The 72,089-nt window shown below is 37.9% G+C and overlaps 1 protein-coding gene across 2 annotated transcripts; it reads right to left on the reverse strand.

Annotated features, from left to right (window-relative positions):
- Window positions 1-1,817: 1,817 nt before the first annotated feature.
- On the reverse strand, window positions 1,818-44,962 carry SUZ12 (SUZ12 polycomb repressive complex 2 subunit). Of its 2 annotated transcripts, XM_028109112.2 has the most exons (16): window positions 44,457-44,962; window positions 42,134-42,180; window positions 41,982-42,046; window positions 37,515-37,583; window positions 28,174-28,223; window positions 24,907-24,992; window positions 22,255-22,486; window positions 21,225-21,318; window positions 16,001-16,106; window positions 12,246-12,423; window positions 10,165-10,256; window positions 9,802-9,945; window positions 8,738-8,895; window positions 8,147-8,345; window positions 7,603-7,682; window positions 1,819-4,109 (listed from the first exon to the last, which is right to left on the reverse strand). In XM_028109112.2, the coding sequence occupies exons 1-16, from the start codon at window positions 44,728-44,730 to the stop codon at window positions 3,764-3,766; spliced, it is 2,220 nt and encodes a 739-aa protein (XP_027964913.1). In that variant the 5' UTR covers window positions 44,731-44,962; the 3' UTR covers window positions 1,819-3,763. The 2 variants fall into 2 exon arrangements, with proteins under 2 accessions (XP_027964914.1, XP_027964913.1); XM_028109113.2 differs by lacking the exon at window positions 37,515-37,583 and having other exon boundaries at window positions 1,818-4,109.
- Window positions 44,963-72,089: the final 27,127 nt, after the last annotated feature.

Raw genomic sequence — 72,089 nt, forward strand, 5'->3', positions numbered from 1 at the left:
GGTTCACACACAAAAAACCCAAACCCTTCCTGACCCTTTTTTTTTTTATTACTGTATAGTATTCCACTTACACGGCTTGTATAATGTAGCCAGTTCCCTACTGATGACTTGTGTCTAATCCGTTTTCAACAGTGGTAACAATTTGTAATTTTACATGTGTTTACCTGTAGGGTAACTACCTAAAGATGGAATTGTTAGAGCAAAGGCTGAATGCATTGTTATTTTTTAAAAGATTTTTGACAGTGAGAGAGATCACAGAGGGAGTGGGAGAAGCAAACTCCCCAAATGAGCAGGGAGCCTGATGTGGGCCTCGATCCCAGGACCCTGAGATCATGACCTGAGCCGAAGGCAGACGCTTAACCCTGAGCCATCCAGGTGCCCCGCATTGTGATTTTATTAAAGTACCAGAATGCTCGCTCTCTCTTGACATTGTACCCATTTTGCCACCAGAAGGGTCTTGAGTGCTTGTTAACATGCCAGTAGTGAAACCACTTTCTATTGACAGCAAGCTGAATCCATCTGTGTTCTTGCTCTCATTCCTTCCTTTTTCTGGTAACTTGTCTTTGGCTTCTGTATATCTGCAATCCTGCTCAACCCTCCCATCCACTCTCCCCAGAATTCTTAACTTTGCCTGTCTCTGTATGGTATGGCCCCATTTTCACATACTCTTCATGTGTGAAGCCTCTCCATCTCATTTCCCATGTACTAGACACTTTAAACCTGTTTCCTATCATGTCACTACCCTGAAGTTGCCATCTGACTCATTTTCTGTGCTGCAGGACTACTGCTTCCTCTCTGAAACCTTCTCCTTGGCTTCATCGCCCCTCTGCCCTGCAACAGCACTGACCGAGGACTTCTCAGGCATGTACTTCAGGACAGGTAGTGTTCTAGTAGTTGAGTATTTCACCTGGGCTACTACTCAATAGCATCCTAGTGGTGGATTCTTCCTGTGCAGAGCTTCTCCATTCTCCAATTCTTAGAGCCATGGCTCGCCAAAAACACAGGTTGATTTGTGTCCTGTCAATCTCCAAGTACTTCCTTACTGCCCGAAATCCAAACTCAGCACAGCTTGTAAAACCCTCAGTTCAGGTCACCAAATACGTATCTGAGCACCAACTAAAACCATTAGGCAGTACTAAGGTAAGTGAGGTGGACCTTGCAATGTAATGAGAAAGCAAGTGTTTAGAATAAACACCTAGAGTGAGCGTTGGAAGCACAGAGGGGCACTCAGCTCAAAAAACACACAGCAGGTGTATAGGAGACACGCTATTACCAGTAAATAAAGAAGAGCTCAACTGTCAGCTCCTCTGTAAAGTTTCTCCTAACTCTTCCAGAGTTAGCTTCAACAACTAACCTCACAGAATGTTGTATTTTATTATACACTATATCATTTTACTTTAAAATTCTCATTTGTATCCCACTCTATAAACTTTCTGAAGGCCAAGATAAATTTTTTCATTAAAAAGAAAAAATCTACAACCAAAGATGGATAGCTGTTAGGTTGACAGCTACACTGACATTACTCTGAACTTATTATAAAAAAAATTTTAAGTATTACCATAAATAACATGCCAGTTGCAACTGATGTTACTAGAACTGAATGTAGGATTTTGCACTTTTTTTTTTCTTAATTTCTTATTAACTGACCGATGGGTGTTACTTTTTCTGGATCCTTACTATCCTAAGCCAAACGAAAATCTTAGTACACACATTAACAATGCATAATAATAAAAACCAAAACCAAAACAGAATACAGCTTTTATATTATTGAACTTTATGTACAAAATCATTTGATTTCAAATAAACATTTAATGTAAAAACAAACGTTCTTTTAAACTGAATTTTTTTTTTTTTTACATCTACTGTACCATTCAAATGCTTTATCATCTTACATGATTTCTTCAAAATCTCTTATCAAGGGTACATATAGAAAAGCATTTTTTTTATAAATAGAAACAAAGGGATTTTTCAGCTTTTATTATAAGATGACATAAAAAGTTTACTCAACAGAAGTAATTTCATTACTATTTGGGGGAGGGAATCACCAACTTTTTGTGCAAACAATGCTAGCCTTCTTTTAAGCATTAAGAGCATAACTGCTTAAGAAATGACGTAAGCAATAATTCTACACCTACATCTCCCCTAAAATAATCTATTTTTTTTTTTTACATATGTGCACAGCTTTAGCAAATTAAAGCCCGAGAGAAATGCTCGAGATTCACTATCCAGAGGCATGATCAGAGTTTACTGTAACTCATTTAGAGAGCTTACCAATCAAGGAGTCTGTAATGAAAGCTGCAGTTTCCCTCTTTCCTATTTTTCTTAACACAAAAATCAATGACTAAGAACTTAATACTGGATGACAAGTCACATCCACACTATTAGTTAAATAGCCTCACAGTTAAACACATCTTAAAAGACCAATCAAATCAGTATTTACATTTTATAAATTTCTGAAGACACCATTAGAAAGCTTATATATCCCTTCATTAAACAAAATAGGGAACTGCATCTGATGGTGGTGGAATGAAATTAAAAAATTAAAAATACCTGTATTTACAGCAGCATTGATCCTTTATAAATAAAGAATATGAAAATGCAATTATCTTTAAGGATAATAAAAAATTGAGGTGATGTTACTCAACCACAGTGCTTGGAGTTGGAATAAAAATCTATTGGTGCTTGTTAATGTGCCAGTAGTGAAACCACTTTCTGTTGGAGAAAATCCAACTGCAAATATGTGCATAAAAACACATATATCACAGGGCAAAATTGCTCACAACAATTCAAGTCAGCTTATCTGTATTGGATATTCTAATCATGAAATACATTACAAAGACATCCTTGCAAAGAAAAAAACAAGTTATAACATTTTCTGGTTCATTTTTATAGAACATTTCCTTCCTCGAAAGTGGCATCTTAAAAATCCCAAACTCATTCTTCCCTTGGTTTATAATGAAAAGATGTGGACAGCTGAATTTTCAATGTGTTTACCATACTGAAAAAAAAAAAAAACCCCACAAATCCAAAACAGCAAATGTTCAAGTTTAAAAGAATATACTGGGTGAGCAAGGCAGTAAAAGTATCCACATGAAAACAAAATGGTCAGTAACCTTGTAAGCCAACAAGACATTTCACGGTCAACAATGTGAAAAACTGACATTTTCTCAAACAGGCATAAGATGAAGAAGTGCTATTTTAAAATTGTAAAATGAACTTCTGTAAAGAATCTTACGTTGTAATTTCTCATTCCAAATTGATAAATGATTTCAAAATCAAGGATCAAGGTTTGATTGCAAATAATAATGCAACATAATTTCCAAAAATCTTCAATTTCTAAAAAGGAATCCCCTCCAATTTTCCCTCCCCAAAAAAGGTTTCACAATTACAAAGTAGAAAAATGGCCAGTCACAAATGCAAAAAACATTGTAATTTAAATATATGAAATAATTTCTAGATTATCAATTCAATGTATTTCATAAGACAATTGCTGAAGTTAAAAATACTTTCTTTGAACTATTGCTTTTCATGCTCAAACCAGAGTGTTGTAATGACATCAATGAAAGGGACATACATGTAATGCTACATGACGAAGTGAAGTTGAGCCCTGACACAAATACCCTTGTTGAAATCATTTACTTCATCTAACAGTGCCTGTTTGAAACCTATGATTACAAACGAAAACAAAACTCTTCCTAGAGGCTGAATTCCCTAGAATGCAATTTCAGTGTTTGTCCATAACATGGGGTTAGGTTTCTTCTTTTCAGAGTTTTTGTTTTTTGCTCTGTTTTGAAACCCCTGAGACACCATCTGCTTCCAAAGCTTTCTCTTTTGAGTTAATTTCACTAAAACCATTTGCTGTCCCATTTTGTTCTTCAGTGATTTCTTCATTTGCAGGGGAAGCAGATTCTCCTTTTTCTAATTTTTGCTGCATTTCACGGAGCTTGGTAACAGCTTTATCTATTGACATTATGCTAATAAGATTAAAGTCATGCATGCTGACTAGATGAAGCATGAAGTTTCGACATAAATTCTTCTTAATTATTTTCTGTCCATAGTTTTCTACAAACAGCATACAGGCATGATTCATTTGATTGTCAGCAATAAACCTATTTAATAAAAATAACACAAATATCAATAGTGATATAAAGCATTTTTGTCAAATGCAACATGGTAACTATGATAGACCAGTAAGTGATTTAACAATCAGTAAAACTACAGTGAATCTGAGATTCAATGACCTGAATGGACTTACCATTTTAGAAATTTAAAGAGATTTAATTTAATCAGAACTTCAACAGATGTCATTTCTGTTTGCCCTAATGAAATGGCATACAGCAGTATTAAAAGTAGAGAGCATTTTCTCTTGCCAACACCACTTTCATTAACTCTCTACATACACACTAACTATCCCCCTTTAGTCTCTTTCTTGACTTTGACATACTTTCCTAGTTCAGAAGCAGTGTTTCTCTGCATTTTCACTTCAAGGAAAACCTTTAAAGAAACGAAGATGCCACATTTGTGACAATATGGATGGACCTTGAAAGCATTATGCTAAGCCAGCCAGAAAGACAAACACCGTATGCTCTCACTTATATGTGGAATCTGGAAAAACAGAGGTGCCTGGTTGGCTCAGTTGGTGGAGCACAAGACTCTTGATCTCTGGGTCGTGAGTCTGAGCCCCATGATGGGTGTAGAGATTACTTAAAAAAATAAATTTGAAAACAATAACAAAACTCACAGAAAAGGAGATCAAACTTGTGGGTACCAGAGGCAGAAAGTGGGAGGAGGGGAGACTGGAGGAAGGTGTTCAAAAGGTACAAACTTCCAGTTACCAAATAAAGTACTAGGGATATAACGTACAACATGAGGACAACAGCTAACACTGTTATATGATATACAGGAAAGTTGTTCAAAGAGTAAATACTGGGGCGCCTGGGTGGCTCAGTTGGTTAAGCGACTGCCTTCGGCTCAGGTCATGATCCTGGAGTCCCGGGATCGAGTCCTGCATCAGGCTCCCTGCTCAGCGGGGAGTCTGCTTCTCCCTCTGACCCTCTTCCCTCTCGTGCTATCTCTCATTCTCTCTCTCTCGAATAAATAAAATCTTTAAAAAAAAAAAAAGAGTAAATACTAAGAGTTCTCAACACAAGGAGAAAAGAATTTTTTCCTTTATTCTTCTTTCTTTTCTTTTTAAATTGTACCTATATGAGAAGAGGGATGTTAGCTGAATCTATTGTTACCATTTCACAATAAATGTAAATCAAACCATCATATGGTATGTCTTCAACTTACAGTGATGTATGCCAATTATTTTTCGATGTAACAGGGGAAAAAAGCCATGTTAAAAAAAAATTTGAAGGGCGCCTGAGTGGCTCAGATGGTTAAGCGTCTGCCTTCGGCTCAGGTCATGATCCCGGGGTCCTGGGATCGAGTCCCGCATCGGGCTCCCTGCTCCTTGGGAGCCTGCTTCTCCCTCTGCTTCTCTCTCTCTCTCTCTGTCTCTCATGAATAAATAAATAAAATCTTTAAAAAAAAAAAATTTGAAGGTGTCACAACAAATGTGGTTACAGTGTGGCTGTGTTGATAGAAAGCAAGTAGGGTGCTCCCACAATGAATAAAATTTGAAAAAATCAAATTAAACCAAACAGGAGAATGGCTGCTCAATTACGCACTGAAACTGAGTGTCCAACAAAGTCTGTAAGGCCTGCCTGCAGAGGCGCCTGGGTGGCTCAGTTGGTTAAGCGGCTGCCTTCAAATCAGGTCATGTTCCCAGGGGTCCTGAGATCAAGCCCCACATCGGACTCCCTGCTCAGTGGGGAGGCTGCTTCTCCCTCTCTCCTCCCTCTCCCTCTGCTACTCCCCTGCTTGTGCTCTCTCAAATAAATAAAATCTTTCTTTTTTTTTTTTTTTTAAAGATTTCATCCATTTATTCATGAGAGACAGAGAGAGAGAGAGAGGCAGAGGGAGAAGCAGGCTCCCAAGGAGCAGGGAGCCCGATGCGGGACTCGATCCCAGGACCCTGGGATCATGACCTGAGCCGAAGGCAGATGCTTAACCATCTGAGCCACCCAGGCGCCCATAAATAAAATCTTTCTTAAAAAAAAAAAAGCACCTGCCTGCACAGATTCTAAAATCTAAAGTTTACCCAACTACCTGCCACTTTATTTATTTATTTATTTTTTTAAAGATTTTATTTATTCATGAGAGACAGAGAGAGAAAGAGAAGCAGAGGGAGAAGCAGGCTCCCAAGGAGCAGGGAGCCCAATGTGGGACTCGATCCCAGGACCCCGGGATCATGACCTGAGCCGAAGGCAGACGCTTAACCATCTGAGCCACCCAGGCGCCCTACCTGCCACTTTATAATGCTAGTATAGCATGAACTCCAATAGCTGTTATGCTAACAGAGTTAGATCAAGGAATGAAAATGGAACCCTATAAAGTAACAGTAGGACTAAAATTCCATCTTGAAACTGACATATCAGGACAAAAGAAAAAAGAGACTTAACCTAAGTTTCGAAATACAGAAATTATTCATAGCTGAGTTTTAATCACTACACCAAGGACCAGACAAATATTTTCTGTAAAAGGCTAGATGAGTAAACATTTTAAGCTTTGTAAGCCATGTGCGATCTGTTGTCTTTTTTTTTTTTTTTTCAACCCACTAAAAATGTGAAGACTATTCTTAGCTTAAGGCAGTGTACAAAAAAAGGCTATGGCCCATGCACCCCAGACATCTGGGCTGGAACTATGTACCAATTCCTTTTTACTCCCAAAGAGTAAAGAAACAAAAGTGCCCCTTACCATTTATTTCATTATAATTGAAAAAAATTTGGTTGCTTATGTTATAGAAGAAAGCCTTAAATGAGGATCTAATAATAATAAAGGTACAGAAGAAAAATATGTGCATTGACAGGCAAATAGTTCACACACAGGGAAGGAGGGAGATCTGCAGGAAAAGCAACGCTCTGGAAGATAACTTTTAGCCATAATGGCACAAGAAATAAGTACTGTTCTACCCTGACCATTATACAATGGTAGTAAGAAATCAGAAAAGCTACTTATATTTTATTCTCCAGAATTAAGCAATTTTAAAAAACTGTAGTAATAATATGATAAGCAATTTTCAGATTTCCAGGTATGTAGCAAGGGACATACTATTTTTTTAAATCCTTGGCAATAAAATAAAATTGGGTCATTTAAAAAAAGGGACATAATAAAAATGAAAACTGTTAGATGGAGCTAACACCTTTCTTACATAAAACCATTTTTCTTTCTGCAGTTATAATACTTTGGATTAGGGTAAGATTTAGGGCACACTGTATCTAATTTTATTAATATTTTTTAGAGGAGGAGAGGGGAAATGGAGAATCTTAAGCAGGCTTCGCACTGAGTGCAGAGCCCAGTACAGGGCTTGATCACACGATCCTGAGATCATGACCTGAACCAAAATCAAGAGTTGGACGCTTAACCAACTAAGCCAGCCACCCAGGCATCCCTAAGCCAATGGAATTTTAAGTAAGATTCAAACATAAGATTTACAGAATGTGAAGCAGCAAGAAGAGCATAAAGGAAATAGAATATTTAAATTTAGAAATACCCTACCCATGTTTCATGACATGGAGATTCCACAGTTTCATCACTTCTTTCTCTCCTTCATTAACGTCAGAAAATTCCTCAATTTGCTAAAAAAAAAAAAAAAAAAAAAAGAAAGAATACCTATTAAATACAGAAAAAACAAAATTGGTATTTCTAAGAAAAAATTGAGACTGTCATAAACAGAATTTTTTTAATATCACAACTCATTTATACAGCAAATTGGCAACATTTGTTAACAAAACTTTTAAGTAATTTTAAAATGGAAACCCTAAGTTATAAAGTAGTTGCCTACTTCAAAAAGACCAAAAACATGATACAAAATCACAAGAAAATCTTTATATGTCCTTCAGTTGGTAACTGTTTAAATGACACAATTACAAAAATTGTGGATTCCAAAAAAAAAAATTGTGGATTCCTGAGTTCCATCATTTAGAAAGAGGTCCTTTACACTAAGAGTTTAATCCATATTACACAACTAATAATTTTTAAGCATGAATCACTTCATAAGATTCTAAAATCACAGTCAATGGTGGTAATAGTTAATACTCACTGTAATGGTTTTTTCTCTTAGCCATTCAGGATCTTTTTCATCTTCACTATCTACTTCCATTTCTTGTGGACGGAGAGGTAAACAAGTATCACTATGGAAATATAGACGATTGTGTCCACTACTATACGTTCGCTGCTGTTCCACTTCTCCATCTTCAGATTCAAGAAATTCAGACATGCTTGCTTTTGTTCGTTTTGGTCTGATGAAAAGAAATATTGATGTAACACTAAATGACAGGGATGGGATTCTTTCTATTTTACACCTCTCAAATAGAGTACATTCCTCTGGTACAGGTTCCTTTCTAGGTATGCACACTAACTTCCACTGGGAGAATTCTTTAATCCCTCTCATCACTGTAGCAGTAGTGACATTAAGATTTAAGACACAGGAAAAAGTTCTAAAGAGGAAGTGAGAAAATCACTACAGGGGCTGGGGAGGGCTATAAAGCAGTATAACCACCTCAGACACTTAGCTAATAATCTGAAATAAGGACTCCCACCCTAAACAGTAGTTCTGTCTAGCTCTCATTTGTGCCTCCACCATCACCAATAAGTCAGAGAATGGGTTTTGTTCTATGACCTTTTTACCTACCTGCACACAAGAATATGTGTGATAGGTGTTCTCTTTACTGGCCCATTGCGACTAAAAGCAAATCCAGGTTGGCGATGAATATCCTGAGGATTTCCTGCATAGGAGCCATCATAACACTCGTTGATAGAAACATCTATTCTAGCACCCTTTGGATGATACTGTAACAAGAATGGCAAGATGCTTAGAACAAGGAAATATTAATTATCTCTACCTTAAATACCTACCACTTTAATTTAATTAATTAAAAAGTACTTGGGGCTCTTAATGTTTTGAAAACTAAAATGAGCCACACATACAAAAATGGTGAAAGGGAAGTCAGAAGACCTGGAGTCAAGAAGATCTGTTAAAATCCTGGCTGTAACATTTATTGGCTTGGTCACCTTGTACAAATTATTTCTTGTTTAAGAATAAAGAAATCAATTCAAAGAACAGATGTGAGGATTATATAAGTCAACATAGATGCACTATGCAAATATACGTAAACTGAATCACTGTAATTCATGCATATGGCAATCCCTCAAATGCAAAGATTTTGGCATTTTGTGCAGAACAATTTATTATTTTTATTATTTTTATTTTTTTTAAAGATTTTATTGGGCGCCTGGGTGGCTCAGTCGTTAAGCGTCTGCCTTCGGCTCGGGTCATGGTCCCAGGGTCCTGGGATCGAGCCCCGCATCGGGCTCCCTGCTCAGTGGGAAGCCTGCTTCTCCCTCTCCCACTCCCCCTGCTTGTGTTCCCTCTCTCTCTGTGTCTCTCTCTGTCAAATAAATTCTTTAAAAAAATAAATAAAATAAAAGATTTTATTTATTTGAGAGAGAGAAGGAGAGAGAGAGAGAGATTGAGAGAAAGAAAATGAGCGGGGGTGGGGCAGAGGGAGAGGGAGAGCAGGCTTCCTGCTGAGCAGGGAGCCCGATGTGGGGCTCAGTCCCAGGGCTCTGGGATCATGACCTGAGCGGAAGGCAGACGCCTAACAAACAGCCATCCAGGTGCCCCAGGAAGCACAGTTTTTCAAAGTCAGATTGTCTTATATATTATTGGAAAGAAAAACAAGAAAAGTCACTTACAACATAATTGAAGATAAATCTGCTATGGCAGAGTTTAAGATGCTTGAGTAAACTATAAAGTTTGCGACAGTTCAGAGTACACCACGGGCAGTGTAGGTCATCTCTTGCTTCAGTTTGTTGTCTTGTATTGTTGTTATAAAGGAACTTTAAAATAACAAAAAACAAAAAACAGCAAATCTTCAACTTAAACATCTCAAGGTATTTTGTTTCAACATCACCTTTAGAAATACTTAAAACAATTTACAAAGAAAGCCAAATTAGAGACATTCTTTTCATTTAAATATGCCAAAATATTTCAGAAGTAACATGCAAAAACAAAGGCACTTCATGATTACTTAAAAAATAAGGGCCAGCTATGTTTACCTGATAAAATATTCTTAATTTTTGTCGGTTTTCATTTGAAGTATCTTTTTCTTTTCTTGTTTGTAGGTCTGTATTCAATGATTCTTTAACAGCTGAAAATATATACTTTTATATTTAATACAAATACATGCTTACAAAAAGTGAAATATATCTTGTAAAACTAAAGTTTTTAAACAATTCTACCTATAGTACTTAACAAAATTTTTTTTTAATTTTATTTTTTTAAGATTTATTTGAGAGAGAGAGCGCACACACAAGCAAGAGAGGGAGAGAGTATCTGAAACAGACTCTATGCTGAGTGAGGAGCCTTATGCGGGGCTTGATCTCACAACCTTGAGATCATGACCCAAGCCGAAACCAAGAGTGGGATGCTTAACCAACTGAGCCACCCAGGTGCCCCACTTAACACAAGTTTTGTTCTCATCCTCAAGTTATTAAGGTCTTTACTGGCAGGACCCATTTTTTCCCTTTAAAAGTCCATCTCTCTCCCTCTCCACCCGCCCCCAAAAACAACAGTAATAAAAAAAACCCACCTCTTATATTCTAAGCCATTATGAAAGTAACCCCAAATAATTATATGTAGTCACTATAATACTTTATTTTTTTTAAGTTTTTTTTATTTATTTATTTGAGAGAGAGAATGAGAGACAGAGAGTACAAGAGGGAAGAGGGTCAGAGGGAGAAGCAGACTCCCTGCTGAGCAGGGAGCCCGACGCGGAACTCGATCCCGGGACTCCAGGATCATGACCTGAGCCGAAGGCAGTTGCCCAACCAACTGAGCCACCCAGGCGCCCGTCACTATAATATTTTAAAAGCACTTTGAGATCAGAGGTGGTTTTGATTGGTCTTTGTATTCTCAGTGCACAACAGTGAGCAGATATCCACCGAGTGTTGATTTAACAAAAATTTAAAATGACTGTATTAGGATCACCCCAAATCCAAAAGATAATGGCCATTAATAATTTTGGTATATTTCTTTACAGAGAAAAAGATGTAAAAAAAAAAACATTTAAAATGTTTTTCTTTTCCCTGACATAACTAACCATTTCATATGTACAATTTTGTATAAAACTTTCTTTCTCTGTTTCTTTGAAACACTTACCTATTAGACTGGCCACAGAGTATTTTAAGAAGTGCCCAGACCACAATTTACTTGGGAAATCTTTGCTCTGACAGAGGCCATTTCTTACATCTCTTTGACTCTTACGGTAACTTACAATGAGTGGACATGAGTGGTCAATGTCAAAAGACAGCTGTCTTAAGCCTTCTGTCTTCTTTAAACAGATTAGATAAAAACACAAAGATACTCTCAATTGAGGGCAGTGTTCCTATCAGGCAGATACAAGATGACAGAACACTACACTGCACCTGAGCCTTAACTCAGCAGAGTTAACTCCATTTGTAAGTCTTTTTCCTCCAAAAATTTCCTGCAAAATTTAACCTGGTAAAATTCAAGTTATGATGATCCTCTTCCAGCCCTAAAACTGTAAAAACACTCTGAAATACTGAATTCAGTTCTACAACATATACAAATCTTTACATTAATTATAAAAAGCATACAGTTCCAAAACCCTTTATATAGCTGCAGTTCCAAAATCTAAAAAGGTATGAAAACCAACTGTTTTTCTCATGAGCTTCAGAGAAATTTATTCAGTGGAAAAACTTGTCCTAAATTGACATGAGGCTATCTATAGATGGTGTTATATAACATATGGCCTATATATATATATATATATATATATATATGCATATATACATATACTATATATACACTATATATTTCATGTTTTTAAAGTTTTCTTTAATAAATTCCCAGATACATCTGTCACAAAACATAAAGAACTGCTGATATTTCCCAAAGAATAATTATTAGAGCAAATGGCAAACAAATTAATCTGAACCAAGTCCTAACTCTAACTCTACAAAACATTATTATTATTTTAAGTTTATTATTTTTTTTTTTTGGTAACCTCTACACCCAATGTGGGGCTCAAACTCACAATCCTGAGATCAAGAGTTCTTCCAACTGAGCCAGCCAGGCACCCTTGCAAAGCACTATTTTGACAGCAATGTTTTCTTACCTATAGTCTGAGTAGGTTTAACTGAACCAGGCTTGTTTTCTTGATGAAGACTCTCTGAATTTCTAGTGGCAAGAGGCTTGGCAATAGGAGCTGTAGATTTGTCATTGGTTTCTCCTGTCCAACGAAGAGTGAACTGCAACGTAGGTCCCTGAGAAAATGTTTCAAATGGAGGCAGCCTCTAAAAAAGAAAACATGAAAAGAGTGAAGATTCCACATAATGAATTTGAAAGAATCATAGGAACAAAAAAACCCTCCTGATACCTATTCTGATAAATTAATGTGGATTTGAAAACCTAAAATGCCTACAGAGATGGCCAGGCAAGTAAAGCTATACATACATGGCACAGTCCAGACTGAAATACCGGAGGGCTCAGGTTGCCTGAAGAGGCAGCCACTTAACAGCAATGGATGAATTGTTGCCATGTGCAAACAGAGCCCAGCACAGCCAGATTTTCAGATTTTTTCAAAAGAAGTCAGAAATCCAAGTTCTCATGGGAAATCTTCCAATGCTTACATGTTGGTAGTCAATGAAAAATGGTTTTTAAAAACAAAAAAAACTGTGGTAACCAAAGCCTGCCGGTTTACAACCTGTTAGATGACCAACTACTTTCTTTTTGTAAATTGAACACTTACAGAGATTAATAATTTTCCCTGACTTCTTCAGCTTCAACAACAGCTACCCTTGTTTCTCCTGTTTGGGTTTTGGGACTCTGAACTCTCTTGGCTTTCCTCCTCAACCTCTAATCACTTATAGGACAACTCTTCTCCTGGTCTCCTTAATTCCTAGCTAACATTTAGCCATTTGCCCTAATCTCTCACCTATCCTTAAGGATTTACTTAAGGCTGGTGATCCCAAATTGATTCTCCATTCTTTATACTGGAGCTCCAAAACTGTATATCTCAACTGCCTCTTAGACATTGCCATTTGGATGACATCAATGTCACCCTGAACTGAAAATATGTTTAGACATGATTCTATTTTCTTTCCTTCCCAGGTATAGTTAGTTTTGTTCCTAGCATTATCATTCTACCACAGACCCTAACCTAAAAACTTCAGAATTACATTTGACTCCTATTTTTCTTGTGTTTCTTTTATATAATCACCAAGTATAGATCCTTACTACCTTATTACTACAGTATCTCAGCTACTCTCCTCCTCCTAATTTTTACTTCTCAATTCTTATATAGAAGACCAAATAATCTTCTGAAAGATTGCTTTCATGCTCTTCCAATAGAAAGCTGTTTATTGGGACACCTGGGTGGCTCAGTCAGTTAAGCAGCTGCCTTTGGCTCAGGTCATGATCCCAGGGTCCTGGAATGGAGCCCTACAATCGGGCTCCCTGTTCAGCGGGGAGTCTGCTTCTCCCTCTCCCTCTGCCCGTTCCCTCTCTCAAATAAATAAATAAAATCTCAAAAAAAAAAAAAAAAGAAACCTGTTTCTTTTACTGCCATATAAGCCTATACTCCTACATCTTTATTACAAATAATCCTCTTAAAACTATTAATTTTTTAATAGTGGACAGGAATGAAGTAAAAGTGTGCTTTCATAAACCAATTTTGAAAAACTAAGTCTCTCCATACCTAGGTATTTATCTCATAAAAATATCTGCAATGCATAAAGATACACGTACTAGTATATTCACATTTGTGAAAATGTAATTAATATAATTGAATTATCCATTAAAATAGCATTGGTTTAGTAAATTATGAGACATTTATTTAAAAGAATACCACAAAGCTTTTAAAAAGAACCAAATCTAAATGCTCTGACTTTAAAGGGATGCCCATATCATATTGCTTCAATTTCTTGGGGAAAACCAACAACTCATATTATGTAATTCTTATTTTCTTGTGAATAAAAATTTAAACTTTAAATAAGAAATTTAAAACATAATGAACTGCATGAAATTCAAACACTATAGATAAGCATAAAAAATAAAAATTTAAAATCCCATCACCTAGAGGTAACCACCATTAATTTTAGAAAAAGTAGGAATATGTATATTATTAAGTAAAAACTAAATACCATGGAAATCTTCTTGTCAAAGTATTTTTTTTTAAACTATCTTTTTAGATTTAAGGTATTTCCAATTTCTACTTTAAAAATTTTTGACAGGATGTCAAAATAAAATAACTAATGAAAATGAATCATTTCTCCACTGTAAAAATCTACATCTTTTCAGTTAACCAGTTACTACACCTTGTGACAAAACTGAGGAACTGGGCTTAATTGTTAATGCCTATAAACACAATTTAAACTGTCATCCATACTGCCAGTCTGCCCTCCAGTAAGGCTGTCCCCAGTTGATCTCACATTGAAGCATTATGTGAGAATACACGTCCTCACATCTCCAACTAGACACTGTCAATCTTTTTGTCAAATTACTGAAGTATTACCTGATTCTGTCTACACATCTTTGAAAACTAACCAGGGTGGATCTCTTTAAAAGCTCGCTAGCTAGTCGTCTATACTTGTTGCCTTAAGAATTGCCTGAATGTCCATTAACCATTTTTCTAATTAGATTGCTTATTTTTCTTTTTGATTTATAAAATTACACATTCATATCAGCTTTTTGTATGTTACTTTTTCCCTGGCCTATCATTTGTTTTTAACTTTAGATTTTTACGATGGAGAAATGACTTTCATTATTTTATGCTTTCTAACTTTTGCATCATACTTCTAAGCGCTTTCTTCATATTAAGATTATATTAATATTCATCTACATTTTTTTCTGAAGTTATGTAATGTTAATTTTTACATTTCATTTATGAATCTTCTGGAATTTATGAGGTCTAAGTTTATTTTCAGATGGCTAGAGACCAGTTCTGTCACAATGAATGAATGGTCTTTCCCACACAGATCTAATACCAATTTTATCACGGACTGAAGTCCAAATGCACATGGAACTATTTTAAAACAATGCTTCAGTGATCCACTCATCTATTCCCATGTTTATTATACCATACAATTTAAGGTTTTTGGGTTTTTTTACCTTTATAGTATGTTCTACTAACCGTTAAGTAAATGTTCTTAGAAAACTTCCACAATATTCCTTCCTATTATTACATATTGTCCTAGGTTAACTTGAGACTAATTTTAAGGCTTAAAAAAATCCTGGGATTTTGTTTGTGATGGCACACTAAGATAACATATTTGGAAATAAGTGACATTATTATTCTGTTGCGTCTGCCTACCCAAGAAATATATTTATTAAGTCTCAGAAAAGTTACTTTAAGTATGATTTATCTAAGTTCTGCAGATTTCTTGATAAATGTATTACTGGTCATCGTTATGTTGCCTGCTATTACTATGAGCAGGATTTACAACAGTTTGTTGTTGCTGTTGTTTTTAATTCAAGTTAGCTAACACATAGTGTAGTACTGGTTGCAGGTATAATAGTAGTTAACATTTATTGAGCACTTATTTTATGCCAGGTACGATGCTAAGCATACTTATTTCATTTAATCCATCAATTCTATGCCTCGTTTTCTAGATGAGAAAACTGACACACAAAAGCTTAAATAACTTGCCAGAATGCCACACAGCTAGGTGTGGAGATTTGAACCTGGTACTCTGGCTCCAAGGACAGTGCTTTCCATTGAATACTTTCACTAGGTAATCTTTACTTGTATATTTTAAAGTATAAACACAAAGGATTCTACTTCCAACATGAATTTGCATCTGGGAAAGAAAACATCAATCAAAAATGGGAGTTCATAACTATAATGTGCTCCACCTTCTAAGTAGTCCATACCTTCCCATCAAGAATAGTCTCCCATGTTGCTCTTTTCTTGCTTATTGGACATTCTTCCATTTCCTGCATGGCTACTTCATATTCCCCATCTAAAAGCTGTAAGCGCCTGTTAGACAAACACATACACTTTAAAGTAACCTGTGTGTTATTGTAAGTACACAAATTCTACATCTTCAGATTTATACTAAAAAGCATTTATTAAATTTATAAACTAGCTTACATACCCAACGAAATTTTGAAATATACCTACTCTCCATTCCTGACAAAAGCAATTTTGATTTGCACTAATAACTATTACTACTAAAGAATTATTTCATTACTGTAGCTAGTGAGACATAACTTATTATACTAACATATAATATGTGCCTAAATTCTCAAAACTTGGTAAATTTTAAACATTAAGTATAAAGCACAAGTGTAGGCTTTATACTTTAAGAAAATGGGATAACAACAGTGTTACAATACTTGCCTTAGGTAACCAATAAGAATTATGCCTCTGTCATTTCTGACTATTGAAAAAATTTGAACTAGAATTCTTGACTTTCATTCATGACCAGTAAACTTATTATGACTCTGGTAACTATAAGATCCTGGGGGCACCTGGCACATATAGGTGCTCAATAAACATTTCATGGATGAATAAATGAGTGAAATACCAGTTGAATCAAAGAATTATGCCCATACTCACAGTATAGTTTTAATGTATGTGTACATATATGTGTGTGTACATACAGTTTGTGTTATTTTTTTCATACCTTTTAACACTGGTAACACTACTACCCTAAACACCATTCTTCAACCATGCTCAGTGACTAATTATATGTCACAAGAATCTGGTTTCTCTTCATCAGTCTTGGAATAGTTCTGTTAGGACAGCTAACATTTATTGAGTGCTTACTATGTGCCAGGCATTATTTGGAAGACTTTACATGTTTCATTTAATTTTCCCAACTCTATGAAGTAGATTACTTCACTCTTCAGAAGAAGAAACTGAGGCAGAAAGATTAAGTAGCTTGACTTAAGGTGACAAAGTAGCCAGCGCTAGCAACTGAATCTGGGTAGTCTATCTCTAAGTCTGATCTTAATACCAAATGATTTTGAGACTTAAGAATTTTTGTCTTTATGCTGTGCGCCTTGAATTTATTCTACTACAACCGTATAGCAGTAAAGCTATTCAACTTAACATTTTAAAAAGCTATTTTTATGTATTTGTATAGGTAATAATACATTCATATACTTCTAACCTGAAATGAAGCTTCCCTCATGCATTTACATGGCTATATAATATACTATTTTATAGTTGTACATTTGACAGCTACAATCCAATTTACTCTCCTACCTGTAATGCATGAGGAGGCCCTTTTTTCCCCACAGCCTCATCAACAGTGCTTTATCAGTTTTTTGATCTCTGCCAAACTGGTAAGTGAAAAAATGACATCTCAGTGTACTTTTATATTCAGATGTCTTATCTTTTAAATGTTTAAGAGCCACATATATTTTCCTTTTTTGTAAACATTTTTATCTCTAGCTCATTCTTCTACTGGGCTGTGGTATTTTAATGAGTATGATCTTATTAAAGAAATGAGACATCAAGCTATATAGTAGGAGTTGAAATTAATTCTCCCTTATCATTTTATTGACTTAGTTTAAGAGGACTTCTTTGTTTTCAGAATAAGTTTTTAATTTTGCTCAATATTTCATACTTTTTCTATATGGTTTTTGAATTGTGGTCATTTTTTAAGAAGACCTTAACTTCTCTGAGATTATAAAAAGAACTTTTTACACATCTAACTCCTCAGATCTTGGCTTGCAAATACTTTTCCCCCATTAAAAGGAATCAAGACTAGGAGCGCCTGACTGGCTCAGTCAGAAGAACAAGCAACTCTTGATCCTGGGGTTGTGAGTTCAAGCCCCATGCTGGGTGTAGAGATTACTTTAAAAAATAAAACATATTTTTTTGGGCTCCACAGTGTGGTGCCCACTTAAAAAAAAAAAAAAGGCAAGGGGGTGGGGGACACCTGGGTAACTCAAGTCAGTTAAGCATCTGATTAATGCTTGGTTTTGGCTCAGGTCATATCTCAGGGTCATGAGATCAAGCCCAACCCCCATGTCGGGCTCTGCACTAAGCAGAGCCTGCTTGAGATCCTCTCCCTCCCTCTCTGACACTCCCCTCGTTCACACTAGCACATGCTTGGTCTCTCTCAAATAAATAAAATCTTTAAAAGAAAAAAAAGGGAATCAAGACTTTGAAGAAATGGCCAATTCCAGAGCAGAAGTAGGAGAGGGAGAATATAAGCCTGGGGTATCTTACTATTCAGAAAATAAGGAAAAACAAACAAAAAATTAAGTAAAAAAGACATATAGGACCCTGTTTAGAGGGGCTCCTCCTGACTAAATTTGGGACAACCTGAGCATTAAAATGAATAACAACATGAGTAGATTAAAGCAGAATGAATAAAAATGGAATTTGTTACTGATTAAGAGGAAATACTGATTAAAAAATTGATAAAAATGTTGAGAGGAATTATCTTCTATTTTATAGGAAAAATTGCCTATAAACATGGAAGAAATGATAAAATGTTAACATTTTGGCAGCTGCCATAGGAATAATTTTTTCAAGCAAGAATCACTGATGGATGCTAAACTTTTGGGTGGAAGGTTATTGGGCAGAAAATGAACATTTACCCAGTTGAAACTGAGATTACCATAGAAATTACGTATTAATTAAAGGGAAAAGAACCATTAAAAATGGAGAAATACTGGGACCATCACCATAACCAAATGATCAAACCTAATTTTACCTGCATCTATGATGTACACAAAGAACACATTACTGTTCAGTGTATCCTGCCCAAAATGTTTAACCTGAATCTAATCATAAACTGAAGAGACATTTTGCAGAACTACAGGCCTGTACTTTTTTTAAATTTTTAAAAATTTTATTATGTTAATCACCATACATTACATCATTAGTTTTTGATGTAGTGTTCCATGATTGTCTGCGTATAACACCCAGGGCTCCATGCAATACGTGCCCTCTTTAATACCCATCACCAGGCACCCATCCTCCCACCCCCCCAGGCCTGTACTTTAAAAAAGTGTCACAAATAACGAAAAGAGAAAGACAGACTCATAAATACAGAAAACAAACTAGTGGTTGCCAGAGGGGAAGAGTGTGGGGGATAAGCAAAATAGGTGAAGGGGAATAGGAGGTAAAAACTCCTTATTTTTCTTCAGAACACTCACCAATAGTGAATTACTGTAATTTTTGGGTGGTTATAAAATAAATAAATCACAGGGATGAGAAGTATGAGATACGGAATACAGTCAATCATACTGTAATAACTTTCTATGGTGACCACACTTACGTGGTGAGCACCACAAAATGTATGCAATTGTTGGAATCACTATGCTGTACACCTGAAAGGAATATCATGTATCAACTATACTTCAATGTAAAAAAAAGGCAATATACGAATTATAATTAACAACAATAAAAAGTGTCACAAAAGGCAGAAAGAAAAGAGAAAACAAAGGGTTGGAGAACCATCCCAAATGGAAGGAGACTGAATAGATATGGCAACTTGCTACAGATCAAATCCTCGGGGTGGGGTGGAGGTAGGACAGCTACGAGGGGCATTATTGTGGTCAACTGGGGATAGTATTTGTTGTGTTATGTTAAAAGTTCCTGAGTATGACAGGTGTATTGGTTACACCAGTGGTTATGAAGGAAACTGTCCTTGTTTTTAGGAGATACATACTGAAATGTTTAGGAGTGAGGAATGAAGTAGTATGTCACATTCTAACTTTAAAATGGTTAAGCACAAGATTAAATACACACTCACAAATATAGCAAATGTGGTAAAATGTTAATGCCTGATGAATCTAGGTGAAGGGTATGTGGGTATTAATGATCTATCTATATTGCTTGACTTTTTTATAGTTTAGGAATTTTCAAAATTATCGGGGGAAAATTCTCCCATGGTTTCTACTTGGTACTTTTAGTCATTAAATAGAAAGCAGCATTTCATACATACAAGGAATGTGTTAATACATGTGTAAGGCAGAAAGAATTTTAAAAGGCACACAATACCCACCCCCATGCTGCCTAAAACAGAATACTGACTAACATCAATGAAGCCCACTGTGTCACATCCCAGTTGCTTCTCCCACAAACGTTAACTACGATCTCCTAAAACATGTTTCTATTGTTTCCCATTTAAATCTCTAACCTACAAATTTCTGACTGTAAGAAGACACTGTAATGGTTTAATATAAAGTGATATATTCCAATAGTAATATTAAGTGATTTATTCTAAGACAATATAGCAATACAGTAGCCAGCATTTATGGCATTATTCCTAACCATCTTTGCTTTCCTATTAAAAAGACTTGTAACTTTCCTCACCTGGTGGCTAATAAGTGACAGTACTTTTTAAAGAGTAGGAAGAATGTACTAATTGCTTTACTTGCCTCTCTCCCCTATGCCTACCTAACTGTGAACTGTGTTAACTACCAGCAAGCAGACAAAAACAAGAACTCATGGCACATTACAGGTTCCATTCCCCAATCCTGTCAAAAAAGAATGCTGCCTTTGCCTCCTAGATATTCTTTTAGTGGCACTAAGATGCTTCACTCCCCAGTGAAAAAACTGGAGATGGTGACAAATCCAGGTGTTCTTTGCTACCCTGTGCCAAATGCACAGAGCCACATGATGACAACACACAGATTTCTTCCTTAATTTGATAACACATAACCTCAAGATTTGCACATGGCCCATTTCATTCAGGTCTCTTTCAAGTATGACCTTCTCCTAGACCTTTCTCTATAAAACAACCATTTATTCTCTTTATTTTTCTTCAGAACACTCACCAATAGTGAATTACTGTAATTTTTGGGTGGTGGTGTCTGTTTCTTCCACTAGAAGTTAAGTCCCATAAAGGCAAGGATTTTGTTGCCTTTTCACTATCTAGAACAGTGTCCGACAGAGTAGACACTCAGAAGTGAACATGCCTAATAAACAATCTTAACTGAACCATTCAAATAGCAACTCATCTGTTTATTGCTTTCTATGTGACAAAGAGAAAAATTCAGTATTTATAAACTTGTTTTATCGTTTATAAGAATAAAGAGAAACAAAGGCAAAGAAATATCACTATATTATTCTTCAGAATAAAAACATTTCTAGAACATTAAGGGAACCTCACTTGTCCATCAACATTACCTGTTTTTATCAAATACGGTCATTTGTGCAACAAATGTCTTTTCCCCATCTTCACGATTTCGTTTTCTTCTAGCTGGAAGTTCTTCATTGACATCTGAATTTCACAAACATTTCTTGTGAGTCAAATATTCAAACACAAAGGTCTTTTTTTATGATATGGTCCCTTATCCCAAATTAGGTACAAATTACAATTAATTTGTGATATAATGTCCAGACTTACACTTTTCAATTTTATGTTTTACCGTATGTGTATGTCCTTACTAGGCAAGGAGAAAAAAATCCTCACTATGGTTACTTTTCAACTTCAAAGGCTACTTCAAGACTCAAAGATTATTTCCCCAACGGTGCCTCTCCACTGAACTTCACATATACCTCTATTATACCATTCATCATTTTGCTACAATTATTTCTATCTATCTCTGCACTCTAGGTCAGCTTTTATGAGCTTCTGGAGGATAGGACTGAATGTTTTAATGATCTTGGTATTTCCAGCACTTATATGTTGGTTGAATGATTACCTCAAATGTGGATTCAGAACTGCTGGGAAGACAGAAGGATAGATATGTGATAAGCAAATATAATAAAATCTTAATTACAGAATCTAAGGGATGGGTAGACAATGTTCACTATATAAAACTCTTTGGACAGTCATATACATATGAAATTTTTCACAATAAAATGTGCGTGTGTGGGGGGAGGGATGAATTCACTATTTCGTTTGCCGAGAGACTAATTTGAAATACCAGTCTTCTCCATCCAGTGTTCAATGTACTTTTTTTACTACATGAAATATGTTTCATCATGTAAAAATGAAAACTTTACAGATTAAATACCTAGTACAGCACAACAGCCAACCGTTTAAGATCCAGGGTAATCTACCATAAAATTAATTATCTCATCAGACTGTAAAATATCTGCAAATAAAGGTCATTTCATGCCTTTAGAATGCATGCAATTTACTTCTAGTTCTGCACCATTTTCTTCCTTAGAAAAGCAAAGTTTAAAATAAAACTACTAAAATAAAAATTACCAATATTTTCATTGGTTTCTCCATTAATCATTCCATTAAATTCTCTTCTTCCCGGACGAGTCACTCTAAATAGCAATGAGTAAGACTTCACCATATGGCTGTTACTAGGTTCAAATTCATTACTGGAAACTGCAAGGGACGGGAAATTTCCAGGTTTTGTTTGATTGAGATCAGGATTCAAAGGCACCTGCTTTTTACCTGTAGGAACTTGCCTTATTGGACAACTTACATCCTGCAAAGGCAAAGATTATGAAATTATACTTATTTATGCATACGCAATTATTGTAAGAATTATAATAAAACTTATAATCACAGATATAGGAAACGTCATTACCAAATGGCATGCTAAAATTCTAACCATACTTCTGAAAATTGTGATGAAGCAAAAAGAAAATTTGGAACAGCTATATCCCAAATATTAACTATTGAGGATTTCTTCAATACAATGAAAATAATGATATAGTATATCCAATATTTAGCTAATGGTCATCTGAAATAGTTTTAAATTAGAAATATGGAATTAAAACCATGCTTAAAATGTTAAGCTCATATAAATTAGTAATCTTTTCCCTTAAATTTTCTATTTTATTTTATTTTTTTAAAGATTTTATTTGTTTGACAGAGAGAGAGAGATAGTAAGAGAGGGAACACAAGCAAGGGGAGTGGGAGAGGGAGAAGCAGACTTCCTGCTGAGCAGGGAGCCTGATGCGGGGCTCGATCCCAGGACCCTGAGATCATGACCTGAGCCGAAGGCAGACGCTTAACGGACTGAGCCACTCAGGCGCCCCTTAAATTTTCTATTTTAACAAAATAATTGATAGGACCATTAGAAATGAAAAAAGATAATCATAAATACACCACTGTAAATGTTATGAAACAGTAAATCCATGTATTTAAATGTTGCTTACTAGGAGCAATATTGTTCATCTTATGAATAATATTTGTAATTATATAACTGGAATTATGCTTAGTTGAAAAATTGGAAGATGTGGAAGACCTTTATAACTAGATAGTAACTTCTTTTTGAAAACAGAATACATTCTTGGGGCGCCTGGGTGGCTCAGTTGTTAAGTGTCTGCCTTCGGCTCAGGTCATGATCCCAGGGTCCTGGGATCGAGCCCCGCATCGGGCTCCCTGCTCGGCAGAAAGCCTGCTTCTCCCTCTCCCACTCCCCTGCTTGTGTTCCCTCTGTGTCTCTCTCTGTCGAATAAATAAATACAATCTTAAAAATATATATATATATATTCTTAATATATTAAAAAAAAAATTCTACTCTACAAGAGTATAAAATGAGAAACATGTTTCCCCCACCTCCCCCAGGTCCTAGAACTCCAGAGATGACTAGTATTAGCAGTTGGTTATGTATATATATATATATTTTTTTTTTAAGATTTTAGTTATTTGACAGAGAGAGACACAGTAAGAGAGGGAACACAAGCAGGGGGAGTGGGAGAGCGAGAAGCAAGCTTCCTGCCGAGCGGGGAGCAGGACCCTGGGATCATGACCTGAGCCGAAGGCAGATGCTTAATGACTGAGCCACCCAAGCGCCCTATGTATATCCTTCTAAGCAAATGTTTAAACCTACTCTTTTTTTGGAACACAAGAAGGACACTATAATTATATTCACATTTTTCTTGCCTGAATTTTCAAGAATGTTCACATCATTGCTTATCATGCATATGGAGATTGCATGGGAGTGGGGACTGATATTTCTTAAAGTTTTGAATATATACTTACACTGCTGTCTCCTATCACCTTAGTCCACTCCATACGAGTGCTTTAGTAGTGCTCAAGCCCTGTGTCACCATACTATGATTTTGGAAGAACATCAACAATAGGAACCTCTATATAGGTCATTCCTAATCTTAAAATACCCAAGGTCTTGAGGCTACCAGAAGTATATCTGTTGGCTGTAGTGGGTTGCTGAGAAAATTTAACTATCATAACATGTTTCTGTGGTGAAAGGATTTCACCTTATAAATAAAAACTTGAGGCAATGTATTAATAGGTCAATGGCTAATAACACTGGCAACAGAATTTCTTTGCCGGAGAGTAGTGTTACAAAAGGTAATCCTTTTGGGAAGAACTCTTGCAGCCCTTATTTAAATTTCAATTGGTACAAATTGCTAAAAAGCTGAAGGATCGAAGTGGTAGGGAAGCATCTGAATTTATGTCCTAAGATGCTAAAAGATAGCTTCTTCCCTCAATGTAAAACTCGTATAGCAGAAAATTTTATGCAGATACCTCAACCAGGCCAGAAAAAACATGAAGATCTGGACAGTTGGCAAAAAAGGTTATCAGTTTTTTAATTCAGCCATCAACATATTTAAAAGCTTTCTAGGTTTGGGGTACCTCAGTGGCACAGTCGGTTGGGCGTCCGACTCTTGGTTTCGGCTCGGATTGTGATCTTGGGGCGGTGGGATCGAGCCCCTCCTTCGGCTCCGTGCTCTGTGCTTGTCAGAGAGTCGGCTTGGGACTCTCTTGCACCCTCTCCCTCTGCCCCTCCCCACCACATGCTCGCTCTCTCTCTCTCACAAAAAAAAAAAAAAGGAAAGAAAAAGCTTTCAAGGTTTAAAAGCACAATACACATGCATGAACATACTCAAATAAAAATTATTCCTCATAATCTACCAATATTGTGTTTTATGTTACCTTTCTTTTTTTGTGGCAAACCTTCACAAGCAGGACTTCCAAGGTAACAGAATTTTGTTCATTTTCTGAGTTTTGTGATGGCTTATCTAAATAGAAAATCAAAACTTTAAAAATGTTTTTGTTTAAAAATATAAATATTGTACTTATTTTCCTAAGAAGTCTGGGAATTTCCAAAAACAAAAGACTTCTCAGAAGTTTACTCATTTTTTCCCCCAAAACCAGTTCCAATTTGCAGCAAACTCTTTAAAAGCCTTTATATATAAAGTCATTTAAATAAACCTTTCACAATACAATTATAATTAGCTTCCTACAATACTGTGATTTCCTTTTGATTCAAATAAAATGTTTAATTATTTTAATTAATACTAAAAACATTTACTGATTATATGGCTATAAAGATTTAACATTTATGATAATAAGAGAATATAATAAACTACTAGTCAAAAATATTTTTGACAAAGACAGTTAAAGCTTCTTGGCAGAAAACACAAATGAAACAGTCAAGAGAGACAACCACACACCAAATAAACATTTCAAATTTTTTTCCTTCTCCCAAAATCTATTATTAGAAAAATTACTTAAAGATACACTTAAATTGAACTAGTTACTATTATATATGTTTTATTTTGAATGCACAGCGATATCAAACCAGAAAGTTCTTTATTTGACCAGGACTTGTGATCAAAGGAATTAAAATAATGGATTTCATATGTAAAAGTTATATAAACAACTATGTTATCATTTCACAAGAAAGATAGCTAGTTTTTTACCTTTTCCCTAGAACTTCTCTAAAACTTGAACAGGATAGCTAAATTTAGGATATCATTTACTACCTAGGGGAATCTCTCTCGGTTTACAAAGTTTAGGGATTTTAATTTTAAATAATAGTCTATATTCTAACAATTAACTGACAAAGGCTTTTGCAAATTAAGGTTCTAAAGTACTTCTCTATAACTTATTTGTCTTTAATCCCAGAGGCATTATTAATAGGTCAAACTATTTAATCAATCATCACTAGGTTTCAAAATATACAGTACTATAACAACTGAATCTATAAACATAAACAAAAATAATTTTCCTTCTGAGATTTTGTACACTTTTTTTCTACTTAAAAACATTCTTCTTATATAGGGTGTGTGCATAAAATACAATCAGTCTCTTTGAAAGTTGTATTCAGGATAAAAAAAACTTTAATACAGGGAAAAAAAAAATTCAGTGTTTAAAATACAATAACAAAAATGCTCTCCAAACCATACTCACCATAAAAATAGTACCCTAATAATCTTTGTGTATTCATTCTAAGCAGTTTCAAAAAGTGATATATAAACAAAAGTCTTCATTTAAAAACAAAAGGAAAAATAATCAGATTTTAGGGATCTTGATGTTGGTTTTCTATCTTGATTTCTTAAAAATATTATTTCTTAAAAAAAAACTACAAATATACCTTGATTAGACAAGAGAGGCAATATAGCTGCTTCTTCCCAACTTCCACTAATTTTCAAAGTTATAATGGGAAATTATTTTCTGGAAACAGAAGTATCAACAGTTTACTTTCTACATTTACCTCTAACATCAGAAAAAATAAAAACTTCAAGTGAATTTGAGCAATTTTGAACTCTATGTATTTTGTCATGTAGACAGGAAAAAAGTTTAATCAAAGACTACTCTCCAATTAATTTCAACTAATTCAAGTAAAATTAATTCAACTTAAATATTAATCAAGTAACAATATTAATTAGTAAATATTCAATTAACATCCATCATCAATTTCAGTTATGAATAACTTAAGTATGTTTTATGTACGTCCCTGGGAACAAAGGGCTAAGGAACCTATAAAATTCAAACCATAAGCTTTAAAGTATTAGAGTCCATGTACTTTAAAAGTACGACAGAAAACCAAGTATAAAGAATGATTAGAAATAAGGACTCTATCTATTAAGATGATTATAAGTAATTTAGGAAAAAACATAAAAATGTTATTCAGTTTACTTCCATATAAAAATGGATCAGATCTAGGCAAAACCGGAAGTAAAGTTACATCAGCTAATAGAGGTATGACCAGATTTCAAATTCTTACATAAAAAACCTGACTAGTTATCAAACTGTTCTAATATAACCATATTATTTATTAAACTTTCTTACTAAACAATACCAAGGATGATCACCTTAACATGTTTCTTAAGATTTCATTCCATTACACGATAATAAAGATGGATTAGGCAGCATTTTATCCATTTTGAAACCAACTGAAACTTTACCCGGCATACTTTTACCTCTTTTAATGAAGTAACAATTAAGACTATATATTTTTCTTTGTAAAATATCTAACATATTGATATATCCCATTGGTAGCAGTGGTTGTTCCTATTTTTTTATTACTGTATTAAAAAAAATACGATGCAATACCATCAACTAAAAATGCTCATGCAAAAAGGATTCCACTCAGGGGACTCTTCACCTATTTCAGGTTCTAAGACCATTTGAAGTCCAAAAAATATTGGAAATAAAAAATAGCAAAATATAAGAAATTTAACTGTACTGAAAAGATTTTCCCATTATTTTCTAGTTATAACCTCTGGAAAGATGATGGCTCTAAGTAGGGTAAGATAATGTTATATAGCTTTTTTTTTTTTTGTATCAACAGTTAGTGTCCTAAAAAGTATGGTTTATTAGCGATAAGAGTTAGAATTTCATACAGCAAACATTTACCTTCAAGAATGATCACACACAACACGGAATAATTTTAACAATTTCAAAATCTTAAAACTTAAATGGCTAGCAGGAAAGCAATAAGGAAACCAGGCTATGAACAAGATTTTATATATATGGTCCACCTACAAAAGCTTTTAAGCCAGTTTCTTAAAATTTGTTCCTCAAACAACCTACTTCTGAATTATCTTGGTGCTTTATTAAAACGCAGACTCCTAAGCTGTATCAAAACCTTACTAGATCCGAGTCTTTGTCCAGGTATACATATTTTAAACAAACTGCCAAAATATTTCTATACACACAAAATTTAAGAACCTCTACTTTTAAAGTTTAAACAGGTACAAATTACATCTTCCACATCCCATCATCAACCACACAAAGTAGTAATGAAATTGTTGGAGAAGTCAACTAAAGAGAAACTGAACTATCAGAATCGACATTTTTTTCCACCAAGTGTAATTTTATAAATTTACACACATACACAAAATAATTTCTTTTTTTACATTCACAAAGGCATTCTGTTGTTAGAATGCCAATATATTTACTTTAAGTACATACCATTTTTGTGGAAGAAACCAGTAAATGTAAGCTGCAGATGGGCTGACAAGCTAAAACAAAAAAACAAAAAAACAAAACAAAACAAAATTTATCACTTTAATGCTCTATAATAATAGCCCTAAACTTTAAAAAAATAACACTGAAATCAAAGTTACTTCAGCTAATTTATAAATGTGTGATTTTCTTATTAACTTTGTGCAAGCCCATGACTCTACATGTATACACTTTCTATATACATAAAAACAAAACAACCCACAAACACACCAAAGGAGTAAGTCAGAAAAAAACAAGATTACCAAATGAGGGGCAAGATTATTTACTGTGTTTTAGTACTCTACCTATAAAATGTGGACACATTTCCCCTCCCACCCCTCAAAAGAAAATTTTGATAAGGATAGCGGAGTTCATGCGAAAGTGTATATTTTATTTTAAATAAAATAAATTTTAATATTTTAAAGCTATGGAAATTCAATCTCCTAACAAATGATACAGAACCATCACTTTCTTCTTCCATTAGGGGTGAAATACACAATTACAGATCTGCTATAGATTTGTAATTTATTGTCTCAACATGTCATTTTCATTTAGTTTTAGAAGCAATGGAAAAGGAAACATAAATTAAACGGATCCTTTTGAAAATTATCCAGTAACAACAGAAAAACTATTAAGATGAGAGAATAAACAGAAACATTCATAGGCTTTTGTAGTACCTTTAAACTGCAAAAGAGAGCAATCAGTTAATTAGAAGCCATTCATAACTTTCTAGAACACAGTTTTTGTCATGTGATACAGACAGACACCAGATTATAAAGGACTAGACAGAACAGATGTTGGGGGAATGGAAGCGATACTGATTCCTTACTCAAAAAATGTACTACTGTAAAAGGCAATAAGGTGACAACCTAGTCATTCTTATAATCAGAAGGAAAGAGTTATATAAAGACATTGAGGCAAGAGAGTTTTAAGGAACAAGTAATGACTGAAAATAAGAACATATTATAAAGAAGTTAGCTTTGTAACTCTGCCCAGGATTCCTCTCGTTCTTAGAGAAGTAAGAGGACAGTGATCCTTCAGAAGATGTGAGAATGCCTCTATCTTCTTACCGAGGTAAGCCATGAAACTGTATGCTAATAAACTACAGGGTGGGGGGGTCTCAAAGGGCATTTCCAAAACACTACTAAGAAAAGTATGCTAGGATATCAGTAGAGGACAAAATGACTATGGAAGAGTAGAAATGGAAGGGTCCAAGCAGAGTTTTGAAAGCATAAATATGAGAGAAAATGAAGAATAACACCTATAACTTCAGTATCAACAAAATAAAAATGATACACAATGGGATTCTTGAAAACAGGTAATTCATGTGTATTACTTTCTGACATGAATCAGATAATATTTTTAAAACACATAAGGAGTGGGAAGAGGAGGGCTGACCATAAAAGGGGCATGAAGAAATTTTTAGGACTCTTTATCTTGATAGTGGTGGTTGTTACCTATGTACAGTTGTCCAAATTTAGAACGATACACCAAAGAGACTGAATCTAACTGCATGTAATCCACACCTCAAAAAAAGTACATTAAGGGGACATACGGTAGAGGCCCAAAGGAATTTTTCAAGATGATGGAAACATTCTGTATCTTGATTGTGGTTATGTATTCTTAACTTGTACACATTTGTCAAAATAACTATTCTTAACTTGTATACATTTGTCAAAACTAACTATATACTTAAGGTGGGTGTATTTTACTGAATGCTAGTTATACCCAAAGCCGATTTTAAAAAGTATTATCTGCCATCTACAAAATCTACATGCCATTTTACTAAAAGGTAACTAGCGTTCTCCTATAAAAATAGTTCCATAAATGTCACCTTACAAAGCAGAATTAGTAAAACTCCGAAACATAACTGAAGACAAAGGGGGATGTTCTATAATTTCCACATGTTAGAAGACAATCCACTAGCCACAGCCAAATCTATCCTATTCTTAATTGCTTGAGTTAAACCTACACACCAAGGCCAGGTTATTTTTCTTAAAACCCCATTCTGAATGTATCATTCCTCTCTCCAAATTTTCCAATGAATCCCCAAATGCCAAATCTTTTGTCTAACTGCTGTCTGCAATATGGCACCCTTTTCTTTTTATCTCCACTAAAGGCCTATGTAGAAATAAACAGGTCAGAATGGTAAAACAAACAGAAAAATCAAGTTTAAATTCTAGCTACAGTTATTAGCTGGACCTGATACCTATAAAACGAGGGAATGACCTAAGATTGTGAGGCTTACATAAAGTATCCATCAAAGTACTCACTCCCTCTTCTACTATGGCCCCATTCCCAACCATCCCAGAGCTTAACGATCACAGCTTCATCTCAAGTACCTGTATTTACCACTTTTTTGTCACTTTTTTCACACACATACTACCTTTTGAGACAATCTTTTTATTACATCAGTGTCCCTCGCACCTAGCAGTGTCTTACAGAAAGGCACTCAACATACTTTTCAGAAGAATAGCAATGTCCTCGTAGAGTAAGATTTTTTTGTTTTTAAATTAAACTCTATGTCCAACATGGGGCTCAAACTCACGACCCAGAGATCAAGAGTCACATGCTCTACCGACTGAGCCAGCCAGGCACCTCTAGAGTAAGAGATTTTTAAGGTCAGGGATCATGACCCATTACATTGTAGTGCTTATAGTATTATTTACATTGTTTTTATAGAAAATGTGGTTCAAAGTTCCAACTCTGAAATACCAGAAACATCTTGCATTGATCTACCCCAGAAAATATTTTAAACTAGTGCTACTCAACATATGGTCTGCAAACTGAGGTCACTAGGGAAACCTGTTACCATTCCACAAGGTAAGAAACTGAGAGTAAGACTTGAACACTTCTAGAGAAATTTAACATTGCCATAACATCCTTCAAGCTTGTAAGTATATTTACAAAACATCGATCTATGCAAGACTGAAAATTAAACACAAGTAGGTCTTTCACCACAGGTGGTTTAAGGTACAGTTTTAAATGGTATGTTTTAAGTTAAATAAGATAGGAAGCACATTCAGCTATCATTCTAACATTGTTTCTTTAGGAAAAGGAACCCCAAATTTCAATTAACCAACTTAAAAAATAACTTTGTGAATGTGATTTGCTACGTACAATTTCCCCTCTAACTCCCCCTCCTAAAAGTAAACACTCTAATATACACCTAGAATAAAATATAACAATGAGGCCTGGTTTCTCTCTTCCACAGATGGCTTCATTCAAGAAAAAAGGGCAATTTTCTTTCCCTTCCTAATTTACCGTACCTCTTCCCTCTCTTGTGGCTATATCCACATCTTAATTGTTAAACTAAATCAGAATGGAAGGCAAAGAAACACGTAGGATTGGTCAGGCCTATTTGGTTTTAGGCTGCATGTGATCTAACTTAATCAGGATTAGATACCAGGATAAGGATTTGGTTCATCTTTGTGGTACGTTCCCTATCCATACCTTCTGAGGAAGCGAGCAAAGGGACCACAGGAAACCAGGTGAGGAATCTCAAATTCTGAGGTAAGATTTCAAGCATAAACATCTAACATTTCTAAAGCTGTCTGCAGAATGAAGTTAAGTAAATTTAAATTCGTGAGACTAACATTCTGAGATGACATTCATGTAGAAAACTCCCAATTTTAAGAATAGCCAGATCTCACTGAAGGACCAAGATTTTATGCTGGAAAGAGACCAAAATTAGTGCCTCTAATTTGTACACATTAATCTAATAGTGGCAGATGTAAGGTTTCATTTCTAGAGTTATTACCTCATAACAGGACGATAAGCTACTTGGCATCTACACTGTTAAAAGTTAGTTAACCAACTTTACTTATACATTTAATGCTATGATGTATAAAACTGAGAAACTGGTGACTACATCAAGCCCATTATTCTGGGAATCCACGGTTTCTTCTGAGGTTCAGACACAAGAATGGGAACACTTTGTAATGAGAAGATAAAGTTGAATGAGGGGAAGGAGTCCTTTACAAATAAATAAATCCCCTTCTAGAAGTACAATAGACAAAACATAAAGGAATTATTGTTAACTCAAAGATTATACAAGGAGAAACATCTTAAAAATTTGTTCTTAATGAATCATGGAACACTGCACCAAAAACTAATGATGTAATATATGGTGATTAACATAACAATAAAAAATTTAAAAAAAAATTTGTTCTTAAACACTTAGATTTTAAGAATCAGATATGCACTGAGCAACTGATAAGGCACTTTCAGGGAAGTATGTAAAAAGAATCTATGGCCCAGGTCCTGAAAGAGGAACAACTAAAATTCAAACATGAAAAGATGCTGATTTAAAAATAACTTCAAAACTTGTAGCCAAGGGGCGCCTGGGTGGCTCAGTCGTTAAGCCTCTGCCTTCAGCTCAGGTCATGATCCCACTATCCTGGGATCAAGCCCCACGTCCCTGCTCAGCGGGAAGCCTGCTTCTCCCTCTCCCACTCCCCCTGCTTGTGTTCCCTCTCTCGCTGTGTCTCTGTCAAATAAATAAATAAAATCTTAAAAAAAAAAGGGGGGGAACAATCAGATCTTAATGGTGGAAAAGACATACAACTGAGCTAAGAAGCAGACTTAAGTTTTAAAAATGCAGCTAAATCTACAAAAGAGAAGAAATGCCATTAATTCAATATATCTACTTAAAGTATTTTATAGCTTTCTTGGAATACAGACCAACATCCTTCAACAGCCTCCAAGGCTCTGCATTATCTGGCCATGGTCATCTGCTCTAGCCTTAGATACTCTCCTTACTCTTTCTAGTCAACTACTCTGGCCTCAAATGACATATCTATAATATTCCCTTTATTTAGAATCACCTATCTGTTCACCCTCTCAGTCCCCATTTTACTCCTATATCCATCTTTCATATCTCAGCTCATTTTTTTAAGGAAGCCCTCCCTGACCACCAATCACTATTCCCAAATCCAACATCTCAAACAAGAGCTGGAACACCTGCTTCAAACATTCAGTTTCCCTATATTTTTCTTTCCTAGCAATTATTTTACAACCGTACATATTATACAATTATCTTTTTCCTCCATAAAGGCAAGGTCTTCACCTGTTTTGCTTACCATGATATCCCCTAGGACTAGTATAGAGTTTTGGACCTGGTACACTAAGAAAACGGGAATCTCAAACAAAACAAAACAAAACAAAACAGATCTACACTTCTTTATACAAAAGATGCTTAGAAAAGAAAGATTACGAATTCAAAAGCTTAGGTGATGAAAAGAAATTTATGTTATCAATCTACTAAAACACTGGCTTGAAATGCTCCTAGTGAAAGTTCTAGTTCCAGTATCTTTGGAGGGGATTTCTCCAGCTGCTAACAGAGGACCAGGAATGGATGATGATTAAGGGGAAGAGAGAGGAGACATTTTGCTTTTCATTTGACCCAAATACTTTTGCAAGCAACTCCAATTTGGAAATCCCTTCATGATACCTTTCAGCCAGTGGGCATGCACTTAAGAAGTCAAAGGAGTTAGGACTACAGAATTCCAAAACTGGTAGTACCAATAGCACAAAAGACTCCTGGGATCCTGTAGGATAGAAAACTAAAGACTAGAGATTTATTCCAGTAAGCCATAGTACTTGGTCAAAACCCAAAATAAATTCAAAACCCACAATAAAATGGAGTGCCAGAAATAAGAACTGAAGAAGACAGACTATAAGGAATTATGTCAGACATTCTAAAACGAAAATAAACATATTTTAAATATACTCCATTACACCAAAAAAGGAGAAACAGCAGAAAAAACTTAAAAGACTAAAGGTACAACCACTATGAATTTCTGAAATCTGCTAATTAGTATGGAGTTTTCAGAGGCCATTCTTCAAGAAAAGAAACAATTTTTTTTAAAGATTTTATTTATTTGTCAGAGAGAAAGGGAGAGCGAGGAAGAATAAACAGGGGGTGCAGCAGGCAGAGGGAGAAGCAGGCTCCCTGCTGAGCAAGGAGCCCAATGCCGGACTCAATCCCAGGACCCTGGGATCATGACCTCAGCCGAAGGCAGACACTTAACTGACTGAGCCACCCAGGGATTCCAAGAAAAGAAACAATCTTCAAGGATGGCAGGGTTTATTACTGAGGTAGGGTTACAAATGTCAAATATGGCCTATTGCCATGAGTTGACAGACATCTTCAAGAAGTAAAAACAATGAAATGTCCTTTTTTTCCCCCGTCAACCGCTTCCCCTAATATATTCTGCCAATATCTGTGACTAGTAAAGACAACTGTAGATCCAGAATATAAAATAATAAAAGATCCTTGAACACCAACTTCATTTTGCACAGATAATGCTGGGAATTTGGTTTGGTTTATAACTCACTACAAATGACATATATAACTCAGGCAGTTGATTATTCTAACTTTGCGGCTGTAGTACTACAGTATTTGTATATCTTGATATTCCCCCGAACTCTAGAGAATGAAATACATGGGGATTTGGGAGTAGAAATATTACAACTTTGGAAGTGCTGAAAGAACATAAGTTCCAATGGAAGACTCCCAGACTACCACTGTTGAACAAATCAACTAAACTGATTAAGATCTGAGATGGAACGGAATAAAAAATATAAAGGGAAGACAGATACGTTTTTGTATATGATTTAACTTCTACTAATGTCAGGGGAAAACAAAGATTAATTTCGTTCTCTTGTAAGAGAATTTGACCACAGATTTTACAAAGTTTTATAGTGCTGGCATGACATATCGGTGTCTAGGGAATTTCTTACAATGCTATGTGATAAGTTTAATGGAACAACAGGTTCATGCCTAATTTGAGATGAGAAATACATTGAAGTAATTTAATAATCCTTAGCCTTGAGGGTAAACTTAAAACAAAGCAATATCCCAATTTAGTTTAGTGTCTCTGGGAGTGACACCGAAACATTCATAAAGATCTTGGGGGCGGGCGGGGGGGATACTGAATCACTTAGCACAGTAACTCAACACCTTTGGGGCCTAAAGTGCCTTGTTGGGCATTAAGCTCCAACATAGTTAGGTCTGTTATTTATTTATTTTTAAGATTTATTCATTTATTTGACAGAGAGAGAGAAAGCAAGCGCAAAAGCAGGGGGAGCAGCAGAGGGAAAAGCAGGCTCCCTGCTGAGCAGGGACCCCGGAGCAGGACTCTATCCCAGGACCCTGGGATCATGACCTAAGCCGAAGGCAGATGCCCAACCGAGCCACTCAGGCGCCCCCTAGGTCTGTTATTTAAAAAAAAAAAATGGGGGGGGAGAGAGGGGGGAGAGGGAGAGAGGGAGGGGAAGAGGGAGGGGGGGAGAGAGAGAGAGAGAGAGAGAGAGATCGATCAGTCTTGGGGGGCTGAAATGGCCAATTCACTAGTCCCACCTGGATCCTAAAGATTGAAAAAGTTGTTTTTCAAAATTGCAGGAAGGAATTCTTGCAACCCTCTGATGCTTCTGTGAGTTAAAAACACCTCTGTTACAGTACCGGCCTAGCTCTTGAACCCACTGGGTCAAAAGGAACAAAATTATTGGGTGAGTGATTATTCAGAGAGAACTGACTCGTATTACCTATCTCCCTCACAACACACATTCTAAGAGAAGCTCTGTAGTATTTATCAAAGCCAATGTCACAATGAGATAGTAGTAGGTTTAGCAGTGATAAAGATAGAACCTTGATGGGAAAGATAAAGAAAAGGGTCAAGTTTTCTTCTTGGTTCATTCTTCCTTCCCACACAAACCCTGAAAGACCTGGAGGGCAAACTATTAAAATGTTCAGGAGAAAAGAACGAGGAAAGCTCAAAGATGAGGTTCTGACTACAGCTTATACTTTTAAGTAAAAAAGGCCCTGAGGGTCCCAAGAGCTCTGTCTAGGATAGGTGACCAGACAAGGATCTGGAATAGAAATTCAAGCAACAGAGTGTGTATGTACTGAGAATATTCTCAGTCCTATTTTATGAGGTACTCCTTGGGCACTAATAGACAGATTAGGTAAAGATTTGGGATCTCAGCTTCTAGAATGGACTATCACAGTTTATTCACAAGTCAAGACTGCCTAGATTTGGAAATATAAATTATAGTTCAGTCCTACAAAAGTGTAAGACATATAATTAAAAAAGTGATTTTACAATTCAAGTAAAAAATACCTAATTCAAAAGCCAAACTTAAAGTATAAGCAAGTGTAAAAATGACATCCTATACCAGTTACTAAAATGAGAAATCATAAATGAAGTATCAGATGAGTCAGTATACATCTTATCTAAATCAATAAGGTATGATTTAAAATTTCAAGAACAGGGGCACCTGGGTGGCTCAGTTGTTAAGCATCTGCTTTTGGCTCAGGTCATGATACCAGGGTCCTGGGATGGAGCCCCGCATCCGGCTCCCTGCTCTGCGGGAAGCCTGCTTCTCCCTCTCCCACTCCCCTTGCTTGTGTTCCTGACCTTGCTATAGCTCTGTCAAATAAATATAATCTTTAAAAAAAAAAATAAAAAATAAAATTTCAAAAAACAATCTATTGTGGCAATTTTACCAGCTTCGTTTTTAAAAAATCTAACATTTTTAGTTTTCTATTCTTCCGGAAAGTAGTCAATGAATAAACAACTACCACCCAAGTTCCTGTGTCTCTTTAGAATGATACTCAACTTTCTTTAGTTTACATATCAAAGAAAAAAATGAAGCACACTGTCTAGCTTAGGCAAACATTAGGCTAAGTCAGAATTTTTAGGGATTAGTTCTAGGTATTACATTTGAAAACATACAATAAATAGATTCTGTCCAAAGGGTTAAGTTTCTGAAACTCTTATGTGATAAACATATTTCAAATATAAAGGAATACTCTGACTGAAAGGTGTAAATATGGGGAAGGACAAGATGGAAAGGGAGCCTCTTTCAGATTTGAAGATGATAATTTAGAAGAAATGTGATGTTCTGAAGCACCTAGCATACCATCTAGTATAGAGTAAGTATACCATAAATATGAATCTCCATCCCTCCTTATGTGAGGTAGTAGGATTAATATCAACTGCAGAAGTTACAGAAACTTTGAGTCAAAACGCAAGAAACTGGTAAATTAACAACAGTGAACGCAACTGCCTTAGAAAACAGCGAGTCCCCAGACTGGAGGTATTCGAGATGAGGCTTAAAAGTTCTCTGCCACGAATGCTATAGAATTAGCAATTCCTAATTTACATATTAGTTTGGACCAACTGACCTCTAAGGTTCCTTCTAACTCCTTACAATATTGGGGTGATCACCAGAGAAATGATCACTATAATTTTTTCTTCTTTCCTCAAGTATGTCACTTAATGTAAACTGATAGGTTATCTTACCTATGAGATTCTTGCTCTCCTTTCATTTTCTCTACTTTTGATAACATATCATCAACTTTAAATGTTTTCCTGAAAGAAACAGATAAACAAAATAATCACTTCTCAACTGGGAAAAAAAAAAAACAGATTACACTTTATTGTCACTATAATAGGCAAGTTGGAAATCTGATTTTGATTATTTTTAATAAGATAAATTGTGGATGGTTAGCCATAACAATGAATACTATATTGAAACAGTGTATGTTATATACAACAGACAACCCTTCAAGTCCCATCTCAAATGCTATCTTTTCCATGAAACCTTTTGTAATTATTTCCAAACCAGAGTGATTTCCCCTTACCTATGACACTTGGCTTATATTTATTTTGACATTTAGTCTCATAAATGTGAACTTGCATAAATATTTTATTTTTTCTCCTAGACTATAAGCTCCTGAAGGGCAGAGATCGCTTTTCTTCAAGGAAAGCTACATCATGGTACCTTACATTTGAAAGGTATTCAAGCATCTGTTGGACTGAACCAAACAAATGCAAATCATGTATTTTGAAACATTCATCTACTTCTATTAAGTAACCTGACAAATATGTGGGTGTACTATTACATAAAAATAAATACTTTATAAAAAATATCTGAAGTTAACAAAACATCCTCAAAGATTATTAGCAATGGCTAAAGTTAAATGATATGTCATATTAAAGAGATGGTTATCAACCACCATGGAAAAATTTGGAAGTTTAGGGGATATACCCACCAAATCATAATAAAATTATTAGCTTTTAACTTTAGAAGTTTAAGAGGAAAAAAGTACTTTTTCCACAAAATAGAAACTTAAGAATAACCCCCACACACTCCCAAGCAATTTAAGAATGAATGGACTCTAAAACAACCCTTAGTTCTTAAGGTGGTCTATTATTTTTGTCCTACAGACAGATGCTAAAAATCTAGACCCACATATGTTAACTGGAAATGAATATTTCTTTTTATGCTCATATATTTTCTTAAAACTTAAGACATGAAAAAATGTATTCCACGTAAATTACTTTGTAAAGCTTGAATTCATACACTAGAAATTACTAATATGCTCATTCCTCAAAAACAGCTATTGTACTCAACTACTATAAAAACTATCAGTAGAGAAATGTTAATATAAATATATAACAGTAAAATACTAATAAGGAAGAGCAGAACTGATGCAATCTATAGTTCAGGTGAAAAAAAAGCCTCCATTAACAAAAGATCTTTTAAAAAAAAAACTTCTCTCTTTACCTTTAGAGTTACTGAAAACTTCAATATTAATGTTTCATCCAATAGAACATAAAAGGAAGTACTTTAGGAAGGATAGCAATACATTTTCAATCTCCACAGATAAGAGAGAAGAAAGAAGAAAAATGTAGGATTATTTTAGACTAATTACAAAGAACTTTCCAGTATAAATACTGAAATGTACTACTAAGGAAGGTTGTAAAGTTACTGGAAGCTTTTAAGAATAGTAAGTTTATCTTTATGCAATGATTAAGAAGAAATCCTGTCTGTAGAAAGAAAAGTTAAGACTGTAAGTCACAAGGTTCATTTCTTCCAATATTATGGAGGTGTGCATAGGAGAAGTGCATAGGAAAGTTGAATATTAACAACCATGTGAAATAGGTAAGATCATAAAGGCAATCCAGCCTTCCTTAGGAAAAAAACAAACCACGTAAGCAACTCTATGAAAGCAGCCTCACTCCCAGCACCAAGTATGTCTGTTCTTCACAAAGGTACTGCTACAGTAGCTCAGATTTAACAAGGGAAATAGTTATCAAAAGATCACCAAAAAGGAGAATATTTTTAAAATTCAAGAAATTCTAGGAAACTTTCTTAGGAGAATTCAGAAACAACTTACATGAAATCTAGTAAAACGGATTCAATAAAAGAAGCCCTTCTCCTCACAAATATTTCTACTGAATAAGTATTGTGTTAGTCTATAGAATTTGAATACCTCTATGAAATGAAACTAAAGTACAAGGCGAGTTTAACAAACATACCAGAATTAATATCACAACTGAGTGTATGATTTCAAAGGGAATGATATATTTATTCCAACAATGGGTATTATGCTGTTATAATAGTAAAAAAAGGAATTCCAAAAACATTGAGCAAAAGGATAGTATTAAAAGCAATTTTATAAAAGGAGTCCCACAAACATGTTTAACAAAGACCGCAATCACTAGGCTAAATTCACCACCTTCTAAAGTCACCAACTACTTTGAAAAGAACAGCACTCATTTGAGGATATAAGCTGTATAATTTGTTAAAAATTAGTTTTAATGTCTTTTATAAGCTAGGCATATAACAAAAGCATTAAGTGATTCCTAATGTATGTTTGCATGGAAATAAACTATGCGATTTATATGTTTCTTGCCTGGTAAACTGCTGCAAAACTCCCCCAAAAGACAATTTTTTGCCTAAAGAGCAATAAATTAAGAAAAGTAATTTCTTCTACCAAGCTTTTAAAAGTATCTCCACCTATTAGCAGACAACAGAAACATATCCCACAATGAGACAAATAGTCCAATAAACAAACATGACAAGAAAATAATGAACTTAAGATTTTAAACGTATTTTATCTATTTATGGATTAACTCATTATTTTGAAAAAAACTTAATCACTTTAATCACTTAAAAAAAATGTTTAAGTAACCTCTACACCCACATGGGCCTCAAATTTACAACCCCGAGATCAAGAGTCTCATGCTCTACCAACAGCCAGCCAGGCACCCCCAAAAAACTTAATCACTTTTAAATTAAAATCAGGCAGTATCCTAAATGATAACTCAAATGATCTTCCATATTAAAAATACTAGAGAAAAAAGTTTACTAATCAAAATCTCCTAGTTTTATAGAATAAATCAGCACACTACCGACCATAGGCCAAATCCCGCCTACTGCCTGTACCCAGACCACAAGCTAAGAATGATTTTTGTGGATAAATATTTGCGAATGATTTGATATAGAACACTAACTCTAAACCCCAATTAAGGTAAATGTTGGGGCGCCTGGGTGGCTCAGTCGCTGAGCGTCTGTCTTTGGCTCAGGTCATGATCCCAGGGTCCTGGGATCGAGCCCCGCATTTTCTCCTTCTCCCACTCCCCCTGCTTGTGCTCCTGCTCTCGCGGTCTATCAAATAAATGAATTAAAAAATCTAAAAAAAAAAAGGTAAATGTCATCTCTTCCCACCCCACAAAAATAAAAGTCTCACACTTCTCACTAGTAGGCGTATTTTATAAAATGCTATACTCAATTATTATATTTTAAATTTCATCAATAAAAAATTTGTGGACATTTGTTTTCTCTCTTTTTGTCTAAGTATCTACCTACATTCTCACTAATCTTAATTCTGCCTCCTGGACCACAAGCCTAAAATATTTACTATCTGGTCCTTCACAGAAAAAGTCTGTTGAACCCTGGCATAGATCAAATAATGGCACAGAAAGGCAAAGAACTGACACATTTAATTCTGTTGCCTAATCCAACACCTTCTTCCTAGTTATTTAGGCTCTTGGCAAGCTCCACCTATTAAATGTAATGCACACAAGCACACAATCGCTCACATACTCTCTCTGTTCAGAAAGATTACTAGAAGACAAATAGTTTTAACATTTCAGTCCTTCAAAGTACACCTACATATATCTACAAAGCTAAACCAAGTCTTGCTGTATAGAAACATGATGCTTGCTTAGTAATCAGTAGGAGCCTCCAAAGGAGTTTGGTTTCAAAGTCTACTGGGATGGCTTAATGGTTTTAGTGAGTCAATACTAACAATACCAAATGCTTAATACGAGTTCTCTCCTTTAAACTTAAAAATTGTTCATTTGATACACTCAATAATCTTGCATGTAGGATAAGAAACTAGCATTCCATAATTACATACGGTTAAATATTAAATGTTTTAAACAAAAATAAGCTCTGATTGACACGTCCAAACTCCACTTGAAGACTAGATAATTAAGACTTCTTGTTTTTTAAGGACATTCAATCTACGGACTTCAAAAATATTTCCTCTTCTAGAAACACCACCACCAAAGATATAAAATGACACTTTCTGAACCTATCATTATGGAAGCAAATTCTTTATTGTTAGAACATATAAGAAATGTTTAAAAACTAACCTAAATTTATGTATTTAAGACAGTTCCCTCAGCCCTTTAATATTTAAATCCTCAGCTTCTACCAAATTTGAAAATACTCATAGCACAAAGTAAAAATATTATTCAGTAAAATTACTTCACTCCACTACTACATCATTTCTACTAGGAAAAAAATTGGTAATAAACTGGGATTTATAAAAATGAAACTATTAAAACACCCGGCAACCAATTCAACCAGTCACTTTTTCACCTCAGTTTTCATATTTAATCTTTAATTAGAAATAGTACTTTAAAACTTTAACATTGTTTGATCAACTCAAAATTAAGATTCATAAGATGTACCTTTTGATGTTTGTTCTGGAGTTTCGATGAGACATGTAAGTAAGAGTCCTGTGCAAAAATATTGGCTATAAAAAAAGTTTTAAAAATATTAAAATTAAATAGGTAATATTCTAAGAAAAAAATAATATTCCTTAATTTTATTGACTACTTACAGCTATAAGATTTCGAGTTCGAAGAAATCTATAGATCTGCGTTGGTTCTAGGTAACAGGAAACAAAAGGATTACTTCAGTTCTCAAGAAAATAACCAGTCCAGCCAGTATTATAACCAATGTAAACCAATCACCTATATGAAAATCATGTACTAAATATTGACATCAAGAAAATTAGTATGCACAGTAACCTCAAAAGACATTCAGTTTATGGCATATATTCACAAAACTCATCCACATTTATTTTAAATTTAAGGTTCTCTACAATCTTGTGCTTAAGCCTTGCATTTCTAAGGTAGCTACTTTTTAAACTAGTCCGTATGCAGATCTGAAGAGTAATTACACTGATTTAATTTTGCTAATTTAAACTATAACCCATCTCCTCCCCAAAAAGTAGCTGAAATGAGGTAGCTGGATTCAGCAAAAGAACTTATTGATGCTAAATAACAAAATAAAATTTTCACTTTTTAACTGGTCTTTCAAAAAAATTTGTAGTAAGCCAAAACAGAGTAAAACGGTTTCCTAGATGTCCTAATGCAGATATGAAAGTCAGTCAATACTTAAAGAAACGAAACACAAACTATAGCTAAAATTTCCAATGAATATTTAGTTTTAATTGAAGTTTTTATCTATTTTGTTCAATGTAAATATTATCCCAATATGTACTACTTCAACACATATTCTTAATCAACAGATTCCTAGGCTTTTTAATGCTCTTTAGTTAAAATTCATTTGCCTTTATAGATAAAAAATATATTTTATATACAAACAATACTAGTTCCCTTAATGATTTAGTATCACATTTCTTTAAATAAAGGAGTATCAAAATGAACTAAAGATAACTGACTATATCAATAAAAATATCAAAGTATTTTAACTTCTCAGAAATTAAAATCAATATTAGAGAAGAATCAAGTTGTTCTGTGATAAAATCTAGCACTTGATGACAGTTTACTCCTCCAAGGTAGACTCATCAAAAAGCAAAATAGCTTCAAAATAGCTTAAACTTTCTTGGCAGATTTGTCTTCTCATAACATTTAGAAAGAAATGTTTAAATTTCCACTTAATCTTCAGTTAGTTTAGTTTTAGTGTCAAATAAACGAAAAGGAGAGGAGATAATTTAGAAGGAGTATAAACATGTATGTTTATTGTCATCACTGCTCTTCAGCTCTCCACCATTTTTCCAATTTAAAGCACTCCAGATTTTTCAAAGTAGATTAAGCAAAAGTAAGACTGTGAATCTCTCTCAAGCATGTTCAATATTCGTTTCAATAAAAACTGAAATTCCTTGTATTAAATTCCAATTAGAATTTCATGAAGCACTAATCAGAGAATGAAAGAAGGGTATTAAACAATGTAATACGTCTTTTCAAGCACAGCTGATACCATGCCTTTAAAATATGCCACGGTAAAATTGTAAATAAAGACATTAGGCGGTAAAGCCGAGTTCATTCAAGTTTCTGTTATTTAGCTATTAGTGATCATCCAAATCATAAAATGTACACAAAAGCAAAAAGGAAAACAATCACGATATAATACTTTTTAAAGGACAGTTGAGATATTTACAGTCATGGTATTTTTAATAAATTCTATTGTTTGTTTCCAGACACCTTGCCTTCCTCTCCAAATCAAGTCATAGTTTTGCCCCTTAAGACCTTAAAAGCCGAAGTTGACATAAGAAAATGTTCTGGAATTAAGACAAGTACAACGGGCAAAATTCCGAGGTCGTCTCAAGATAAGATACTTAAGCACTACCTGACTCAGTTTATGTACCCATGGAATGGGTGGATAGATTTGAAAGGTTTAAAGCATCAAAAGGTGCCATGTTAACATGCAGCACCAAGTTAGTGCGAAAGCATTTCAGGCAAATGACAATTTGGTCGATTTTACGGCACTCATCCCTTCACAGGCTTAATTTTGCTCCTCAAAACCTACAACCGAAAGCCTTGTACTTCTAGAGTGAGAAAAGACATGAAAGAAAGCAAAAACTAGTCTTGGGATCTGACTGCATCCTCAGTCCAACTGTAACCTCCTCATCTAAAGCCTGCTCTTAACGTGGGGCCCCACTGCCCAACCTCTCGTGTAAATCTTCAGGGAGTCAAGAACCTCACCTGCACCCCCAGTTCCACCCCCCCAAAGGCCCTACCTAGACTTCGGGCCCCCTGGACCGTAATCCCTAAAGTGGGAACAACCCCCTCAATTTCTCCCTCCACTCCCAAATCAAGTCGAGTCCCAGCGAGGAAGAGGGGCCCAGCACGAGTGTCCCGGCCCCCTAATGCTGGAAACCGGGGTATTCCTGCTCTCAAAGCCTCAAACACACTCACTCTCAAAGGCCTGGAGGAAAAGCTCGTGGTCAGCCTGGACGTGCTCCATTTTCGGCTTCTTCACCGGTAACACCGCAGCCCCCGCCGCTGCCGCCGCGGAGGAGGAGGAGGAGGCCGAGTAACTGCCGCCGCCTCCACAGCCCCCGCCGCCGGATTTGCCGCCCGACGCCGTCGCCGCCGCAACCGCCGCCGAACCCCCGAAGCCGCCTCCCCCGGACCCCGCGCTGGGCCCCGAGCCGCCCCCTCCCCCACCGCCGTGCTTCTGAGGCGCCATCGCGGTTCCTGCCTCCTCCCCCCGCCAGCTACCCGCCGGGCGGCCCCGGAGAGTAAGCGCCTGCAATACCAACCGCTCGCCCCAGCAGGCTCCGGCGGACCGAGGGGGGAAGGAGGAGAGAGGGGAGGAGAGGGGAAGGGAAGGGAGGAGGAGAGGAGGGAAGGAGGGAGGAAAAAAAAAGTGTCTCCTCCTGAGAGCCCCGCTCCGCTCGGGAGGCCGCTCACCCTAGCCTGGCCTCGCTCCGCCCACTTCCCCCGCCCGGCGTCCTGATTGGCCGGCGGGAGCGCGCGCCGCCCGGCCGCCCAGCCCGTTGGCCCGCGGATTCTCCCGTCAGTCACGCGGAGGCGCTTCTCTCGGAGGCGCGGCTTGGTTGGCCCGTGCGCGCTGCCGATCGCGGGCCCGGCCGCCTCTTTGAACTGAATTCGCGGGAAAATTAGGGGTCGGAGCGGCCTTCCTGCTGGCCGCGGTGCATTGTGGGGAGAGAGGGACCCGGCGAGCCGCTTAGGGAGCCGTTTCTCGCCTTCTGAGCGTCGTCAGTCACCGCCCCCAGGGGGGTACAACACCCCTGAAGGGAGGCGGGCCTCTGAGGAACTGGGGGCGCGGGGCCTGTTAAATGAACTGAGATCCATTACGATCTTCGAGTCTCTAACTTAGCAGGAAGGGGCCTGACTGGGAGTTGGGTGGGTCGTTTCTCGGTAGAGGAACTCCCGGGGCGGGGATCGCGTCCCCTGTCCCCTTGCCACCACGTGCCCCAAGCCACCCTGGCCGAATCACACCCCGCAAAGCCCTTGAGAGAATGGGGGCTTTCCGGGGGCTGCGGCTGCCGCTGTCGGACGCGACCGGGCTCCACCAAAGGGAGCGGTTTATATGTAACAGGAATCACCTATAAAATGAGGAAAACTATTTTTGGTAGGTGATTTGAAGCTTCAGGATGGTTAACTGAGAAAGTCGTGTCTTCTCAACATGCTGGAAGCAAAACCTACATACTCGATCCCCCCTCAGCCCGCCAGGCACCATAGGAGTGGTCAGAGGGGTTAGACTGAACGATTTCTTAGAAGTACGTACAACCTTGAGAACCAATTCATTTTGCGCTCAAAAACTTGAGAGGGAATCCGTTGTTTTGCCTGTCCCGCTTAAGAAGATAGATGCATAGGCCCAATTTAGTCTCCTCGAACAGACAGGTTTGGAGTTAAGCTAATACTCTTATCAAAGATCTGAATTTCAGTTTGGACAAGGTGATCTCTAAGATGTTCTAGCCAATGCAAATACTGTGATCTTATATTACGTTAAAATGAAACATTAGCTTCCGAAATCCCAATCTATAAACAGAACCATTTCATACTTTCAATAACATTTTTCAAATGTCTGCTTTGGGACCTTTATAAAAGTTAACTGCAAACACTTTACAAAACAAGTATCTTTGGAATGGTTATTCAAGCGGTTTCCAAAACTAGTGTCTTTGGAACAGTTATTCAGACATCTGAAGTACTGCTTTTAATCAGAGCATTTATTATTTAAGAAAATGAGCTCTACAAATGACGTGTTTAATATAAAATTTGGCACTTCAGGAACACATCTGAAATAAGGTATACCTATTGCTGATTTTGAGTACAGCCTATATTTTCAGTCAGATAAAAAGCTCAGAATGCTCTCATTTGTTCTACTATTCTGTACTCTCTACTTCCAAAAAAAAGAGGGTTTTTTTTTCTTTTTTAGATTTCTGAAATAAGCCTTTTCTGAATTAATGCCACCCCACAGACGTTTGTGGGGTTTTAGATCTTGGCAAACTGCTCACCTTTAGCTTTGCAGGGTTAGAAAATAAGGTTTCATCATTTGGTCGGGGTCTGGAGAATTAAGTCACACTAGACAGATCACAAAATATCAAGTTATAAACCAGAATGCTAATTTATTAACAGTAAATATGAATGACCAGCAAATGATCCATCATTTATACAGGATTTTCCCTTTGTGGGGGAGTGTGGGGGACAGGTACAATCGAAGAAAAAGGAAGTCACAGATTATCACCAGTCTTTGAAGAACAGAAAAAATGGAGGTAAGGGAGTTGGGATGTTCTTAAAGGGTATTTCCCATAAGAACTCCATGTTAGCAATCTTGGCTTCGGCATGCGCATGGTTTTGATGTACAGTAGTTAACCAGTACTGGCCATGAGAATCCAAGCCAACCATGCTGTGGGAGAGGCATAGTATCAAATTCTCACTTTCTGTATTCTTTGTCTTGAATGTATGTAGAAAACAGAAAATATCATATTACCTGGGACAAGGTAGAGTTAATTGATGAGTTATCTTTTTATCCCATAGGTAAAACATTTAGAGGTCATCCCGTGGTTGGTTGTTTCTGTGGACAGCTAATTTATTTTGTGTTGTTATTTCTTAAGTTTGGGGTGGCAACTGTTTTTTAAACTTGTGCCAGTTCACCGTCAATGACATATATATGTTTAGTCTCCTACTTCATATGGAGTTTGAATTGGTTTCCAGGGTTTTATTTGTTTTAGCCTTCATGCCATATCTGGAATTGAATTGTAAACTCCTAAAAAAGCAAAGGCCATTGACATATATATATATGTGTGTGTGTGTGTGTGTGTGTGTATGATAGACTATATATATATATATTTCCTAGCACAGGATCAGATATGTGAACAAGGAAAGAATAGCAACTGTTTTAACCTTTATAGTTATCAATATACTTTTATATGTATTATCTCACTTTTTCATAATGATCCTATGAAGCTGGCATTATTTTCATTTTACAGATGAGAAAATAGGCTCAGAGAAATTAAATGTTCATTTAGTGGCAAGGCTGTGACTTGAACACAGGTTTTTAAACTTCAATTCCTATGCACCTTCGCAATCAGAAGAAAGTTATTCTTAAATCACTCAACCTCAAAAGTTGACTTTTTTTTGTTTGTTTTTAAAATGAGGCCCACCTAGCTTCTCTTACAAAACAGAATTGTTTTATACTCCTCCCTATTGTGCACTCTTTCATTAGTGCCCCCAATTTTCCTCACACAGACTTCTTCTGTGCTGGGATTTTTAACCTTTCTTATGCCGTGGACCCCTTTGGCAGTCTGATGAAGCCTATGGACGCCTTCTTTTAAAAATGTACAAATATGGGGTGCCTGGGTGGTTCAGGTCATAATCCTGGGGTCCTGGGATCAGAGTCCCAAGTGGGGGCTGGTGTCCCTCCTCAGCAGGGAGTCAGCTTCTCCCTCTGCCCCTCCCCCACCACTGGCAAGAGCATGGGCACTCGCACTCTCTCTCTCTCTCTCTCTCATATAAAGAAATAAAATCTTAAAAAAATAAAAATGCATAAATAACCTATCAGATTATAAAGAAAATCAATTACAAACAAACCAAAATAGTAAAAAATCAAATTGTGATGTAGGTGCTTCTTTTTTTTCTTTTAAATAAGCATTATGGCCAATGTGGGGCTCCAACGCACAGCGCTGAGATCAAGAATTGCATACTCAGGGTGCCTGGGTGGCTCAGTCGTTAAGCGTCTGCCTTTGGCTCAGGTCATGATCCCGGGGTCCTGAAATCGAGCCCCGCATGGGGCTCTCTGCTCCGCAGGAAGCCTGCTTCTCCCTCTCCCACTCCCCCTGCCTGTGTTCCCTCTCTTGCTGTGTCTCTCGCTGTCAAATAAATAAATAAAATCTTCAAAAAAAAAAAAAAGGAAAATACTAATTTCAGTTAGAGACTCTTTGAATCTGATTCAAGTTAACCCCTGTGTTTTATCTTTTTTGAAGATTTTATTTATTTATTTGAGGAAAAGCAAGCTAGAGAAAGAGAGCACGAGCTGGGGGGGTGGGGAGAGGCGGTGGGAAAGGGAGAAACAGACTCTCCACTGAGCAGGGAGCCTGAATTGGGGCTCGATTTCAGGACCCTGGGATCATGACCTGAGCCGAAGGCAGCCCCTTAACTGACTGAGCCACCCAGGCGCCCCAAGCCCTGTGTTTTAGCACCAAATCTTTTCCTTTCTACTTTGCTCTAAGCTCTTGGGTGCAGGGATGATGGGCAATTTGTCTTAATAACTGAGGTGTCTACCACTGTGCCTGGCATTGAATAGGGGCTCATCCAATGAGTTTTGATGAATAAGGGCAGACAAATATAGACAGTGCACAAATATAAATAACGATGATTGAGTGCTTACCATGTGCCACGCAGTATTGTACTTTTTTTTTTAAAAGATTTTTATTTTTAAGTAATCTCTGTATCTAACATAGGGCTTGAACTCACAATCCCGAGATCAAGAGTCTCATGCTCTTCCCACTGAATCAGCCAGGCACCCCAGTTTTTAACATTTTTAACACATCAATCCTCACACCCACTCTCTGAGGTAGGCAATTGTTATTATCTCCATTTCACAGATGAGGAAACAATGGCAAGATTTCTAAAATAACTTGCCCAAGATAAGTAATGGAGCTAGTATTCTAACCTAGACAACCTGTCTCCAGAGCCTTCACTCTTGACCATCATGCTACGAAACTAGAGTTTTAGAGATATAAGATACCACACATGTCATTTCTAGGTCAAGAAAGATCAGTAAATATTACCTCTGATCTGCTGAGATAAATAATCATCAGTATTAAATGCATTTGCTGGAAAAGAACCTAGATATCATTTTTCCTTTTTAAATTGTACAGTGTCTTTCTATCCTCAATCCATGCCCATCAATTTAAGATTGGGTGCTGAAACTATTAAAATGAGCCAATAAATGCTATGTCAGAAAAAATATGTATAAATCTTGCCTTAAGGAAACTAAAAAGTTATATCTGCTAATAAGTCCTTAGAGAAAGGGGTGCCTGAGTGGCTCAGTTGGTTAAGCGTCTGCCTTTGCCTCAGGGTGTGATCCCAGGGTCCTGGGATCAAGCCCCGAGTTGGCTCCCCGCTCAGCACGGAGCCTGCTTCTCCATCTGCCACTCCCCCTGCTCCTCGCGCTCTCTCTCTCTCTCTCTCATCTCTCACTCAGATAAATAAATAAAATCTTTTTAAAAAGTTCTTAGAGAAATATAACAAATTTGACTTTAATAAAGGAATGGCCTCCCCAGTAAAAATAACAATAGCCTTCCTTTTTTTTTTTAACTCTTTGAGAATAATTTTATTTATTTATTTATTTTTAAAGATTTAATTTATTCATTTGAGAGAGAGAGAGCAAGAGCAGGAGGGGGAAGAGGCAGAGGGAGAGGGAGAAGCAGACTCCCCACTGATCAGGGAGCCCCCAAGCAACGCAGGGCTTGATCCCAGGACTCTGAGATCAGGACCTGAGCCGAAGGCAGATGCTTAACTGTTTGAGCCTCCCAGACGCCCCTATTTTTTTAATTAAAATTCAAGTTAGTTAACATATAGTGTAGTATTGGGGCACCTGGGTGGCTCAGTCGTTAAGCGTTTGCCTTTGGCTCAGGTCATGATCCCAGGGTCCTGGGATCGAGCCCCACATCGGGCTCCCTGCTCGGCAGGAAGCCTCCTTCTCCCTCTCCCACTCCCCCTGCTTGTGTTCCCTCTCTCGCTGTGTTTCTCTCTGTCAAATAAATAAATGAAATCTTTAAAAAGAAAAAAATATATAGTGTAGTATTGGTTTCAGGAGTAGAATTTAGTGATTCATTACTTACATAGAACACCCAGTGCTCATCCTAACAAGTGCCCTCAATCCCAATCACCCATTTAACCCATCCCCCCACTGATCTCCCCTCCAGCAACCCTCAGTTTGTTCTCTATTATTTAAGAGTCTCTTATGGTGTGCCTTCTTCTCCATTTTTATCTTATTTTATTTTTCCTTCCTTTCCCCTATGTTCATCTGTTTTGTTTCTTAAATTCCACATATGAGTGAAATCATATATTGGTCTTTCTCTGACTGACTTATTTTGCTCAGCATAACACACTCTAGTTCCATTCATGTTGTTCCAAATGGATTAATAGCCTTCCTAATAAAAGTTAGTGTAAAGGGATAATTTTAACAGTTCTATTTGAAATTTAAAGTCAAAAGTTAATTTGTTTTTGTTTCCTTTATCTAGAAAAGAAAAACGTGAGAACCATGGAACGTTCCCTGTATATTATGGAGTTTTTGTAACAAACTGCTGATTTGTATGTGTGTGTTAATCTGAAGTTAACTAGATATAATAAGGATGGTAGTAGGCCATAGTTAGAACCCCTGGGACAAGAAGAAACTTGACACTAATAGCCTGAGGGAGGAAAATCCACCTGAGACAAATTGGAAATATCTAAACCTGAATTTTGGGAGGCACACATCTGGAGACAGCTTTATGCCCACTTTTTTAAAGGTGTGGGATAAGTTGTTTTATGTTTAATTTCAAACAAAAGCAGAAGCGAACTGATATTTATTGAGCATCCTATCCGTACAACAATCATAAGCAGTAATGTTAGCTGCTATCTTTGACCTCACATATGTGTAACTGAATCTCAAAGAGATTAACTCATCATCCCATAGCTTGTAAGGGGATCAGCTGAGATTTAAACACAGTTACAGGGGACTCAAAACCCCATGTGCTTTCCAGTACAACAAAGGTATCCAGGTTGTCATCTCAAAAACCCCAGAGTTTCAAGAAGCTACCCCAGGGAAAAGGCAAAGCTGCAATATGGTGGGCTCACCCCCAGTCAGCTACTCTGCTTTTATCTGTTTTAAAATTTGTTTGAGGATAATGGTTATAGTTGCTAAATTTTTTTTTTTAAAACACATTGCATTATGCTGCCTTTCCAAGTCTGGTAATGAGAAAGAATGAGTTAAAGTTGCACTAATAATGTATTCTGGGCTATACTCACCTCAAAAATTAATAGCATTAAAACAAACCTATGATGGGGTGCCTGGGTGGCTCAGTCATTAAGCGCCTGCCTTCGGCTCAGGTCACGATCCCAGGGTCCTGGGATCAAGTCCCGCATCGGGCTCCCTGCTCGGTGGGAAGCCTGCTTCTCCCTCCCCCACTCCCCCTGCTTGTGTTCCCTCTCTCGCTGCATCTCCCTCTGTCAAATAAATAAATAAAATCTTTAAAAAAACCAAACAAAAAAATAACAAACCTATGATAAGAATAATGACGATCATTTCATAGTAATAAAATATAGGTGAAAAAAAATCAGTCTGTGTACATCTTATGCATGCTTTGCCCAGAAAAAAAAAAAATTAGTCTTGCTGTTGTTACCTCTAATCTGCGTGTAAGCTTATTGTTTCCAAAATAAATGTTTTTTTTTATTTTCTGAGGAATAAAGAGCATTACTATGTAGGTGTCCTCCATATATCATGTCAGTGTAACTAGGTATTATAACCACTTCCATAATACTACTGTAGTCTGCATTTCCATTTAAAGTATACATTCATCTTCATTTCACTATTACTAAATACTATTGTTAATCAGAACAACTTCAGAGATGAGAAGAACCTTTATTTTTTAGCTAGTTATTATTACAAATACCATTCTTGGGGGCGTCTGGGTGGCTCAGTCAGTTGGGCGTCTGCCTTCGGCTCAGGTCATGATCCCAGGGTTCTGGGATGGAGTCCCACGTCAGGCTCCCTGCTCAGCTGGGAATCTGCTTCTCCCTCCCCCTCCACCTCTCTCCCCAGCTTGTGCTCTCTCTCTCAAATAAATAAAATCTTAAAAAAAATACCATTCTTATTTCCATGATGTGATTTTTCTTTGAAGGATATATTTAGCAATTACTGTTTAGAAACTAATTTGATATAAGGAGACACATTTATAGCTAGAGGAAACTTAGATAGTATCTAGTTTAAGCCTCTTCATACACTTGAAGAAATGGAATCCCAGAATTTAAAGTAATTTGCCAAGAACACACCAGAACATGTTGAGAGAGAATCTGTTTGTGGAAGGGCTGTGTCCTAGCTTAGAAATTCAGTGTTCTTTGAGATGTTTCATGTACCTCATACAAAAAATACCTTTGTCCATCTTACTGTACTCAGGATTTTACTTCTGCTTATACACTATTCAGTGGAATTAGTTCCTGGGGAAATGTTGCTGTTATTCCCGCTCAAACTACTATTTTTTTTCTTCATACTCATGGATTCCTATCTCTTAATTTTAATCTGTAGGAAGATCTTTCCCTGGACCCTATAGCAATTTGATATTTGCTGTGAATCCATTGAAAAGCATTGTCATTCCATATTGCCTACACTTATTAGCACTCGAACTTAATTTTTAGCATGGAAGATTCTAACAACTTATTCGTGTGACTAGTTTTAGAAAGTTGCCATCTTCATGATTGAGCTGAATAAGGGGTGTACTGAAGAGACCACAGAATGATTTAGCAGCTGTTTTTGATAGAAGGACGAGGGCTTATATGTTGTCACTAGGATAGTTTGTACTCCATGTGCCTGGAAGAAATTCCTTGAGATTACAAAAGCATTCAACAATAGAACTCAGAATTCTGTAACGATTTTCTATCACAGAGGCACTGTAAAGAGAATAATTGGAGGAGTAAGACTTTACATCAAGATAAATTAAGTTTCTAAAGTAACTTTCAATGGATCGGGATCAAATTAACACACAGAGGCCAAGGAATTTTTATTTGGTTGGGCTTCAGAGAGAAAGAGAGTTCTCTTTGAAGAGAGTTCTCTTAATAAGAGAGAAATGCTTCTGGCTCTATTTCTATTTTTAAAATCTATTTTTTCCTCAAGTTCTACTTTGCCGCATACTTAAGAGAAAGAATGTTATATTGTACTGTAAATCAAGAGTTGCCTTAATCACTAATTCACAGTGAATTTGAGAAAGTTATTTAACTTCTCTGGTCTCAGTTTTTTCAAATATAAAATGAAGGTTTGATTTGGTTAGATCCGTGATTTTTGACCATACCAGAATCCCTGGAAGTTGAGGATGGGTCATGGGTAATTTAGAAAATCATATTCAACATTATAATTTTCTTTTGGGCAAGCAAAAACTAAGTCATCTATTGTTTTTACACTATGACTACTGAAAACAGAGTTCTTCATTAGTAGATGTTTGGATAGATAGTGTTCTTAAGATACATCCTTCTAGAGACATAGCCATGAATTTCAGGGGTAGGGGAATAAGAATTTTTTAAAAATCAAATTAGGGGCACCTGGGTGGCTGAGCCGGTTGTGCATCCGACTCTTGATTTCAGCTCAGGTCTTGATCTCCGGGTTGTGAGTTCAAGCCCCGTGTTCCCAGTGTGGAGCCCACTCAAAATAAATAAATACAAACATACAGAAAGACAGACATAATCAAATTAGACATTGAGAAAAAAATCAAGAAACAATGATTTGGCTTATTGTTAAAGTTATCACAGTTCTTTCATTCTAAGAAAGTCACAGAAATTTCATTGTGCTATACCAAAGTTAAATTTATATTAATGTTCCTTTTCTATAAAATTATATAGCTTGGGTTCCATTTTTGGTTCCTGAATTATGAATAAACAAAAGGCAAATAGTAGTATCTCTTCTCCAATGTAACAAAAAGTCAGCTCAAAACATGTAAATGATGTCGAAGAGTGCCCAGTGAGAAGGTGAACTGCACAATATTTAGAATGGGAAATAAAAAGGAAAGTTTATATTGCACCTATTATGCAAGAATCTAAAAATCCTCTTTCACAAATCAAGACAAAAATATCTGAAAAATACTGAGAATAAAAAAAAAAAGATACGAGCAATCTGAGTTACCCACAGATAGATGCATTAAAAAATAGAGTTGTTAGGTCTTTTCTTCTTTTTTTATGTTCCATAATTTCTTCAACCAATCTTTTATCAATCTTGTGTTGCACAGTAGTAAGGAAAAAAAGGCCTGTATAATTTCTGTTTTTGAGAATTTGTTGAATTTTTTTCAGGGCCTGAAATGGTCAATTACTTTAAATATTTCATGGATGTTTAAATAGTATGTAGATTTTCTGTTGGATAAAAGTTTACTGTTTATGTCTACCTATGTCTCTATCATCCAGGATACCACATGACTATTAGTCTTCGTGTCTCCTTGGTCTCCTCTTGTCTGTGACCTGTGACAGTTTCTCAAACTTGCCTTGTTTTTGATGACCTTGACAGCTTTAAAGAGTCCTGGTCAGGTATCTTGTAGAATGTTCCTCAATTTGGGTTTGTCTGATGTTTTTCTAATAGAGTGGGTTATAGATTTGGGGGAGGAAGATTACAGATGTGAAGTACCATTCTCCTCACATCATATCCAGGGCACATTCTTTTTTTTTTTTTTTAAAGATTTTATTTATTTATTTGACAGAGAGGGACACAGCGAGAGAGGGAACAGAAGCAGGGGGAGTGGGAGAGGGAGAAGCAGGCTTCCCGCCGAGCAGGGAGCCCGATGTGGGGCTCCATCCCAGGACCCTGAGGTCATGACCTGAGCCGAAGGCAGTCGCTCAACCAACTGAGCCACCCAGGCGCCCCCCAGGGCACATTCTATCCACATGATTGTCATTAATGATGTTAACCTGATTATTAGAGCAACTTGGTATTTGACAGTTTCTTCCACCACTGGAAAGTTACTTTTTCTCCCCTTATTGTACTGTGTTCTGGAAGCAAGTCCCCAGGTGTAGCCCACACTTAAGTGTGGTGATAGTGATTGTGGTGGTGAATTAAACCCCACCTTCTTAATCGGAAGTATCTAATGTAATTTATTTTCTCCTCAATTCTTTCATACAGGAGATTTTTCTCTTTTCCCTCATCTCTGTATTTATTCAATCATTTATTTGTATCAGTATGAATTCTTGGATATTTATTTGATACTTTGGGCTATATCTAATACTACATTATTTATTTTGTTGTTCAAAGTGTTCCTTCTTTGGCCATTGGGAGATCTTTTAGTTGGTACCTCTGTCCCTTTAACATGGCCCCATCATTGTGTTTTTTTTTTTTCTTTTAGCAATTCCTTACTCTCTTGTACTACCAGAAGTACCAGTCTCATCTTGTATATTCCCTGCCCAAGCTCTAGATGAGCCATTTCTCCAAGGAGCCCTGGTTCCTTTTATTATGATAATATGATACAGAAACCAAGATGTGGGTGCTAAGTGTGCTCATTGCCTCTGGGGTGCCATTGTTTCTAGGCCCTCTCAGTGGACAGAGCTAGGAAATATGTGTATGTACATTAACACTTATATGCATACACATCTATAATTATTTCTGTATCTACCCATATCTATCCATCTTAAGCTAAACATGAGTTCATACTGGTGTCTCTGACTCTAATCCTTTTTTGTTTCTTTGTTTTTAATGAAAAGAGTCCCGGGCGCCTGGGTGGCTCGGTTGGTTAAGCGACTGCCTTCGGCTCGGGTCATGATCCTGGAGTCCTGGGTTTGAGTCCCACATCGGGCTCCCTGCTCAGCGGGGAGCCTGCTTCTCCCTCTGACCCTCTTCCCTCTCATGCTGTCTCTCATTCTCTCTCTCTCAAATAAATAAATAAAATCTTAAAAAAAAGAGAGAGAAGAGTCCTATTGTTTTCACTCTCTTTCCTGAGCACTTATTCTGAGGAGCCCCAGTTGGTGTTGTTAATACAATTACGTATGTGTTTAACAAGCATCACCATATTTTAGTGAGAAAAAACTGATTTCATTTCCCCAGGAACCTTGAAATGTTAGGGAGGAGATATACGACAACCAAATTCTTGAGTTAAAGCATACACAGCACTAAAAAAAAAAAAAAAAAAGCATACACAGCACTGCTCCTAGCCCTTCCCAGCAATTGCTGGTGAGGGAGAGGAAATGGGGGTAATGAGTTAAAGGTCTGCTTAAAAGTGATGCCTCCTCCTCACTGGCAGAGCTCACTCTAGATTGCGAACTTCCTTTTTACTTCAACAGGAGTCCCCACCAGAAGGGACATGTTTCAGTTTTCTCACTTTAAGGGTCCCTGGAAAATAGTATTATTAACTATATTTTTATGATTGTAATTATGTTGTTTATATATTCGATTAAAGCAGAGTTCCTTTTTATCTCGTTAGAAGCTACTTTTCATTGCTTAGAAATCTTAAAATTTTACTGAAGTGTCTGAGCAGAAGAAAGAATAACAGAATACACCATGAACAGAGAGAATGAGTTCACCATAAAACTCCCAAATAGAGTTGGGGAACTTGTTTTATCCTGGGCTAAATGTTTCCTGACACTGAATTCAGAAGTATTTCAGAAGGAGGTATAGCATATAACAAGTAGTTTAGAAAGCCATGAGTCTTGAAGACTTTTCTTTTCTTTTTTTTAAAGATTTTATTTATTTGACAGAGGAGGGGGGGAGGGAGAGAACATAAGCCACGGGGAGAGGCAGAGGGAGAAGCAGGGTCCCCACTGAGCAGGGAGCCCAATGCTGGACTCGATCCCAGAACCCTGGGATCATGACCTGAGCCTAAGGCAGACGCCCAACTGACTGAGCCCCCCAGGCCCCACTTGAAGATTTTTTTGAATGCCTAAGCTATTGATTCCTGACTCAATATCATGATAGCGCCTTTTGCAAAGTTAATCAGTACCCTTAATTTCTCAGGTAAAGGCCTTGCAAATCAGAGTCCTTCCTACCATCTTATCTCATTTCTCTTTCTTCTTGACCATACTGTCAGACTGGGTTCAGCATTATTCCGTGAACATTTCTTTCTATACCTTCTTAATATGCTCGGAATGCCTTCCCCCATTTGCTCGCCAGAATTCTACACATTCATCACTGTAACTCAGATGTCATTTCTGGCATGAAAATATCCCCCAACATTCCCTGGTAGAATAAATTACCCACACTGCATATGTGCTTGTCTATCCTATTAGCTAATGTCTAATTCATCTGTGCATTTCTATGGCCTATTGTAGAACAGGCACCCAAATAAATGTTTGTTGAACTACTCAACAAAGGAATGAACACATGGACATAAAGTTGTTTCTCTACTGCTTGGTGGACATCAGAGCTTGCCCCTAGGTAAATACTTGAAGTATTTTGAGGAAAAGACACACTGAAGTGTGAGCCAGGACACCTAGGTCCTCTAATCCTAGCTCAGCCAACATCTATGTAGCCTTAGAAAAGTCACTTCAACTTCTTGGGCCTATTTCTCTACATAACTCAAAGATTCTACTAGATCCTTTATTCTCACTGTGGAATGGGTTCACAGTCTAAAATATTTGGGGTCAGAAAAATCTTTGTGATCTTCTGATGATTACCAATCCTGTGATATCCTATATGCTTGATTTCTGGGAAGCTTATAGTTCAGTTACATCTTTCTTTTTTTTTTTAAGATTTTATTAATTTGAGAGAGAGCGAGAGAGAGAGAGAGAGCACAAGCAGGGGGAGGGGCAGAGGGAGAGGGAAAAGCAGACTCCCGCTGAGCAAGGAGCCCAATGTGGGGCTCAATCCCAGGACCCTGGGATCATGACCTGAGCCGAAGGCAGATGCTCAACTGACTGAGCTACCCAGGCACCCCTCAGTTACATCCTTCAAGTATGTTTTTCCACTGCCATATACTCTTATACTTCTATTTATTAAGATTTTATTTATTTGTTTGAGGGAGAGAGACAGAGTTAACAAGAGAGAGCAAGAGTGGGGAGGAGAGGGAGAAGCAGTTTCCCCGCTGAGCAGGGAGCCTGACATGTGGCTTGATCCTAGGACCCTGGGATCATAACCTGAGCTGAAGGCAGATGCTCAACTGACAGAACCACCCAGGTGCCCCACTTCTATTTTTCACATGATTTCCATGACACTTCTTCTATTCATATTTGCCAATATTCCAGAAACTTAGCAGTACATATTTTAATAATCCTACTTTTCCCACACATTGATAGCTTAAAAAAATCCTTTTTTAGTTCAGTCTAAAATTCTGAATAAGCAGTTTATTCTGAGTACACCTGTCACTTAAAAAAAGAAGGGAGAGAGAGATTAGCAGTCTTCAAAATAAAAACTACAGGTTCCCTTTCGGGCTTGTGATGAGAAAGTAATAATGCTTAATGAAAAAAATCCCAACCCACTAGTAGACCAAAAAGACAAGGAAAGACAAGGTGAGTTTTTCCTTGGCATATCCTCCAGGCTGAATTAGTCATTTGTTAGGCATTCCTATAGTACTTGTGCATACTGTTTTTTACGGTACTTATCATGTTCAATAGCATGTATTTTTCTTCTCTTACCCTGGGAGTGAGAGTATCTCAAAGAAAGGAAATGTATATTATTCATCTTTATATCCTCAGTCTCTTGCTTAAGACCTTGCTTATAGCAGATACCTAATCAATGTTTGTTCAATGGGGGGGCGCCTGCGTGGCTCAGTCAGTTAAATGTCTGCCTTCTGCTGAGGTCATGATCCCAAGGTCTCCTTCTCCTCTCCGCTTGTGCTCTCTCTCCCAATCTCTGTCTCTCTCTCTCTCAAATAAATAAATAAAATCTTTAAGAAAAATTTGTTCAGGGGCGCCTGGGTGGCTCAGTTGGTTAAGCGACTGCCTTCCACTCAGGTCATGATCCTGGAGTCACAGAATCGAGTCCTGCATCAGGTTCCCTGCTCAGCGGGGAGTCTGCTTCTCCCTCTGACCCTCCCCCCTCTCATGTGCTCTCTCTCGCTCTCATTTTCTCTCTCAAATAAATAAAATCTTAAAAAAAATTTGTTCAATGGGCAAGTAAGAAAGGTGGAATGTGAATTGAAGCTTGCCTGTTGAGGGTTTCAGTAAGCAGAGAAGCAATAAAAAGTTTCACTCAGGAGAGTAACATGATCAGAACTGTGTTTACTCTGATTTAATTTTATTATGTTAGAGACCATGATTTTTTATTTTGAAGCAATTGTTTGTAGGAACTGATTCATACCAGCTTGCAAGAACCAAGTGTTGAATTTTCAGGAATCTTGCAAGCCATTTTTGTTAAACACAATCATTATTAAAAGTTAGATTATATAAAACTACAACTAAATATATTTTTAAAAAGTAACAAATACTCAAAACTCATCTCTTCCACATTACTTTCTTACATATATTATCTATGTTCTTGAGATTATTTAACTATTGTGTCTATATTGTAGAAACACTAATATAATAATATACTACTGGGCATCTCTTCCAACTCTGCATTCAGTGATGTCATTTGGTAGCTAGAAATCGGCCTTGATGGAAACATTTACACTATGGAAATGGGCAAACTCTACCAATGAAGGCTTTTTCCTTCCCTTCAAAGAGTTGGTTGTTAGACATTTACTAGCACACCATTATGTAGAAGGCAAAGTGGAAAATGGAAAATGAAAGATTTGGAAAATGGAGTGGAGGAAATTTGCAGACAATAAGAAAAAAGAGAAGGGAGAAATGGGAGAAAAAAGGTGAGAAGATTAGAATTATTTGCAGATTCCAATATACAAAAAATAGGAACTTGAGAAAGTAAGAACAGAGAAGATGGGGCAGAGTATAGGTGTGTACAGGGGAGAGAACTGATGAGCAATGCAAAAGAAAAATAAGGTGATGCAAGAAATTTTCCAGAACTGGGGCGCCTGGGTGGCTCAGTCGTTAAGCATCTGCCTTCAGCTCAGATCATGATCCCAGGGTCGTGGGATCGAGCCCCGCATCAGGCTCCCCGCTCAGCGGGAAGCCTGCTTCTCCCTCTCCCACTCCCCCTGCTTGTGTCCCCTCTCTCGCTGTGTCTCTCTGTCAAATAAATAAAATCTTTAAACAAAAAAAGAAATTTTCTAGAACTGAAGGGCAAGAGTTTCTAAATTAAAAAGGCCCTTGAGGGGAGCCTGGGTGGCTCAGTCGTTAAGTGTCTGCCTTCGGCTGAGGTCATGATCCCGGGCTCCTGGGATAGAGCCATGCATTGGGCTCCCTGTTCAGCGGGAAGCCTGCTTCTCCCTCTCCCTCTCCCACTCCCCCTGTTTGTGTTCCCTCTCTCGCGCGCTCTCTCTCTCTCTGTCAAATAAATAAATAAAATCTTTTAAAAAATAAAATAAAAGGGCCCTTGAGTGTCTAGCACAATGAATGAAAATATGCATATCAAGGCATATCATTGTGCATTTTCAAAACATCAAAGATAAAAGATGATCAAAGCTTCCAAAAATAGTCATAACAATAGGGTAATACACAAAAGTATATGGGTCATGTACAAATGTAAGAATTTCATTAGAATTCTCAGCAGTAAGATTGGAAGGTAGAAAATTCACAGTTCTAAGAAAAATGAATTCCAACTTAGAATAATATACCCAAACAAATTATCACATCAGTCAAGTGAGGAGGTCAAATAAAGATATATTCAGGGGCACCTGGCTGGCTCAGTCAGAAGAGCATGTGACTCTTGATCTCTGGGTTGTGAGTTCCAGCTCCATGTTGGGTGTAGAGATTACTAAAAAAATAAAAAATAAAAATAAAAAAATAACTTTTTTAAAAAAGGTATTTTCAGACTTGCAAGGTCTCAAAATAAAATTACCTCCTTTACAGCCTTTCTCAGGAAGCTACTGGTAGATGTGCTGTACCAAAATGACAGAGAAAAACAAAACACGGAATCCAAGGACACAGGGAGTCCCTGTGAAATAAATAAATAAAATCTAAATGAAAGCAAGGAAAATTCCCAGGATGATGATGAAGGGAAATCCCAGAACAACAGTTGTGCAGTTGGCCTAGTGAGCAACACTTAAGATTGCAATGGGAAGAATAGTTACAAGGGGAAATAAATAAATAAATAAAACCAGATGAGAGGAACCATGAGAGAGGATGGACTCTGAAAAACAAACTGAGGGTTCTAGAGGGGAGGGGGGTGGGAGGATGGGTTAGCCTGGTGATGGGTATTAAAGAGGGCACGTCCTGCATGGAGCACTGGGTGTTAAACAATGAATCATGGAACACTACATCAAAAACTAATGATGTAATGTATGGTGATTAACATAACAATAAAAAAACAGACGTATTACCTGATGAGATTGAATGAATGGAAATTTACAGTTTCGGTAGACCATTGGGAAAAAAATTAATGATAGATACACAGAAAACAAAGAATGGAGACAATGATTAACTGCACGGAAAAGAAAAAAAAAGCCTGTTGGGAAAGGAGATATAATCGTAGTATATTACCCAGACGCACTGTGAAAAATATTTTCAAATTCATACTAACATAAATTAAAAATTATTTAACCCACATTCGTGATGACGGTCTGGGGAGGACCGAGGAGGGTGTGTGTAAGGGAGGGCAGTTGACGAAAGACCAATAAAAATATACCACACTTGGTCGAAACAGACATTACCCCCCCACACACACACCCCCATAAACAAAGGAAATCTCCTTCCGAAACTGCTCAAGTCTTGGACCCCCTCTGCCTGATAAAGGACTTAAACAGGGGGTCAGAGGGAAACTTGGAGGGGATTGGTGGAGCGGTTTCTTTGGAGCAAGGCTGCGGTACTGCAGACCCCGCCCCCGACCTTGGAGGAAGGGCCAGGAGGTGCTCCCAGGGGCCCTCGGACAGAGCTGCGGGAGCCGCGAAACCCGAAGCCGCGGTGCCCTCCGCACGCCGAAGGCCGGACGCGCCTGCGACCTGGCCCGCCGCCCACAGGGTATAGGTCGCCGGGAGAGGCCCACTGCTGGCTTGGCGCAGAGGCTGTCGCGTTGGGCTGGGGCTGCGGGCGCCGAGTCGCCGCGGGGACGAGGCGGGAGCGGAGGTGGGCGCCCTCTGCCCGCGAGTGCGGCCGCCCTGTCGAGGGACCGCAGCAAACTTCCAAGGGGCCGCGGCGGCGGCGGCGGCTGCGAAGCGCCCCCTGCGCTCCGCTAAACACCGACGGCCTGACGCCCCCCAACCCCCCACCCGCCTCAACCGCCGCGGCGACCCCGGCGCTCGAGCCCCGACCGGCACCCGCCCGGACCCCACTTCTCCCCTCACGACCCCCGCTCCTCCCAGGGACCCAGCCCCTCGCCCTACGACCCCGACTCCTCGGCCCTCGGCCCACCACCCCAACCCCTGCCTCGGGCCCTGGCCCTCTCCCCCCAAGTCTGGCTCTCACCCTCCTGACCCCAATTCTCGGCCCCGCCGCTCATCCCAGACCCCGCCTCGGCTCTCGCCCCGACCCCCATTGGCCCCCAACTCCGACCTTCGTCCCCTCCCGGTTTTCGCCTCCGATTCTGACCCTTGACCCTCGAACCCGGACCCTGGCCCTCGCCCTCCGACCCGAGCCCTTGCCTGCAACGAGGGCCCTCGCCTCAGACCCTCCCTCACACCCCAAACCCGGCTCTCACTCCCCGACCTTTGTCCCCCAACCCTGGCTGTCAGCCCCCCTGGACTCCGATTCTTCCGTGCGGCATGGCGCTCGCCCCGCGATGCCAGCCCTGGCCTCTGGACACTTGCCTCCTGACCCCGAGTCTCACTATCGCCCTATCCTCGCTCTCAGACCCTGACGGCCGCCCGGCCCCCGCCCGGCAGCCGGGGAAGGGTCTGGGTCGAGGACCGGGAACCGAGGCCCGCTGGGCCGGGGGAGGGTGGCTTCTCAGCCCCTGCCAGGCTAGTTACCGCGGGGGTCGTGCTGAATACTCAGAGTGAGCGAAGACAGGGGACCCGATCGAATTTTCAACCTGAGCGGGGAGGGTGACCCCGTGAATGAATTATAAAGGGCCGGGGCCGGGGGGGGGGGGTGGTGGGTTTGACGGTGGAGTGGTGTTTTAGTGATATCATGGTTAAGTCTGTGCAACACACGGCTCATCCGTTTAGAAATATATGGCGGTGGACTAGCAGACACAGCTTAAAACGTTCCATGTGGTTGCAGAGAAGAGTTATAATAGGAGGGAGAGGACCAATGGGGTGGGAGAACGCTGTTTTTCTTTACAAGTTTTAGAGCATTATTTTTTCTTTTATAGTTAACTAGGGACGCTTGGGTGGCTCAGTCGTTAAGCGTCTGCCTTCGGCTCAGGTCATGATCTCAGGGTCCTGGGATCGAGCCCCGCGTGGGGCTCCCTGCTCAGCCAGAAGCCTGCTTCTCCCTCTCCCACTCCCCCCTGCTTGTGTTCCCTCCCTCGCCGTCTCCCTCTGTGAAATAAATAAATAAAATCTAAAAAACAAACAAACCCCCAAAACAGTTAACTAAAAAAAGAAAAAAAGAACCGTTAGTGACCTTTAGTAACCCCAAAGCCTAGATTTCCCAGCAGGCTCCCCGACGTCCTAGCTGTGTGATCTTGGGCAAGTCACTCTACCTTTGGAACTTTGGTTTGCTCATCTGTTAAATGAAACTTCTCCATCCACACAACATCCACAGAGTTGCCGTGAGGATTAGTGACAAGGTAGGCAGAAGTGCTTTGTCAGAGCCTGTGATGGGCACAAACTAGTTGTTCAATGAACCTTATGAATGAAGTTATTTTAGAATGAATAAAGGAGTTTGTAGCCAAAAGCGGCCTCTCGCCCACAATACCTGGGTGCTGAAGGGCTGGAGTGGATGTGATCCAATTTGAATGTGGGTTTTTGAGCAGACCAAGGCTGTAAAGGAGAGAGCAATAATAGAGCTGCTTGTGTGAACAACTTGAGGGCTTTTTAAATGTTAATTTGTACCTGGACAGCTCCCAGGTTGTGGAGGCTTGGGGTGAGATGGAGAGAAAAGGGAGCAGGATTTGCAAAAGAGGCAGAATATGCCCTATTTATTACCGATATCTTATTAGCAAACAGAGAAGTTAGGGAGTGAAATCACTCACCTTACGAAATGTGTTCCTTACATGTAAAACAGATCACAAGTCCCTTAAGGCAGAATCTTCTCTGGTATTTAAAAAGAATAATGTACAAGCAAAAGCTGAGATCGTTCAAGCAATTGCTGTGAGGTGTCGATCTGAAATTAAGATAAAGCAAATTTTCACTTTAATATCCCAAGTAACTCTAAAACGATGATGGAGCTGGGATTTGAACCAGAATTTGACTCTGAAGCCTCTTGCATTTTTCTTTTCTGTTAAAACATTTTATTTAAATAGAAATTACAAAAATAATATGCCTCTGTGATATTACTCAATAAGACACCAAGGTATAAATTCCCCATTCCACTTCTCAAAGGTAACCAGTGTGTGACTGGTTTGGTGGGCAATCCTCCAACCTTTTTTTTTTTTTGCTCCTAACACGCATTCACATACATTTAAAATGGATTATACAATAACTACTGTCCTGCAACTTGCCATTTTAGATTTAAGAATGTATAATTCATCTTCTTTCATATACAACTCCTCATTTTCTTTAATAGTTTTATAGTATACCTGTGTATGGATGCACCATAATTTATTTAACCACGTGCTTGATAGACAATTTAGGATTTTTCCAATGTTTTGCTGTTACACGTATTGCTTCAGTTGCCTTCCCTATGCGTATGTTTGTGTGCTTTTGTTAGTATTTCTGTAGGATAGATTTGTAGACGTCGGAAATGCTGAGCCTTAAGACATGTATGTTTAAAATGTTGGTAGAACTTGCCAAAATGTACTCAAAATAAAGCTGACGGTCTTAACCGTTAAGCCCCACTGCCCCTCGAGCAAAGTAGCCAGTGCATTTTGAAATAGCTGGCTTTCTCTTTGGTAGTGGCAGCTGTGTGGATCCACAGGGGAGGGCTACTAATGGAGAAGGAAAGAGAAAAATTGTGACCAAGTCTTTGAAGCAGAAAGACCTTTTCCTTAGGTGCTTTGTGTTTACCCAAGCCAATGGTATTCATTGAAACGTAGCGGGGAGCTTTAGGTTTGTGGCTCTCTTTTGGTTCATAAACCCTCACCATTTAAAAGAATCTGGCATTTGAATGTCTAACAGTATTTTACTTTTGTAATAAAACTGATAAATAAAAGACTGTTGAAAGTAATAATCTATTGCTGTAAATCCAGAGTTTCAAATTAGTTTAAAGCAAGGTACACTCACACTCTAAGTGGATTCTAGCTAGCCAATAGAGTATGACTTTAAAGGAAACCAAATGGCTCCATAGAGAACATTTTTTTCCCTGTGCTTCTTAATAAATGTTCAAAGCTTCAAGGGTCAATTGCTAAAGGCTTTGAAGAACATCTCAAATCTATCATTTGGTAGAAAATATGAAAATGCAATCCCCTCACACTTCTACCCTTGACAGCAACTGTATGAAGCCAGTATGGGTTCATACAACCCTACTAGTAGGGTTGACGGTTGTAAAGAACAGTGACAATCCCTTAAGGCACCTCAAAGGATTGGGTTTTATTGTAAGTTGACACAGAGAGCAAGAAGGAGCTTTGAGAGAACTGTAATCAAAACATCTCAAAATGGGACCTCACTTACATGAATTGGTCCCTCCTGGGTGCTCTTATTAATACAATTCAGTGACTCTCCCTTTCCTTTTAGGTACTGTGTTCCTTCTTGTCCTACCCCCTCTTCACTCCGTGGACCTTTTCCATATTCCTAGTTTCTACTTACTCATAGTTTCTGCTTCCTTACAACTTGGCCTTGCCAAGCTCCTCAAGCTTCTATCTCTGACTCATGGATTCTCTTTGTTTTTAACTCCTCTGTTCCCATCGCGTAATTCTCCCTCTCTTTTTTTCCTTCTAATTCAGAGTCCAAAGAGGGAGATTTAAGTTAGCCCAGTTCATCTTTTCATGCCAGGTTTTTGGCTAGTCAATAGATTGGTTGTCCTTGAGTCAGGAGTTTCCTTGTGGTCTGATTAGTCGTGGCAAATTGCCCAGGTTCAGGTGGTAAGAAAAAAGTAGCTGTTGGTAGATCAGTTTCCTTTAGGAAGGGTTTTGGGCATATTAAACACTGTGAGTGACTTTTACAACAGGTGTTATGCATAATGTAGAGTCGTTTCTTTTTAGTGAATGTTTATTGAGTAATGTTTTCCATTGCTAGATTATAGGGCCTTCAAATATAAACAAAATACTAGTTCTCTCTCCCATGGAAGTCACATATTATGAAGTGTAGGCACATAAAGACATAAGTTACAATACAAACTCAGTAGTGGCACTATACAAATATTCATTCATTTATTCAACAAATATGTAATGAGCACTTACTACATGCCTAACTCTGGAGATTCAGCAGCAAACAATTTCAGCTCCATGGAGTTTACATTTCAGTGTATGTGTGAGGAGAGATAAATAATAAGCCCTACTGTATTTTAGATGGTGATCAGTGACACGGAGGGGGAAAAAGCATGTAGAATAAAAGTCGTTGAGGGTAGGAAGTGCAATTTTTAAAAAAATATTTCATTTATTTATTTAGAGAGGATGCGAGCGGCAGGGAGGGGCTCAGTGGGAAGCCCGACGTGGGGCTGGATTCCAGGACCCCGAGATCATGACCTGAGCCAAAATCAAGAGTCTGACGCTCAACTGACTGAGCCACCCAGCTGCCCCAGGAAGTGCAATTTAATATATGAATGGTGTGGGCACCTAGGCTCAGGTCATGATCTCAGTGTCCTGGGATCAAGGCCCACATCTGGCTCCCTGCTTGGCGGGGAGCCTGCTTCTCCCTCTCCCTCTGCCTGCTTCTCCCCTGCTTGTGCGGTCTCTCTTTCTGTCAAATAAATAAATCAAATCTTTAAAAAAAATAAGATATGAATGGTGTCCTCGAGAGAGTGACATTTGAGAAAGATCTGAAGTTGGTGAGGGAATGAGCCATGAATTTATCTGGGGAAGAAGATTCCAGGCTGAGAGAATTCCAGCCAGTGCAAAGGCCCTTCATTGCCACATTGAGGGGATACCAAGGAGGCTAATATACCTGGAGTGGAGGAAACTAGAGAGGAGTGGGAAACAAGGTCAGAGAGGAAAGGGCAGGGCACCAGACCATATGGCACTTTGTAGGCACATGCAAGGATTTCAGTTTTTACTCTGTGTCAAGAAGCCCCTGCAGGGCTTTGAGCAGAACAATGACATGGTCTGACATATTTTAACTTTGGCTGCTCTTAAGAATAGATTCCTGTTAAGAATAGACTCAAGAGGGCCCGGGAGGAAGCAGGGAGGCCAGGTGGAAGCTGTGGCAATAATCCAGGTGAAAAGTAATGGTGGCTTGCACTAGGATGACAGCGGTAGCAATGGTGGGGAGAAATCATAGTCTGGCTGTATTTTCTACAACAGAGACGATTGCTGACAAATTAGTTGTGGAGTCAGGGACAACTCCCAGGCTTTGGCCTGAGAATCCAGAATAACGGAATTGCCGTTAACCAAGATGGAGAAGATAGTAGTAAGAGCAGGTTTGGGCGGGGGGAGCATCAGCAGCTTGGTTTTGGACATACTAATTTTGAAATGCCTGTAAGATCTCCAAGTGGAGATTTTTTTTAAAGATTTTATTTATTCATGAGAGAGAGAGAGAGAGAGAGGCAGAGGGAGAAGCAGGCTCCCAAGGAGCAGGGAGCCCGATGCGGGACTTGATCCCAGGACCCCGGGATCATGACCTGAGCCGAAGGCAGACGCTTAACCATCTGAGCCACCCAGGCATTGAGTAGGCAGTTGGCTATACTGGCATGAGTCTGGAGTTCAGGGGACAGTTATGTTTTATTCATTTATTTAGGATTTTATTCATTTATTTGAGAGAGAGAATGTGAGCAAACACGAGGTGGGGTAGGGGCAGAGGGAGAGGGAGAAGCAGACACCCCGCTGAGCAGGGACCCCCGACTCGGGACTCGATCCTGGGACTCCAGGGTCATGACCTGAGCTGAAGGCAGTTGCTTAACCAACTGAGCCACCCAGGCGCCCTCCCCTATTTATTTTTAAAAGATTTATGAATTGGTGCTATAAAATTGGCTGTCCAGGGACACCTGGGTGTCTCAGTCAGTTAAGTATCTGCCTGCGGCTCAGACCATGATCCCAGGGTCCTGGGATCGAGTCCCGCTTCAGGCTCCCTGCTCAATGGGAGCCTGCTTCTCCCTCTCCCTCTGCTGCTCCCCCTGCTTGTGCTCTCTCTCTCTGACAAATAAATAAAATATTTGAAAAAAAATTGGTTGTCCAATGTGGCAGTCACTAGCCACATGTGGAAATTTAAATTTATATAATTAAATGAAATAAAAAATTCAGTTTCTCCCTGGCTCTAGCCACATTTCAAGTACTCAATAACTACATGGGGCTCATTGCTACTGTGTTGGTTCGTGAGGATATAGAATATTTCCAACATTACGGAAATTTCTATTGGACAACACTGAAGATGACATTTAAAATTATGGGCCTGGGTAAGATCACCTAGAGAATTAGTGAGAGGGGGGGAAAAAGATTCAAAGACCAAACCCTTCATATAAATGTATATAAGTACACAAATTGTGGTGATGGTGGGATGGTGGGATGTTAAGGGCAGACTTCCTTTTTTTAAAAAAATTTTCCCCATGAACTAAATGGATACTAGGACACAAGACATTTTAGGCTCAAGGGAATAACGAGTGTTAATAGAAGTATAAAATAACATGCATGGTATGGTGGGGAACTGCAAGAAAGCTGGCATTTCTGGAGCAAGGCCATTTTATTTTAGTATAGTTAGATACACACACACACACACACACACACACACACACACACACACACACACACACACTCTAAACCTCTTCTTTGCTTAAATAGTTTGGGACTGAGCAAGCATGTGGTGCTGAGGCTAATCAGTCCAGGTCTAATTGGAGGGCAAAATGAGAAGGGGAAAAAATTTTTCTCAACAACTTGAAAATTGTGAATAAAAATGGATGTGAGAATTAAATTTAGGGAAATGGCTTTTTACTACATAGCTGTTACCTCTTGCTTCTTTAAGTGATAAAAATTAAATGTGATAGTCACTTTCAATTTTTTGAAGCTTTGTTTGATAAAGACCTGAAAGGTACTTCAGCAGGGACTGGGTTTCTATCTGGATGAGGGGCAAACTGAAACAAAGTTGATGTACCTAATCAGCTATGGCTTTGATGAAATGTATTCATACACAATCACCAAGCCCCATCCAAGGAAGCCAATCATTTCAGAACATGTTTTTTCAGGATGTCAGTTTGTTTTAATAGTAGGTTGCTATCCCCCAAACTACCATATTCTTGATTTTCTTTTTGTTTTTCCTTTTTTCAAGTTTGCAAAAAGGAATAACTTAAGCCACAAGAAAAAACCCACAAAAATGCTTTTCACCAATTACATGTGTTTTGAACTAGAATAACCTAAAATTTTTAAAAAAGACTTCATTAGAATAAAAAAACTTTTAAAAGTAGAATCCATTATAATCTCACGTTGTCATTCTATGCTCCTGCAGTTAAAGACTATGTCATTATTTCCATTATACTTACCTCCTAATTTCCAGGGCTTATTAGCCTGGCTGTAAAAACTTGCTCCAGTTGAAATTTGGCAAGCTGACAAGGCTGCGTGCCAGAAGTAATTTACTATCCAGTGTGGTTTGCAAAGTAAAAGAAGCTATATATAATAGAAAAAGAAATGAAAAGTTCCTGGTTCCAAATATTTTAATGTGTGTAATGTGTGTCACCTCAAACTTTTCAGCTTTTGTTGTTAGCAATGTGAGATAACATGAAAGGTTTGAAAAGTACAGATGCTTTGCATTCACATCAAACTGAGGGCTCCGATGTTCTTAGGCATCAAAGAGCAGTCTGGGTCTATCACTTCTGTTTGACTTTGAAGTCTCCCAGAGCTCTGTGTGGGAGAAGCGGGCAGAAGACTTGGAACAAGGTAGGGGGAGGGGATTCCAGGTGTGTCACCTCTTGTTATCACTGAAATTAGGTATTTCTCTTTACCTAATAATGATGACAATAATAATAACAATAATAATAATGGGATAAAAAGGGAGTGTTTCTTTGCTGTTTTTAAGCACTGGGCTGTTCATGAACTTAATCTTTAGATGTGACAATGAATATCCTAAGGAAATGTTCCAGTTTATTATGAAGTTTACTTGTAAGTACTTTGGGGACAAGAATAGATGCTTTAACTTGATTTGCAAATATCTCACTACTGTTCATCTGTCAGAGTCCTTTTTTTTTTAAGATTTATTTATTTATTTGAGAGAGCGAGAATGAGAGAGAGAGAGTACATGAGAGGGGGGAGGGTTAGAGGGAGAAGCAGGCTCCTCACTAAGCAGGGAGCCCCATACGGGACTCGATCCCAGGGCTCCAGGATCATGACCTGAGCCGAAGGCAATCGCCTAACGAACTGAGCCACCCAGGCGCCCCCATCTGTCAGAGTCCTTAAGAGATTGTCTTGGGACCCTAAATGAGAACCCCTCTTTTCTGTTTTCCAAACTGGCTCATAAGCACTGTAATGGCACCAAGTGTTTCTCCAACATGGGGTGAGCAGCATACACCTTTCTGGGATTACTTTTACTTGACAGTCTGGAAAAAAGAATCACAAAAATTTATATTAAAATGAATACGAGTGGCTCCTGGCTGGCTCAGTCAGTAGAGCATATAACTCTCGATCTCAGGGTTGTGAGTTCGAGCCCCACGTTGAGTATGGAGATTACTTAAAAAAATAAAATCTTGGGGCACCTGGGTGGCTCAGATGGTTAAGCGTCTGCCTTTGGCTCAGGTCATGATCCCAGGGTCCTGGGATTGAGTCCCGCATCGGGCTCTCTGCTCCTTGGGAGCCTGCTTCTCCCTCTGCTTCTCTCTCTCTCTCCCTGTCTCTCTCTCCTCCTCTGTCTCTCATGAATAAATAAATAAAATCTTAAAAAAAAAGAAAATCTTGAAAAAAAGAAACTGTAAACCAAAAAAATTTAAAAAATTAAAATTAAATCTAATATATTGTGGGCTAGAATGTAAAATTTATATGAACTCTTTTGCAGAGGGAGAAAGCTTTGGTCACTCGTGTTTCAATATTTTGACCCTGCCACATATAAAAATCATAGTTGAAGCTCTTGAAGAGAATGATATCCTCAAAGAGAGCATCTGGTCATTAATGCTTTCTTTTAAAGTGTAACTTTCATAAAGTGCACAAAAAATTTATTTGAGAGAGAGAGAGAGAGAGAGCATGAGCTGGGGGAGAGGCAGAGGGAGAGGGAGATAAGCAGACTCACTGCTGAGCAGGGAGCCCAACGTGGGGCTCGATCCCAGAACCCTGGAATCATGACCTGAGCCAAAGACAGATGCTTAACCAACTGAGCCACACAGGTGCCCCCATAAAGTGCACAAATCTTAAGTGCATACCTCAATGGATGGATTTCTACATATGCATACACCCATACATATGTATAATGACCACCCAGATCAACTAAGTATAGAACATTTCCAACTTTCAGAGGGCTCCCTGGTACCCCCTACCAGGTAGTACATGTTTACCAATCTGACATCCATGGTGAGTTTTGAAGATCAGATAAAAGAGTAAAAGAAATATCAAGTTTTCTGAGGTGCACCTTAGAGCTCCCAACTCAAGAGCACTTTTTCTCTGGACCTCCGGTTCCTTAACTAGGTGTGCTCATCTAAGGATTCTGAGACTCAGCGGGCATTATTCAAACACAATTTCTTCTGCCATATTGGGCTTTCTCTAGCAGGTGTTTTTGTTTTTGTTTTTTCCTCTTCAAGAGCTCCTTGAGTTGATATTTTAAA

The sequence above is a fragment of the Eumetopias jubatus genome, unplaced genomic scaffold (assembly GCF_037043125.1).
Source record: "Eumetopias jubatus isolate StellerSeaLion01/CBP00866 unplaced genomic scaffold, mEumJub1_p1.0 scaffold_10, whole genome shotgun sequence".
NCBI classification, from domain to species: Eukaryota; Metazoa; Chordata; class Mammalia; order Carnivora; family Otariidae; genus Eumetopias; species Eumetopias jubatus.

Coding starts and splice junctions, on each gene's coding strand:
- SUZ12 (XM_028109112.2), bottom strand. CDS start 44,730: ATGGCGCCTCAGAAGCACGGCGGTGGGGGAGGGGGCGGCTCGGGGCCC. Junction 42,047..42,133: donor GAACTCGAAATCTTATAGCT/GTAAGTAGTCAA, acceptor CTTTTTTTATAG/CCAATATTTTTGCACAGGAC. Junction 16,107..21,224: donor ACCGTATTTGATAAAAACAG/GTAATGTTGATG, acceptor TTTGTCTAACAG/GCGCTTACAGCTTTTAGATG.